At 24.6% G+C, this 72,089-nt stretch overlaps 3 protein-coding genes across 3 annotated transcripts; 1 reads left to right on the forward strand and 2 right to left on the reverse strand.

The window, feature by feature from the left end:
- Positions 1-1,374: 1,374 nt before the first annotated feature.
- On the reverse strand, positions 1,375-21,637 carry LOC145834908 (limbic system-associated membrane protein-like). Its single transcript, XM_082942436.1, has 10 exons — positions 21,499-21,637; positions 20,549-20,630; positions 13,954-14,081; positions 8,003-8,116; positions 7,627-7,752; positions 7,189-7,323; positions 5,845-5,980; positions 3,467-3,639; positions 3,133-3,171; positions 1,375-1,751 (listed from the first exon to the last, which is right to left on the reverse strand). The coding sequence occupies exons 1-10, from the start codon at positions 21,521-21,523 to the stop codon at positions 1,663-1,665; spliced, it is 1,047 nt and encodes a 348-aa protein (XP_082798562.1). The 5' UTR covers positions 21,524-21,637; the 3' UTR covers positions 1,375-1,662.
- A 13,519-nt stretch (positions 21,638-35,156) lies between these two features.
- On the forward strand, positions 35,157-46,287 carry LOC145833701 (proteasome activator complex subunit 3-like). Its single transcript, XM_082940849.1, has 6 exons — positions 35,157-35,234; positions 35,586-35,847; positions 36,893-37,074; positions 39,241-39,323; positions 44,076-44,202; positions 45,895-46,287. Exons 1-6 carry the CDS (start codon positions 35,193-35,195, stop codon positions 45,973-45,975), a joined length of 777 nt encoding a protein of 258 aa, XP_082796975.1. The 5' UTR covers positions 35,157-35,192; the 3' UTR covers positions 45,976-46,287.
- Positions 46,288-52,511: 6,224 nt separating this feature from the next.
- Positions 52,512-62,376, reverse strand: LOC145834077 (uncharacterized). Its single transcript, XM_082941412.1, has 6 exons — positions 62,292-62,376; positions 59,109-59,268; positions 56,377-56,431; positions 55,835-55,917; positions 55,154-55,312; positions 52,512-53,460 (listed from the first exon to the last, which is right to left on the reverse strand). The coding sequence occupies exons 1-6, from the start codon at positions 62,332-62,334 to the stop codon at positions 53,403-53,405; spliced, it is 558 nt and encodes a 185-aa protein (XP_082797538.1). The 5' UTR covers positions 62,335-62,376; the 3' UTR covers positions 52,512-53,402.
- Between the last annotated feature and the right edge of the window lie 9,713 nt (positions 62,377-72,089).

Below are 72,089 nucleotides of genomic sequence, written 5' to 3' on the forward strand. Positions count from 1 at the left end.
TATTATACTCCTTTTAGTGTACTAGTCTGTTAAATTTTTATTATATCCTTTGTAATGAATGTGTTTTAGTGCTTTTTTTTTAAAGTACATTGACTTTCTGGAGTTAAGTTTTGTTTTTCTGCCTAAGCACAACAAACTATATCTAACTTGACTCATGAAGAGTGAATTACAAATCAAATACATAGATTTTTCAATTAAAAATTATCTCGTTATATCTTAAAAACCAAATGTTTTTAGATAGATAATTTTTTAATGGTTCTACTTGCTCTGTCCAGCTTATGTTTCTATCCATTATAATACCCAAATGTTTTCAACTCTAAAACTTTTAACTGCTTTTTAACATTTAACGTTATTTAGAATAGCAGCCAGTGTGAAATTATTTTAAGTTCCAAAATAAGGTTGGAACTGTCTTGTATACGTATTTGTTTAAAAATTATATATAGTAACGTGTCATTTGCAAAATTTTGAACCCTTTTAAAAACGAAATTGATTTTATCAAAAAATCTAAATATCTTCTTTGTATAGCAATCACAAAGAAAAATAATACTAATATTTATTTTGGTTTGTTATCAAGATAGATTTCTAAATTTTAGTTTAATGGAGCAGAAAAAATCCAACTTTTCAACAAAGACGTCCATATTTTTTTTTCGATTTAAATTTGTTTTCATTTTTTAGAGAGTATAAATTTTTATTCTGCATATCAAACTCTAACAAAAACTTTTTTTTTTAAGATCAAGTTGGTATATAATGAAATATCAACATATAAAAACAATATCAGTATATCTCAAAACAGTTAGTTTATTTTTTTAAAGTAAATTATTATAGTTATTTTTATAGAACTTTTTTGTTTTTGCATTTAGTAGCATTTTTTGCTCTTTAGTTCGTAAACAAATAAAAATGCTACATTTTCTATTTTTTAAGCTAAGTTTAATATTGCAATAATACTCAATTTAAATAAATTTTGCAAAAGAAATAAGTTTTAAGTATAAGCTGATTAAGTCTTTTATGTAAACTAAGTTTCTTACCTTTATACCCTTTGTAATTTAAGTTCGTCATTTCATTTATTTATAAATTATATATTTAAATGTACTGAAACTGAAAACCTAAAATTCATTAAAAACTTTAAGCGAAACTGGATTACGAAAAACCGTTTATAGATTAACATTAACAGCAGAAACAAGTAGTTTTAATGGCTCAAAGTTAAATTTTAGCTCACTTTAAAAAAAATTCTAAATAATAATTTTCTAAATTTCTAGATCATATTAAATTTTTTTTTTTATTATTAAAATGTAAAACTTTAATAGAAATGTATTAGAAATATTTAGCTAAGACATATGATAATTGACATGTAACGAAAAAATGATTTTTGAGAGGTGCAAAAAGTTTTTACGTTTATTTACAAAACTCATATATTAAGCAAGGAGTTAATATCATTAATATCAAGAATTATGTTGTGTAAAAAATAGAGGTGGTAAAGTTACAGTGAAGATTGTTTTGTCTTATTGCAAGTTTATAAAAAAAATCACAAAATATTGCACATAGAAAAAATTATAAATGGTGTCAATAATAAACAATAGCTAAAATTAAATATCAACTGTATAAAAGATTTTAGACATTCCAGCACGAACCTTATGAAAATTTATACTTTCATTATAGTAAAAATTAAAAAAACAACAAGTGTATAAAATGAAGAAGGAGGAAAACATTTTTGAAATGGAAGACATGATTTTCACAGAAGTTTCTTGAAAAGTCTTTGAAAAGTATTTTAATTAAATTCTACTAAAATATATTCTAAACATTTCTATACAGTTCAAATATTGCTGCTTATTTTATTTACATTAGTCTAAATATTTTAGTACATGATATCACGTAGTAGAGTATTAATAATTTTGTTTTGTTGTTTAAACTTTCAATAATAATGTGATAAACAACTGTCAAACAATCATTGTTTTAAGTTTAATAAAAATTTGATTGAATGTTTTTACATATGTTTAGAAATAAAACTGCGCATAAACTAGCTGTAAAAAAAGTAAACTTATACTCACGATGAATTGTGTGAAAAAAAAGTATAGTTTAAGCTCATTTTATTTCTAAACTTACGGGTCAATTAAAATTGACATAACATCTGTAAAGCGACAAAAGTCAATTTTTTTTTACTTTTTCAAAAGATTCGAAGGTTTTTTTCTGTTTGACAAAGCTTTACAGTGTTTTAAAAACAGTCTTAGATCTAATTAATATATACAATCTATTAATTTTTACACTTATTTATATTAAGTTAAACAAACTTTAATTAAGCTTAAATAAAAATTAAGTTTTTTCATAATAAAACTTTAAAAACTGTTCTAAAATTAAAAGAAGTATATCAAAATTTTAAAGCTGTGCAAGGTTATAAGCTTCAATTAGATCTTAATGTAGCTTAGTAAAAATATTCTTACTTGTATTAAATATTGATGAAAATATTTTCTTTAAGTTATTGATCTCCTTCACAATACTTCATAATATATTGAATTTTAAGAATCAATACAACTTTTTTTTTAATTTTAAAACAGCGTAAAAGTTATGAGAAGTTCAAAAAGTTCTTATTTAAACTAATATACTATTACTAACATACTTATTATTAATATTAATGTTTTAGATACAATTTATTTATAATTTCTCAATTTTTTATTTTTTTTGTATTCTTATTATTTTATAAAAACAAGGGCAATACCTCGATAAACTTAGGTTATTAAAGTTTACAAATTTAAACTATAAATGATACATAGTCACATGTAATTTATATATACACATGTATTAAACAAAACTTCAAGCAACCATTTGCAGAAAGTAAAGTAAATAGATTATTAGAAATACATTATTACAAACATAAATAATTTTCAATAAATCGTAATATGATAACTATTTACTTTTTTTTTTTGCATTAGAAAATTTCACACAACAAAAAGCTGAACTAGTTTTAAACATCAAACAATAAATGTTAAAATTTATACTTTTTTTATATTAATACATAATTTCGTTAAAAATATGTTATTTACTTCTATAAAGCAAGTAATTTTAAACAGTAAGTAATTACTTGATAGGTTTTTTTTCATTCGAGTTTTTAATTAAATTTGAGCTAAATATTTAACTAACATTTTTTCGGGGGAAGCCTTGTTGACTCTGTTGGTATTTCTAAAAAGATATATAGTTATTAAAACTTCCAACAAATTAGTAAATTATTCAAAATAATATTCTTTAATAAATATATTACACAAGTTTATTAAACAAAATCTGTACTTCAAACAAAGTTAATCATATTTGTATTTTATTATTAAAAATCTATTTAAAACAAAATGATGCGACTACGATTATCATATTCTACTTTGATTCAATGTGAAAAACAACTTGTCCATTTGAACATAATATATTAGAAGAAGTTTAAAAAAAATATCATAACATATATCAAACTTAAGCAGTTTTATCTAACCACGGAGGTAGAGTGTTCTTGTTTCATTACCAAAGTAATTATAAACAATACATTGGAATTCTCCAAAGTCTTGCTTACTGACTTTGTTGATGTGTAGAGTGCTAGTTGTTTGCTGGCCGTTCCTTTTGACCGTGGCAAACCGGTCTTTACCACTTTCTTTGTCTTTCGATATTCTGTGTATATCATTCAATCACTGTTTTTGTGCCCACTTTATAACATTTATGTTTTGTAAAAAGCTATTTGGGAACGAGTGAAAATTTAGAACAGTGACTTTAACGATTATATTTTTAATATGTTGCATTTTTAATTCAGTAAAGCTTCTATCTTATTAAGCTTAAATAATGTCAAATCATCAATTAAGTTTACAAATTATTATACAAACTTATAAATAAACAAACTTTAATAAATACAAAAAGCAGCGGAAAAGTATATTTTGAGTTTTGCGTTCAAGTATTTTACATATAAAGTTAATATAACAAACTTTATCAAAAAAAGTAAATTTTAAAGCTTTACTTAAATTTTTAGTGAAATTAGAAGTTATATCATAACTAAAACACTATGTTTAATTTAAACAAATAAAAAAACTTTTATGTATTTAAATATACAAACGTTGTTCTTAAAATAAAATGCATTAAATGTATAGTAAAAAGAAGTCGTTTAAAATTTCATATAACTTCATATTGTTATAATATACAATTAGTACATTTAAAAATACTTTGGAACTAGTGAAGTTATTTTATATACAGTACATTTAATAAACTATTATACAACACAGTTTTAATAATTTAGTCTACAAATTAATCAGTTTGCTTTATAAACTTAATCAAAAAGGCAGTATCACCGTATATTTACTATGCAACAAACAAAAATCAATATATATTTTTCGTTTCAATATAAACTGGATATGGGCGACAGGTGGAGGTTTAAGAAAGGAAACTAATTGATTAGCTGCCAACTTGTCAAATGGCAACCATGACCACCGATCATGGTAATTGGTGAAAGTGACTTGTGATTGATGTGTTTGTGCTCGGTTTTCTTTTCTTTTTTCAATTATTGTTGTTTACGTAAAAAATTGCTTTTATATGTACTTCATAATAAAAGTAACAATTATTTTGTACATTTAAAATGGTGAACTAATTTTCTTCGTTTATAAATTGAAACAATTAATATTTTATTGAGAGTATCATCATAATATAAACTAAATTTTTGTTTTAGGGTTGTGAAAAAAATATCCTTCTTATACATTGAAAAAAAGGTTGAATGTTGTTCAAAATTAAAAAAATATATATATTTTAAGCTTATAAATATACTAAAAAGTTAGAGTTGTACTTTATTAGAACAATGAAGACTATATCGGCATAACTATGTTGACAAAAAATTAGTTCAAAATAAAATTAAAAATATAACTTTTTAAATTTCTAACAATAAGAACTAAACATAGTACTAGGTGTTTATACTACCGATTATCTTTTTTTTAAACTGTGTATTAATACAAAAACTGTAAACGTACTTTATTTTGTAAAAAAATAAATAAATTTGTTTAATAATTAAAAAAAAACTCTACCTACAAATGTACCTGTATACCTTTTTATTTGATTTCATTAGCTAAACAACAAAACTTTAAATACTTAACTATCTAAAAACTGTTTCTGAATGTTTATTGAAAATTTAAAAAACATCATTACTAAATATAATTAGCTAGTATAAAAATTCAGTTGTAGTTAATAATCGTTTTAAAAGTTTTAAACCTTAAACATATTTTTAAAACAAGGTAGCTTAAATAAATAAAAAATTCTAATTTTTTTACCTTATTCTTTAATTAAAAAAACGCTACAAAATACTAATAAAAATCACTTTTAATACAAGCCTTTAAATTAAAGAAAAATAAAAACGGCTAACATAAATTAAACTTAGATTAAGTACAACAATTTATATTCAAGCTTTAAAATATGCATACTTAAAAACATTTTACTTTCACATAATATAGAGTAAAATATTTCTTATAATTTATATAGTAATTAATATTTAGGTAACCACTAATTTAACCGTCAAAATTGTTATTATTAATTTACTTTTACTTTATAAAAACTACAAAACACTTTTATTCTAATTTACCTTAATACTTGACTGCTAAGAGTGTAACTAATGGTATTGTAAAACTTTATTTGTATATGTTTGTTCTCGACATTTTAATGTATTTTTAAACTTTAAGTAGTTTAAAAGATTGAAAACTTAAAACTTGAAGCTTATATTGATTGCTTATGGAAATTTTTACTTAATTTCAAAAAAACACTTTTTATCTAATTTCAGCAGAAGTATTATGTTTACTGGCATACTAGAAATTTAAAATTAACCATCATTATTAAATAAAAACTAACATTTTTCCGTTAGGCAAAACCCACTGGAAGTTAGGCGCTGGCTGACCCCTACCTTTACACTGCAATGAAGTTCGCTTTCCCATCTGCACACGAAGTTCTCCCTGGGTTCCCTCGTCATTAATCATTTCTGCTGCGTCTGAACGAACGTAAAAATTAATTAAATGAGTCAACTTAGGCCATTGGGGTGAAAATAACTTTTTTTACAACTTCATTTTATTTTGTAGAGTTTTAACTAGACTACTAGTTGCCTTTTACAACTTTCAATATCTAAACTAACTTTTTGAGTTACAGCCGTTTAAAATCGGAGAGTACAATAGGTTATTTATGGGAGGAGAAAACTAAACAAAGAATAAATAAAAATAACTAAAAATATAACTTTACCTACGTTGATTGATAAAAAAAACTCAAATTTTTAGGAAATGTTCTTTGCAACATTTAAAAAATCTGCAGCAACAATTTTTTTAAATAGAAAAATTTAAATCTAATGACCAAAAAACCAAACCAATCTTTTTTTTTTGTTCTTTTTTGAAATTAATAACATCACAACAGACTTTTTTAAATATTGCAAGGAACATTTCCTAAAAAATTGAGCTATTTATCTCAAAAAACGTAGGATATATATTTTTAGTGATTTGTATTTATTCACTCACTGTTTTAGCTTTTCTTCTCATAAGGAACCTTAAGTACTCTACAACTTTAACCAGCTATACATCTTAAAATAATGAAATATTAAAAATCTTTAAAAAACGATTTGTAGCTTAATTAAAACTCTGCAAAGTAAAATAAAGTTAAAAATTTTTACACCCACCCTCTATTGCCTTAATATTTTAAAAAAAGTTTTTGTGGTACATTAGTTACAATTTATAATTTTTTTACTTATTTACTGCATTGTACTTTGGATTTTAATCTTTTATAAAAATTTATTTAACCTATGGGATGTATATATTTACTCATCAAATATCAAATGTAAAAATAAATTGTAAATAAATTATTTCCAAAAAATATAAAATTACAAAAAAATAAATTTTACGTTTATTCAGGCATATAAATCATAGATAAAAATCCATACAATAATTTCTTATTATTGATTATAATTTTTTATGCTTAAGTATTACTGCTCATTTAAGTGTAAACAAAAAATCAGAAAAATACTTTAAGTCTTTATATTTTAAAACAGTCAAGCGTTAAACTAACAGCATGTTGTAAAAATTAAGTACTACTTAAACCTTTGTAACAATTTACTTTTAAAAATCGATGTCAAGTAAAACTTACTTCAACACTCATCATACCATCATGAAATATCTAATACCAAACGCCAAATAAATGTTTTACATGCAAACTAACAATTTATAGTAAGAAGGACTTCGTGCCTGATTATATTTCCCACTCCATTATCAGCGGTGCAAACATATCGGCCTCCGTTATTGCGTGTTGTTTTAGTTATCAAATAATTAAAACCTGTTGCTCTAACTTCGTCCACTATTTAATTTAAAAATGAGATAACCGTTTAGTATTAAATGATTGAAAATAAGACGAAACTTTGTTGTGCAAAAGTTTTTTTATAACTTTGAATCTTGCAAGTTCATTAGACTATAACACACTTATTTTTGAAAAAAATTTATGATTTTATATTAAAAATAGTTGAAGTGGATTAGTTTAATTTAAAAGTATTATAAAACTATTATGGTTAATAAAGTATCTGATTTTTATCTATAAACGCTTGAATTAGTATATTTATAAAAACCAATAAAACATCAAACAAATAGCTTATTAATCATCAACCTTGAGGCATAATGAAGCGCCATGATACTCTAGGTTCAGGTGTTCCTTTTGCTTTGCATCGTAAGTGAATTCCTTGACCTTCCTCTTTTACTACGTCTCTGGAAATATCGACCCAACTTGGAGGTTCTAACAATTATTTCAACAAAACTAATTTTTTTAGTTTTAGTTATGAAATTTTTTCAAACCACACAGTAAGTCATTTGAAATTAGATAACAAAACTGTTAAAATTCCTAACAATATTGCAAACACAACAGTGAAAACTATACAGTTGGTTTGATTTAGTTGGTAGTTTTTTATCATTTAACAGTTGGTTTCTATTCGAAATTCTAAAATAATTAAAAACGTAAATACTTATATGACAACAAAATATTATACCGTTGACTTTAAGGTAAATGTTGATAGCTTTTGATGGTCCGTTAATCAGATAAACCCTGCATTCATACAAACCATCGTCGGCTAGTTCGACTTTTCTTATAGTAAGTTCATTTCCTGTTTTTTCATAAAATTTTTATTATAAATAATTTATATAATAATTTAATTATTTATAATATATTAAGTATAATTTATAAAGCAAACGTGTTAAAAGTTTGATCACCTACCTCTGAACTACTTTAATATTTCTTTGCAACGCACTGGACAACACGCTAAAATTTACTATCTAGTTTCATAATAACTTATATATAATTTTTTTTTAATTTAACCATAAAAATTAATACTTAAATCGAATAAAAATACAAATACAGGTTTAAAATTTTATATTGAATCGATGTCGACTTGTACATTTTATTACTACAAAATTTCAAACTACCTTGACAGTAAGAAAATACTATCCTGTTTTAGTGCTTGAAAACAATTTAAAAAGTGGATTAGATACTCCTTATACTTTGTAAAGGAACAAATATTGATTGGATTCTAAATAAAATATTTTTTGCGTCTCAACGTAAGCAACTCATGCTAAATGCTGCTTTAACAAGCTTAAAGTAACTGGCTTTACAGGCTATGTAGAACTTACTTCAGACTTTTTTTTTACTATTTTACTGCAAGGATTTACTTTCAATTTGACATTAAATTTAAATATGTCAATTGCAAAACTAAAGTCACAGAATCACGTAAACAGTTTTTTTTTACAGATAATGTCGTAAAAATGAAACTTAAAAAAATGCTAAATTTTTGATAATAATAAATAAATCAATTTTATCAGTTTTACAAGGTGTTATTAAATTGTTGTTTTTTTTCAACTATAAGTCTTTTTTACTTTCAACACTTTATTTTAGAAGTTTATATTTAAATATATTTATGCAAATCGTATATTTTATTCGCGACCGGTTTCGGTGGCAAGAGATATTTAAATTTATATTTATAGTTTATTAAAAGTTTATACTTAAATTAAAAATTGTATTATAGTTATGTATTATTGTTATTATTATTATTATTATGATATGTATTTATAGTAATATTAAATTATATTAAGTTTATACTTAAATAAAAAATACTTAAAAAGATCTCACAATTTTTACAGAAAAAATATATTTTTATTTACAAAATAAACTATAATAAATATTTTTCAATATTTCAGACATAACAACTTTTTTTTTACTTTTTAAAAATCTAAACAAGTCTTATGTTTTCAATCTGGTATACTTCTTGGAATTTTTATCAGCAAAATACGATTGAAACAACCAAAAAATGTATACATATTACAAAGCTGTTTTAACTAATCACTTAAATTATATATAATAAAAACAGTAAACCTAATCCACAAAATATAAATTAAATTAACAGAAAATGTCTTCAACTAAATAACGCAATGGTTTTATCAAACTCTTTTTTTTAGTTTAGTTTAGATAAATTAAATTTGACTCGAGTTTAACTAAAATATAAGTATATTATAAATTTTTCTTAAAATTTTAAACTAATATTTTCTGAACATAAGATTGTTTAGCAAATATTGTGCTATAGAAAACTTTACCTGAACATTTATTAATGCTATATACACTTTCTTCTGATTTTCACCAACATTAGATCACTTTGACACACGTTACTTAATTCTTTTTTTAGATGTTTTCTTATTTTTTCACTAAATATTTTTTAATAGAACTAAGGATTTGTGATAAACAAAATTTAAGGAAGTGCAGTATACTAGTTAGTTTTCTATTCTTTTAATTGTATTTTCCTGAGGAAAATTGATCAATTATACTAGAATAATCACATATGAATATAAAACTATATTTTTAATTATTAGTATAAGGTATATTTATTTAAAGCGATTGAAAAAAGTTTAGACAAAATTTAATTTTAAAACTCTTAAAGATCTTTTAACTATTTATTAAAAAGTATTGCACACCTTTTTACATAAAAAAAAAAATTTACATAAAGACTTATAAACTTTGGAGTTGTGAACTTTTAAACAAAAAAAAATTTAAAGCTCTAAACCATTCATCTAAACTTAGTATTTATATCGACAACCTTTCGACCAAGACTTTTTTTAAATTCATAGATATATTATACTCAAACACAGTTGAATTATGTTTTAATTACTCAAGTCCAATCTTATTACACTATATAACACACTGTATGTTAAACATATAAAAGCCAGATTAGCAAGGAAAACAAAATAATATATTTATCATATACATACAAATACATTAATCAACAACAAAGTGTATTCGACTAGGTAGCATGGAAAGTTTTTAGATATTAAGAATGGAATGATACTAAATATTCTAAGTTTATAATACAAAGTAAAAAATATTTTATTAAATTTAACATTTATAAAAGACACAGGAAAGCGTCACGTTTCGCAATAGTCGTTTTATATCTAATTATTAATGTTCAGGTGAAAATATTACAAATTTTATACTTATGCACTATCATTAACCTAATATAAACAATACATAAACAACAGTGTACGATACTTTTATCTTGCTTTACATATAAAATTTACTGAGAACATCTTGGCTTAAAATCAATAAATTACTTATGACACAAGGTCACACAAAATGTATTTAAGATAAAACTTACTTACTGCTAAATCTGAAATAAAAATTATAAACAAACAAAAATATACTTTTTTTGTACCATTTTAAAACTAACACAATCAAAAAACTACACGTCTTGTAATTGATAAACATTATTTTTATAAATCTGCATTACATTTCTATACAGTTTGAGATGTGTTCTTTTTAAGTATAAAATTGTTATAATAATGTAAAAACTTACTGTATTTCGCATAATTTTTTTTGTTCTTATTATTTTATACTAATTACTAAATAAAATTTTATTAAAAGTTTAAAGTTGGAGGTACTGTTTAATACATACTGTTAATTATGTTGTGTAATAAATATAGTAAGTACACTAAAAAAACTATAGAAAATTTTTTCAAAAACTAGTTAAAATAATTATATATTGAAGTTTTAACAATAAATTTTTAAAGAGCTTCACAATTAAGGAGCCTTTATACAATTATGACAAAAGTTAAATTGTTAAAAAGTTTATTACTTAAAAATTGTTTCACGCTAGTGCGATGATCACAAGTAAAAAAGTAAACAAACTAATAAGTTGCTTATCACCTAATCAACTAATTACTTACCTAAAACTATATAAAATGTTTGTCCGTTGCAAATTATTAGTTTGTTTACTTTTTTACTTGTGATCATCGCACTAGCGTGAAACAATTGTTAAGTAATAAACTTTTTTAACAATTAAACTTTTGTCATAATTGTAAAATAATTATATTAATAAAATTGTAGCTTTGTAACTTACAATATATATAGACATTATTATATCAAATATATATAATATTTATATATTTGGAACTAAAACAATTCAATAAGGCTAAATAAGGCGCTTCACTAATCAATAATTGCAAACAGATCTTTCCTAAATTTTAACTTGACAGCAGAAAAGTTTTATCTTAGGCTCATGTACACCTATTCATCATAATTTACATTGTTTGTTTTTACATTGTTTCAATGACTAAAAAGAGCTTAAATAATGGAAATTAGAATCAAAAAATTCAAAAAAAAAAACATAAACATGATTTTCTGTTTTAATTATCAGTTTGTTTGTTCAATTCTAAGGTTCTAACTAAAAGATTTAGTTTATATTTTTTACAACATAATAAATAGTTTGTTATAAGAAATGTGCAAAATATTTAAACTATTTTTGTAAGTTCATCTGAATATTTGAAATGTTTTGAAACAACAATAAAAGGTAACAAAAGTATAAGTATATACTTAGCTCACAGTTACATTGTTGCAATAAGTTTTTCTTGATTTTTAAAAAACAGTTGCTAAGAGTTTGCTAATAATAATCCTAACGATACAAGTTCATTGGAATATACAATAACAACAACAGTTTGCAGAGTAATTGCTTTATTCAACTAACATACATTTCTACGTGTTAGAAAATTAACACAGTTCCACGGACTTCTGAAAAAATAATAAGTAGTGTAAAAAAATAAAAGATAAAAAATGAATGTGTGTATTTACTAAACCTATGTATAGTTATGATAAATAACTGATAGTAACGACAAAAATACTAACAACCACAATATAAAGGGTTGTAAATATAAATAAACTTACAGCATCAGTTAATAAAAGTAAACTATAGTGGTATAAAAGATTATATGTTAATTGTTAGTCGTCAACACAGTTCGTCCTTATTGGGACTCATCAGGCAGGCATAGTCGTAAGAAGACCATACCAAGCGGATAAAAAGTACTGAAAACAAACGTGTAAGGGTAAAGTTGAAAAAAGGACGAAACCTGTCGTAGGTTGTCTCAAATGCTGTTGTTGTTGGTCATGTGGTGAAATTCATTATTTATTATTGATGCCAAAAAATAACTTTGTTTTGTTGATGATGGCCGAAATAAACAATGGATAAAGCTACGTAAGTTAGGAGTAACATAAAACAGTACTAATAACAACAAAAACTAAATTCAAGTAAAGTAACAACAAAAGTAAAACAAACTATACTCACATTTAAAGCTTTCCAAGTAATCAAAACAAAAAGTAAAATAGTAGTTAAGCACTGGAGTTTTTGAATAACAATTACTTCATGATATAATTACAACCGAAATCTTACTTACATTTGTGAATAGATATAAGCTAATAAAATTTTGTTTAAAAAAATGTTTAAAAATTACAAGAACATAAATAATTTACAATTTACCTAAGTCTCTTGTTACTTTACACTAGGGTTTCTTAAAACTGTTTTATGTTACTTCTAACTTAAATAGCTTTAACTCAAATAAGTAAATTTAAGTTGTATTATTTATCAACATATAATCATTTACAGCAATGAAGTTTAAATCTATCAATCAAAGCTCTAAATTCACTTATATTTACATCATTTTATATTGTGAATGATTAATATTCTTAAATTACTGTTAGTTATCTATTATAAATATTAAAGAAAACATCTGCAAAAGTCCACAGAGCCTAAGCCTGGACTTTCGTATTCCGTGATACAAACTCAAGTTAACTAAGTTTGATCACACCAATTCGATCATCAGACCACAAGCTTACAGTAGACTGAGACCCGGGTTTTGTTCTTATTGAAACATGTCAGACAGCCGCAACCAATAAATATTGCAATCTACAAACAATTTATCATGAAGCGACCGTTTGCTGGTGATCAGTGACGTCAGAATTGTTTTTTTGCTATGCAAAGTTATATACATTGTCCACTAAGTAAGACAGCTGGTACCATTGTATCAAATACGATTGCTTCAAATGAAACATGATAAACCATTTGTAGATTGACAACTGCAAGCATTTTAGGTTGCGGCTGACTGATGAGTTTCGATAAGAACGAAACCCAGGTCTCAGTCTACCAAAAGCTTGTGATCTGATGATCGAATTGGTAAGGTCCAATTTTTTTAAGTATTACATTTATGACTTATATTTAGTAAATACAAATATTCATCTTCTTTATTGTCTATCATTTTCTGCAGTAGTTGTTTTTTAGAACTTTGTGAAACTGTGTAAAATTATCAACAGAGAAATGTACGCCAGTTGAATAAAGCAAACTCTGAAACTTTTTGTTATTTTGAGTTTTATTTTATTAACAAATTAAGCTAAAAAGGAAACTATTTTAAATTGGATTAAAAGAACGAGATTTATTGAGTATATAAAAAAATCAATACACATTTATTTTTGTAAACTATTTATTATTTCATGGTATAAAAGTACTTTTAACAAAAAATAATTATCATTTTACTATTATAAACTTAATGAATAATAAAAAATTGTACATTTAAATTTACATACATTTTAAGGCAAAACTTTATGAAGAACCTATTATTTTAATAGTATGTATCTAACCATTTGAACTTATAGAAATTCGTTTATCATAGATATTATCATCAAAGTCATAAACTTCTCCTCCAGGTAGCTTCCATTTTAATTCATTATACTCATTTTTTTGAAATTTTTCTGTCAGTTGTTTACAGCTACAAAAGTATTATTATAATTAGCTTGTAAAAGCTTAATAATCTATTTACCTTCACAAACAAACTAACTTTTATATAATAGGGGTTCCTGTATTAGATTTTTTTAAATACATGTAGCTTTAACTACTTACAAAATAAAGTTAAAAAAGCAATTAATTTATATTTTGAAAAAGTCTTCAAGCTTCTGTTTACATTTTCATAAAGCACTCTACAATCTATACTTATCTCTTTAATTACAGTATAATTAAGTTAGTTATTAATTTAAATTTTATTTTAATAAAGCAATACAGTTTTATAGGCTTGACTGTTTTAAAACAATAAGAGGTCTAGAATTTAAAAATATGAACAAACTATTTCATTTTATCAGAAGTTTATTTTGCAAACTAAGTTTTATTCCTAGAGTTTTTCAGTGCTTAAAATAAAAATTAATTCAACAATAATTGAATATTTCAAAACATTATGAAATACAATTCTTTTAATTTAAGTACAGGAAACTATTTATATTTTAAAAGTAACAATCACAAATATAATTACTTAATATAATAATACAATACACAAAATTAGTTGTTTAAATATATATATATTTTATTATATTGAACCTCTTTAAAGTATCTTGTAATTCATACTCAGAGTCTGTTTATTAAGGCCAAACCATATCCATTTTTTAATGTTTGTCTTATTATCAAATTTGAAACTAAGCTTGTTTTTTACAGTTTTTTTAATTCAAAAATACATTTTGAGATGTAATTGTAAGCTACTAAATTAAGACAGTTCATCACACTTTTAATAAAAGGCGCTAACTAATAAGATGAAAATGGTGTGTTTCATTAAAAATATATATTTTCTACAGTTTTTACAACTGTTTTAAAACTTTCTTAGTATTATCTTTAATAAATTATGAACAACTTGTAGGAAACAGTTTTTTTTATTTTCTCACCAAAATTTATTTAATCAAAACTTAACAAAATAAGCTGAATACTAAATACTTTGTTTACAATACTTTTTAATCCTTTTTCCAACAAGTTGTTTTTAATATTGAGAAAAACAGTTCAAGATAATTTTATGTAGATTGCTATAAAAGTGATGAAAGATAAAAAAAAAACATTTAACATTTTTACATTCCAAGAAAATTGGCAGTAACCTTTTATTTTAGAGACCACAATAAAAGTTCTCGACTTTATAATAAGGAGATTGATTAACTCAATTTTTTTAATTTCATTGTCAAAACAATGTTTCACTCGTTTGAAATAAATCAAACGAGATCCTCAGTTGAACAATAAAATCTTATTTAATTCTATAGTTTGAGCTATCTCAAATAAGTGAAACATGGTTTTGACAATAGAATTTTTAAAGTTGAAATGAGTTGAAAGTTCAAAAATTAATAAAGTTTATTATTGTTCTATAAAAACTATCTTATAGTTTTACTTTAACCTTTAAAATAAGAGCCACTAAATTTCAACTAAAAAAATGACCTTAGAAACTTGAAGATAGCAAAATACTAATAAATTTTAAACAGTATCAAAATATAAACAGTAATTACATATAGCAATTCATTTACTCATTTAACATGAATTCAAGTTACAAAACCATCATAAATTCTAAAAAACAATGCTTTAATTTTTTTTAGAAATATTTCAACTATAATTTGAAATTTAAATACGTATTTCATCAGAAAAAAGTTAAAATTAAAGTCTTTCAAAATATAAATTATTTTTACAGAGTTTAAACTAATATTTTTATAAATAAATACAACATTTATAATAATACACTTTATTTTCAAGCACTTTTAACCAAACCTCATCAGTAGATTATCATTGTTAAATAACAAAACTAGTTATTAATAGATAACCCATTTTAATTAAAGCACACAAAATGGTTTAACTGTAAATAAAAAAACTCAATAAAAACTTACTAATAGTTTGCTAATAAAGATCCTAAGAAACAAGTTTGTTGAAATATACAATAATAACAACAGTTTGCAGAGTACTTCCTTTATTTAATTGATGCACATTTCTCTGTGTTCAGCAATTAACCTATCTCAACAAAGTTCTGAAAAAATGTACTACAAAAAAGATAGAAGATAAAGAATAGGAATATGTGTATTTAATAAATATAAGCCACAGATGTATAATTTAATAACTTTGATAAATTGCCTCTTTTAACTCGTCTACACCAGTGATGTAACTTTTTTTGAAAGCATTTAACACTTCACACATTTTAAAATGATTATATGTTTCCCTTGCATAGATACACTCAAGTTATTCATACAGTTCAAAATGTCACTCAGATAAGCTAGCTTTTGAATAAATTCTTTTGTCTCAACTTCTTTGACATGGTCATAGTCACATTTCTTAAGAAAAGCTTAGACTTCTTTTTGCAAATCAAAAAAGCGCGTTTAAGCTCTTCCACATGACAGCCAGCAGACCTCTGTATGGAAAAGTATAACTGAATGTTCACTACCATAACCTTGACACAACAACTTAAAAAGGCGATGATTTAGAGCACAACCTCTAATCCAGTTGATGGCCTTCACAGAACTATCAAAGATATTTTTCAATTTTGAGGGAAATGTTTTTGATGCTAAAGCATGTCAATGAAGAAAACAATGAGTAGCCTGCAAGTGCGAAGTATCCTATTTTAACAGAGCAAAAAAATACAATTTTTTTTCTAACATAGCAGGGGCACCGTCAGTACACACAGAACCAATAACTTGGATGTCTAGGTCATGCTTTGCAAAAAAAATTCTTAACACATTGGAAGATGTCTTTTGCTTTGGTGGTTCTCTTCAGATCTTTACAAAATAAGAAATGTTTCATTACGGTACCATCATGCAAATATCTCACTAATGCAATCAGTTGGCTGCAATTTTCAATATCGGTTGTTTTGTCCATCTGGAGAGAGATTTTCAAGGGACTAGCTCTGATGTCCAAAATATTGGAACTTAAATCACTAATTTGACTCTGAATAACATTATTTGATAATGGCACTAATTCAATTATTTTTGAAGCCTCTTTACCTAGAACAAGTTTTGTCATTTGTCATGACTTTTTAACCTCTTCAGCAATTGTAATTTGACTATGTTATACGCCTCATGGTATGAAGCCATTTATAGTAGTTTGTCAGCAGATACAAAACCGAACTTTAGAAGTGTTCCTTGTGATTCAAAGCGGATAATTTGACATCATGACCTGAAACATCTCCTTCACCATGTCGGTTGTTAAAGTGTTCTTGCAACTTAGATGGATTCAATCTTGCGTTTGAAAATACAATATTACAAAACATGCATTGCGGTTTTTGCAGGCCTTCAGTTGTTTCAGTAAAAGTAAAACCAAACTGCACATAACAATCATTCCTCTTCCTTTTCTTTGCCACAATTAAGAATTAAGTACTAATTAGAAAATTGTATTCTAAGAAGTATAAAAAAGTTAATTACTGTGAAATTTATTTTCTATAAGATTTAGTTAACAAAAACAATGCTTTGGTCTCTGACCTCGTCAGTTTGTTTTGTCTATAAAAGTTATGAGAAGTGAGGAAAAGGCATAAAAAGAGTAAATAAAATTAGGCTTAAACTTGAAAAAAACTTTTTATACATTTTGATATGAATTAGCTTCTAAAAATATATAATCAAGTGTGCTAGGTAAAGCCAAAGAAATATTTTAAATTAAAAACTATACACTCACATTAGTCTAAAACTTGTAAAAAAAAACTTTGGTTTTTAAAACATAAACAACTATAACAAGCATTATATTCAGGTAATGGTAGTTATAATTTTTTTAAACAACAATTATACAATCAAAATAACAACTAAATTAGTATAGAGTTTGAAAGCTTTATTAAAGTTATGCAATTAGATTACGATGTAATATTCAAAACTGTAAACCTTTTTTATGATTTGAATTGCTTGTTAGCTTTTAAAATCGATAGTTATGTTTTGTTTAGTAAGATAACTTAAGGCTTACTGTCGTCCAAGTTAAATAAAAATATTCATATTTATCAATAAAAAATTAAAAGCTATCTTGCACCCCTGGTTGGGAAACCTTGTACTTAACTATTATAACTATGGCTTATGTTTACAAAATATACATAATCATATTCACTTCATTCTTTTTACAGTTCTTTTTCAGAAGTAATTAAACTGGGTTAATTGTTTAACACAGTGAAATGTGAGTCAGTTGAAAAAGGAAAGTACTGTGCAAATTTTTGTTATTTTTGTGATAAATGTATAAATTTTGTTCTTAAAATTTAAACTTAAATTTTTTATCTAATTAAAAACTTGATTAACTTTACTATAATTTGTTTTAAATTAATAGTTTAAACATTTGATCATACTTAACCAAGAATACTATAAGTAAAACTACAGTTAAAAAAAAAATAAACAATTGAAATAAAAAAAAACAATTATGAAAAAGCAACTTAATATAACAGTTAAATAAATAAATAAAATTTAATCTGTTAAATAAACCTTATATTTTTACAAAAACTAGGTGTCAAAGATTTTATAAATCATGTTCCTAGAAATTTAAACAAAAAGGGTTTTCATTTTGCATAAGATTGAAAAAATTCCATTCTATAACTTACTGGCATACTCACAGTTGTCATTTAAGTTGGCTAATTGTAATAAAGTAATTTTAGTTGGGCTTTTCAGAGACTTCTATTTCATCTTTCAAGTATTTTTGGCAGATGCAAATCAATATGTCAGTAAGACTTTTGATATTTTTAAAGGTCTACCTGAAAAACTTGTTTGAAACTTAAAACAACAGGGAATTGATTTGATGGGAATTGACTTGGATGGCAATTATTTGAATTAAAAAGTATAGAATAGAAATTGAACCTGGAAAGCAGATGAATAGTTCCTATTTAAAACAAGTTTTTTGAGAAATAATTGCATAACATTGTGAAAATAAACAACCAAAATTTTTTTAATACATTTATTATAGTACATACACTATTTTTATTATCTAACTCTATATAGTGATTTGTCTTAACTAAAAAAGATTGCTCAATTTACTGAAGTGTAAAGAGCTTATTTAAATAAAGATGTGAAAATTAAATACTTTATTCACAACCAGGTTTCGGTGACAAAAATTGCAACCTTTTCAAGTAAAATAAACTATTTATTTTAATACAAGTAAAATACAAGTAAAAATATACAAGTAAAAATATACAAGTAAAAATATACAAGTAAAAATATACAAGTAAAATTAAATACCTTATTTTACTTGAAAAGGTTGCAATTATTTGTTACCAAAACCTGGTTGTGAATAAAATATTTAATTTGCACATCTTTATTATTTAACTCTAAAAACATTTACACAGTCAGAAGTAGGATTGGGTACCTTTAAGGAGAAGCAATACTGATTTTAAACCTTTATATCATTTTAATTCTCTTAAAGTAGATATTTTTTTTTGTTGAAAAACAAAATCTGTTTTCTTAAATAAGTTTTTTTTTTCTACAACCTAATATATAAAGCATGGTTGCCACTGATCAAGCTGAAAAAAAATTCCTGACTTTTTACCAAAATTTTCCTGACTTTTCTAAATCATACTCTTAAATTAAACTTATTCTAAAAAACATAATCTAACACTTGAAACTATATAAAGCTAATTATAATACAGGTTAAAAACAACAGTTTTTTGCTGAATTCTATCAAACTTCCAGTACATCACTTAAACCATCTGTGCATGATTCATGTTTGTAATAAACAGCTCTATCAGCAAAATACTTGTACTACCACCTTATAAACACAGCTTGTCTGATAAAAGACACAATTTTTTAGCATTTCCTAGCATAAATGTATCTAGATAAACAATGACATATAAGGAACTATTACAATTTTTGTTTATATATCACAGTTTCACTATGGAAGTGTACTTGCTACAGATCATCAATACTAAAAAGCTTACAAAATCTGCTTGTTCAAGTAGGGTACTTGTTCAATATGTTAATAGAAAATTTTTGCAGTTTTATAAAGGATATTTTACTAATTCATATTAGGTGAAGGCATTGGAAATAAAATTAAATATTTTTGTAAATTTCTAGGAAATTTTTGGATTTTTTTTCTGACTTTAAAGGACTTTTAATCAATTTTTACCATTTGAAGGCTTTGGAAAACAAGGAATTTTGTAAATTTACACTGACAAAATCTGAATTTTTTTTTAATTTTATCAAATTTCCTGACTTATTTTCAAACCCCCCCCCCTTTTTACCTGACTTTTCCTGACTTTTGTCATTTCTTTTAATTTTTCCTGACTTTTCCTGATTTCCTGACTTTTCCTGACTGAGTGGCAACCCTGATAAAGTATATAAATATTTTTAACCTTAGATACTTGTATAATTTATCAAGATATTTCAAAACTAATACTAGCACTAATAATTTATTAATTTTATACCATAAAAGAAATCATTGTTGTTCACTAATGTTATGAGTAAAACTTTAATAAACCAGAAAATACAACTATAAACATACTTTATTACTACATTTTCATTTTTAGTGACTTCTCTTTGTTCTCTGTTGTATTCCAAACTAGTTCCAAAAACCACTAGGTAAGCTGAAATTTAGTAATTTTTTTTTGAATTATACAGTTATAAATTTTATTTAGGCTAGAATTCTAATAATAACCTAGCTCTAGCATGATGTCAAACCAATATCAAACTGAAATTACATTATATTCGATGTCTAATTTACCCATAACTTTAGGCTAAAAGTCTTTGTTTATAGCCTAATATGTTTAATAAAATACTTTGTTATAAACAAGCTTTAAAAATAAATGGAATTAAGTTTGTTTATTACAAACTAATCAAACTTAAATATTTAATTGCTTGTATTTTACAGATTTGCAGTTGATATTGTATTGATATAATCGATTTATATTGTAAAATGAAAGCAATTAAATATTCAAGTTTTAATGTTGTATGTTAAATATGTTTGAATTTATTATTTATGTAATTACAAAATGTTGTTTTTTTTTCTAAAATTATTGTTAAAGTAGACCTCAAATAAAATATAATTTCAATCCAATATTGGTCAAATAATATTCTAGGTAATTACTGGAACTCTTTCAAAAATCAAAAAACAAAAACTTTTGTTTCTAAAATCAAAAACAGAAATAAAAGGGCTCAAAAAATGAAATATTAAAACACTAAATAAATTTAAAATAACTTTAGAAATAATCGTAGTAATAAGCCATCTACTATAGTTCCAATTAAAAGTCTAACACAATATATAAGTAGTAACTAAAATGTTAAAAAAATTTTTTAATTAGTTAAAGTATTTCTTATGGCAAAAGCTTATCTAAATTGTATCTTTTTTGATTAAATTTATGCAAAATGTAGTTTGCATAAGTGATAGTTAAACTCTAACTTTTATTTTCTGATGTTTTTCTACCTTTATAAAAAAAAAAACTTTTTTTAACATACCTAAATAAAGATATAGACCAAACATTACAGAAAATTGTAAATATAACGTTAAAAATGAATATAAGGATTAGGATCTTCTTGCAAACATATTTGACTAGAGTAAAGACAATAATAATTTTCCATGGTTTATAGTTTTTTTTCTGTACTTTTTAAATTCAATCTTTGCAACATGTGTGCTGTGTTCTCTTTACAACAGGTAGTGGATAAAATTTTTAAATAAAAACTAGACTTATTTTATTATAGCTTTGAAAATAAAGACCCGAAATAATTTTCCCCTAATTAGGATCTGTTTCTTTTTTGTATTTTTCTGTACCTATCTACCTTTTTTTATGAAAGAATATGTAATAAGTTTTTTTTATTTTATTTTTAGTAGTCGAGTAACGTATCAACAATTAAAACTTTAAAAGAGTAAAGTATATTTTAAACTTACAAACGCTACTAATGTTTTTTAAAAAAACTTGAATTTAAAGACTCTATGATTAAAAAAGCTTTTTATTTGTAAAAAACATGAGCTTAAAAATAAATAAAAACTTATTTCGTGTCCTTTAATAAAAAAAATATGGTATATTAACATTTAAAAAAAATCATTTGCTTTTTATTTTTAATTTAGTACTTCTGTTAGCGTTTTGTAACTGCATTATATCACAGATAAAGTTGTTGAAGATTTTTTCCGAATTATTTATTTCTTCAACAATGTGTTACAAAACGATCAAACTAACATTGTTATTAGTTACTTATTTCTTTATATCTTTACGAATTTAGATTATTCCGTCAGATGGTTTTTATCGTTCAAATATCTTTTATCTTTGGATCTTTAAAATAAAAAACCACAAAAACGAATCTAACTTTACAAGCAAATAGTTTTACTTTAATTCTAATCAAATAGATATTCATTATTTTCTGTTTTATAGATGTATTTTTTTCTAAAACAGCCAAGTTTTATTATAACTTCTTATTTTAGCTTGTATAAGTTTAAGTGATAGTTTTAAGTATATAAACATACTTAGATTTATAGTATGTGTTCGTTGTTTAACAAAAACTTGTTTAAACTTTTTATACTTTTTCCATTATCAATTTATTGTCAAGTAACCTATAAGGTATTTACTACATAATAACTAAATTTATAAATAGTTTTTTTACTCATAGTAAATTTTATTTGTATATAAAATCATTAAGTCTTTACGAAATATCTAAATAATAGTTAAGCATGTTTTACTAAAAATTAGTGTAAAACTAATGAACTGCTACGATACGAGGTAAATATTTTCAATTATATCTTATAAGTAGATGAAATTATCAGCTACTTTAAGTACTTGACAATTTGATTCATTTTCTTGACTTAAAAATTTGAAAACACGTTAAATTGTTTCTTAATTGTTCTAAAAGATTGTTTTTTTTAAATCTAATAATTTCATGATACAGCTAAGACAAATTATGTCGTTTTTTTTTTTGAGTTCGGTTTGTTACGGTCGGTGCTGGGGCTCATAGAAAATAAAAAGAAGACTTATTGAAGCACTAAGGTGTTTCTTCTAATATTTACTGAGTCAGCAAAAATAATAAGCATTTTTTATTCAAAAATGTTTAAAAAATACTTTTATCTGACTCAAATCGTCCCTTATTTTAGAATGATTATTGAGTGTCGTTATTACTTGATCATAAACCGTTTTTATTTCTTATTTCACGCGAAAATAGTTTTAATATTCAAAACAAGATTCAGTTTTTCTAAGTAAAATTTATAAAACTATGGATAAAAATTTTTAAATATAACTCACAGCTTGTAAAAAACAAACGTAATTTGTTTAACTTATTTTAATTTTATCCGATACTTTTTGACTAAGAGTTTATGTTGTTCAAGTGGTAAAAAAGAATAAAAAGCAACATAAAAAAAAATTGTTCAGTAAATTTTTTTTATTAAACTGACATTTAACAAGTTATTTTATCTAAAGTGTATCTTTTTTGTTTTTAAGTTAATACTTACCACTTGCCAAAATATTTTTTTAATTGAATTTTTTAAAACTTCATCTACTACTAGTTTAGAGTTGTAAAAGGTGTAAGTAAATCATGATTACCTAATATGTCTCAGAAAATCGCAGGTCGGCAGCGACTTGTAAGGTTTTGGAAGTTTTTTCTTGCGTAAAGTTGTGCAAATGAAATGTTGTAAAGTAATAAAACATCAGTATTCAGTACATTAATAACATCTTAACCTTCACTTAAATTAACCTTAACAATATTTAGTTTTTTGTTATCTTTACCCTTATTCCTAACTCATCTTACCCAAATATATAAAAATAACTTAATAATTAAAACTAAAATAGAAATAAGTAAACTATTAGCAAATAAGAAGGCTTTAGATTGCAGCTGACAGAAAAATTTCTTTACACGTGCATAAAAATTTACTTTAAATCGTAAAACAATTATTTAAAATATTTATTTTCTAGTTTTAAAAACTTAAAAAGTCTTTATTTCTAAATAATATAAAAATCGTAAAAATATGAAGAAGCTCAATTTGAAAAAAATATATTATTACTTCTAGACAATTAAAGGCAATATTTTGACAAATATATTTTTTCAAAATTAATTTGTAAACCTGGTGGTTCACTAATTTATTTTGTTTTCAAATTTCGTTAGATGAGTTTTCTCATGCAATCTATAACTATGTAGTTTTATATTTTAAAAAGTAAAAACGTTTGTTTTAAGCAAATTATATTCAAAGTGTGTTTTTTTAATGGGTTAACAACTATTCAAATTCTTAAAAAAAATTGAAGAGGCTACAACGAAAAAAGTAATGTATATTTGTCAAAAAAAAAAATTATTTGTTGGTCATATAAATATCTCCAAGCCATTTTTTCTTTTGCAAAACATTCAATATTTTTTGAGATTTGATTTAGATAAAGTAAAAACATAATTATTTTTAGTGATTTTAAAATTAACAAGATTTTGCAAAAAATGAAAATGGCTTGTAGATTTGATAAAATCTACATATTTATTTTTAATTTTTTATAAATTTATAGTACTTTTTGAAGTGTGTATAACTATTAAAATTCTGACAATTCAAAAAAAAAAATAATTAGGTCCCATTAATATTTAAAAGCCGTTTTTTTTTTGCAATTTGTTAATTTTTTTTTGAGATATGGCGTAAATAAGGCAGAAAACTAAGTTATTAATATTAATTTTTAAGTATCTTTAAAGATATTTTAAATTTTGCAAAAAACAAAAAGTTGCTTGTAGATTTCAATTAGATTTACATATTTAATTATTTTTTAATTTTATTTATATTACTTATTATATATAGTATTGAGATATAGTATTTTGAGTATTTTTTTAAGAATTTGAGTTGTCCGAATTTGAATTGTCCGAGTTTGAATTGTGATGAAATATTTTTTTATTTATGTCTATTTTATATATATGGTTTTTGAGGAAATACTCTTTTAAGTTTTAACATAAAAGTGTGGTCCGAGATTTTGTGATTACATTTAAATTAAAAGGTTTAGAAAAATATATCAAAAGTTAAAAAGTTGTGAAAGTTTAGGAATCATAACATGACTTTTTACAATTAAAAGCACAAAATAAATATTCGGTCATGTTGGGTTAATGACACTGTTCAAATTCGGATGATTTAAATTCCGATATTTCAAATTATTAAAAATTTTTGAATGGGCCAGAACTACAAAAGAAATGTATATTTTTCAAATATAAAAAAATAGTTATAGAGGTCTCATTAATATCTACAAGCATTTTTTTCTTTTTGCAATACACTAAATATTTTTTAAGATATGGCTTCAATAAAGTAAAAAACATAGTTATTTTTATTATTCTAAAAATATCCAAAAAAGTATTTAAGATTTTGCAAAAAAGAAAAAGTTGCTTATATGTTATTATAAAATATACATATGTTTTTTTTTCAAATTTATTTTACTTTTTGAGATATAGTCTTTTAAATACTTTTTTAAGAATTGAATTGTCGGAATTTTAGTTCGAATTTGAATTGTCATGTAACCTGTCATGATAGTGAAAAATTACTTGTATTTATGTGAAAAGACAAAAGTTACTGTGAAAAGTTTAAAAACGGGTGAGCTCTGATTGGCTTAAAATAGAGAAAATTGTAAAGACTTGATTGCAACTTACAAGTACCATATTTATTATGACCAGAAAACATTGGTCTAACTCAGATATACATGGGTGCACGACTATTCAAGTTTGGACAATTCAAATTCTTAAAAAAAATTGAAAGAGCCATAAATTAAAAAGTAATTTACATTTGTCAAATATAAAAAATATATATGTAGGTCATATTAATATCTACAAGCAACTTTGTTCTTTTTGCTAAACCTTAAATATTTTTTGAGTTATGGCTGAAATAAAGTAAAAAACATAGTTATTTTTAGTAATTTTAAAATATCTTTAAAAATGTTTAAGATCTTTCTAAAAAATAAAGTGCCATGTAGATCTTAATAAAATCTAAACATATATTTTTTATTTTATTCAAATTTATATTACTTATTGAGATATAGTATTATTAATATTTTTTTATCAATTTGAATTGTCAGAATTTGAGTTGTCTGAATTTGAATTGTCATGTAACCGACATACATACCAATAGACATTTTTCTAAGGTAAAGCAAGTGAGTTACATCATGTGTAATTCTACCTGCTCCTTAAAAAATAACATTAAACTAACTAAAAGTGTATTTAAATTTAAAAGTACTTAAAAATACTTTTTTACTAAAAAATATCTGTCCAATTACCAAAATATCTTGGTCACATCATTAAGTAATTACTTAATTAGACTTATTATTACTCTATTCACTAAACATTCTTATTCATTATACTTGTTTTGAAAATACTTATTCTCAAAAAACATTCATTGTTAAAGAGGGAAGAATAAGACTGATGTTTTTCTACCATTAAAAAATATTTACAAGGTTAAACTCACAACACTTACCAGGGTTGCCACTTTACCTTGAAAAACCTGGAAAAACCTGGAATTGGAAAATTTAGGTAAAAATAACCTGGAAAAACCTGGAATTTGAGAAATTTTGAAAAAAACCTGGATAAACCTGGAATTTTGATCAAAAAACCTGTTGAAACCTGGAATTTTTCATAATTTTAACAATTTCAGTTGTAAAATTTCAATTTGAAACAAAACATCTATCATATAAATAAGATTTTTTTGTCATCATCAAAAAATTTTTAATTAAAAAACACATTTAGAGTAACTTAACAGTATCTTTTCAAAGTTTTTATACTATTCAACACAGTTTGTTATATAGAAATTAACTTAAAACTAAAAATAGACCCAAAAATGTGTACTTTTAAAAACCTGGAAGAAATTTGGAAAACCTGGAAAAAAAATTTAAAAGTGAGTGGCAACCCTGACTTACACCCCTAAAAAAGGAAAAATAATCAAGCTGAAAGCCCCAAGCAAGTACCAACAGACCTAAAATAAGAAACACATCAACAATCCGCACATGTGATCACTGATTTGCCTAGTTGTTTTTTTTACACTTAAATAATGTAATTTTTATGATTATTTGTTGATAAGTAATGTAATAGTAAAATTTGAGTTATAAAAAACAAATAAACTAGGGGTAGGGAGTACAGCACATTTTTTTTTTAGTCATATTGTAATATTCATTCAAGTCCATATGTTTTGGATGTGTTTTTGCTTTAATAAGAAGAATCTGAAAAAAAATTCAAAAAAAAGTTAGCTGCCCAAAAAACTATTTTCACCCCCAAAAATCACATACTTTTCAATTTTTTGACTTAATCAGTAATAAAATCACTTATATATTTCCTAGATTTATAACTTATGTCTTAAATTAAAGCTTATACTTATTGACATATATCTGACTTATTATTTGCTTTTGTTTTATTATGACGTTATAATTGCCCTAAATGTGCAAAGTTTGTCTGTAAAATGTAGGGGTAGGAAGTACAGCACATTTTCTTCTCATATTGTAAAATATAAGTAAATATGATTTGGATGTGTTAGTTAAGGAAAATATGTTTTTTTTTAATAATTTTGCAAAAAAAGTTGCTGCCCAAAAAACTGATTTTAATCCCAAAAATCACATATTTTTCAATTTTTGGGCAGCAACTTTTTTTTTTGCAAAGTTATAATTTTTTTTATTTAGATTCTTTTTAACTGGTCAAAAACACATACAAATTATATTTACTTATTTGAATTTTACAATGTAAAAAAAAAGTGCTGTACTCCCTACCCCTACATTTTACAGACAAATTTTGCACATTTAGGGTGATTATGAGGTCATAATACATTAAAAGCAGATAATATGTATTTAAATGGATGTCAATAAGTATAAGCTTTTATTTAAGACGTAAGTTATAAGTCTAAGACATGTATAAGAGATTTTATTATTGTTTAAGCAGGGTTGCCACTTTACCTGGAATCCTGGAAGAACCTGGAATTTGATAATTTAGGCAAAAAAACCTGGAAAAACTAGAAGTTTTGTACAAAAAACCTGGAAAAATTTGGAATTCTTAAGAATTTTAACATGTTCAGTAGTAAAATTTTGGTTGATCTCAAAAAATTTATCATATAGATTAAAAATTAATGTCATCATTAAAAAATATTCTATTATTTATTAAAAAACACATTTTAAATAGCTTTGCAGTATCTTTTTTATCTTTTTATATTATTTAACACAGTTTCTTACTTAAAATTAACTTTAAACTAAAAATAGACCAAAAAATGTGTACTTTTAAAGACCTGGAAGAAATTTAAAATACCTGGAAAATATTTTGGAAAAACGAGTGGCAACCCTGTTTAAGTCAAAAAATTGAAAAAAATGTGATTTTTGGATTGAAATTAGTTTTTGGGCTGCAAGCATACATTTTTTTTGAATTTTTTTTAGACTCTTCTTAATGAGCAAAAACACATCTAAATCATATGGACTCATAAGTCCAGCAAACATCACCCAAGTACTCCCTACCCCTAAATAAACTTAAAGTTTTATGAAAAATTAATATCACGGACACTGATATTTCTCTCTAAAATTCATTAACATCCTCTAGTTTTTTACCTACTTACAGGGTTGCCAAAAAACCTGGAATCCAAAAAACAAACTAGAATTAAAAATTTTTGTATAAAAAACATGGAAAATCCTCAACTTTGAACAATAATAACTAAATTCTTGGAAAAACCTGGAATTTAATACTGTTTCCATGTGTAAAGTGGTGTAATTTCAATTAAGAACAAATATATTATCTTAAAGATTATTTTTTTAATGGGGTTACCACAAATCTTAAAATATGAAAAACTCAGGAAACATGAAAGAAATGACAAAAGTCAGGAAAAGTTAGGGTTAAAAAATGTTAGTAAAAGTCAGGAAACTTAATAATGAAAATACCCTTAATAAGTTTATTATCATTAAAAATATTTTGCTTTTGCAATTTATATATTTTCTGATAGACTTCTTATCAGAGGATAGTTGTGCTTGAAACCAACACACTTTTTTAAACCTTATGGGAGGCACAAACTAAAACGGCAAAAAAGACTAGTCTATCTCCTACGTTTTTTTTAGATAACTACCTCAAACTTTCAGTAAAACAAAATTTGAAATAATAAAAAATGAATATTTTATAAATTAACTTTTTTTTTTCTTTTTTGTCATAATTTTTTTTTATATTTTGTACCAACAGAACTTTCTAAATATTGCAAGGAACATTTCCCAAAAGTTTAAGGTAATTATCTCAAAAGATGAAGGAGGAGATAAATTTTTAGTGACTTCAAGTTATTTGTTGTCTTAGTATTCTGGACCTATTGTAGTCTCCAAATTGTAGTCGACTAGCTATATCTCAAAAAATATTTTGAGTTTAGAAAATCTTTAAAAACCAACTTGTAGCTTAGTTAAAACTCAATAAAATAAGACTAAATTGTGAAAAAAAGTGATTTATCCCTATGCCCTTAAAAAATGTCAGGAAAAGTCAGAAATTCTTTTCAGCCCAATCTGTGGCAATCCTGATTTTTGTATGAATCATAACTTTGTGTATTAACAAGCACATTTAAAATAGCTTTACAGTATCAATTTTGTTATACTATTAAAGAAGTTTTCAATCTTAAATTTAATTTAATACTAAAAATTGATCAAAAAACTTATTTTTTAACAAAACTGGAAGAGATTATGAAACTAGGAAAAAAAAAACAAATCATCCTCGCAGGGTTGCCACTTTACCTGGAAAAACCTGGAATTTTGAACAAAATTCATTAAAAAACCTGAAAAAACCTTAAATTTTAACAATTTTCACATGTTCAGTAGTAAAATTTTAGTTTTACTCAAAAAATCTATCATATAAAAATAAAATTTTTGTCATCATCAAAAATTTTTAATAAAAAACATATTTAAAGTAGCTTTAAGTATTATTTTAATGTTTTTCTACTATTTAACACAGTTTTTTACCTTAAACTTAATTTTTAACTAAAAATAGACCCAAAAATGTGTACTTTTAAACCTGGAAGAAATTTGGAAAACTTGGAGAAAAATTTTAAAAAATGAGTGGCAACCTTGTTTTTGGCAACTCTATATTTTATCAACATGTTTTGAGTCACTTGTTTTTTACAAAAAACAGACTTGCCACACACTCAAGGTACTCGGGATAGCTCAGGACATTTTTACATTTTTGAAAATCTCAGGATGACTCAGTATATCTTAGTATAACACTGGGTATTAGGATTTTTTTTTCAATCTCTAACTGAATCAGGACAGATTTTTTTTCTCAAGGAAAGGCAACCCTAAATAAAACTGTTATTTATTTGTTTAAGTTAACATTTAAGTTTTTAGTTCAAATATTTTAGATAAGTGTCTAACTGTTAGACACTTATCTGAAAAATGCATAAAAATATGCTATAACAAGTTGCTAAAGCTCAAGTAATTTAAATAAATTATAGCCATATGGGCTCTAATGTTTTTTTCCAAAACTAGCATTGGCTTTTAAATTGATAGCTTACAGTATGTACTGTAAATTGTTGTTTATAGAACAAAACAAAACACAAAATGATTGTATTAATTTTTTAGATATAGCAAATAAAAATAAAATTCCATAACAAATGAAATTGAAACTTATCACTGCTAATTTCTTGGAGTTTTGAAAAAATTACTTAATGGTTATCTTCTTTATTTTAAGCAATTTACATGAAGTTTTAATAGTATTCATTTCAACAATACAGACTACCTGAAGAAATCATATTTTTGAAAAATAAGTCAAGAATTATAAAGAAAATTTAGGTAATTTCTGATGAAGTAGGATTGTCACTCATTCAGGATAACTCAGGCTAGTTTGAAATATTTCAAAAACTTTTCAAAGTCAAACTAAGTTAAACTAGTCAGAACTTTTGAAAAAAATTCATGTTTTCTCAGGCTAGTTATAATTTTACTAAATATTAACCTAGTTTTTTTTCTTTTTAAATATTCTTTTATTTTGAAAGTTGTGTTTTTCTTCAGTCCTTTTGTCATTATTGAGATACTTTAAGTATTGGAAGGAAATTAACAGTACTTGTAGTACTTATTATTTAGTTTATTTTTGTCATGCTTGTTTTTGCTCATTGAGACTGACTATTTTGCTCCAAAGAGTGGTAACCATGTTAATAAATAGAGACAAATTGAAAAATATAGTTACTACAAGTTGTTGATTAAACATGAAGACCAAAAAGGTTAGATAAGATTTAGATCTTTTAGTAAAATACTTTTTTTTGTTTTAATTTGTGTCTTCTGTTAATAATTTATAAAATATCTTTCTTTGATCTCTTATTATATGTCGAAAGTTACTTAAATAAAAAAAAAACAACTTCTAGCTTTAATGAAAATATTAGATTATAAAGTTTGATTTCTCCCCATGCCATTCAAATTTTTTCAGGTTATTTTAATCTCTCATGTTTATTTGTCAATTATCAGGTTAAATTAAATTTTTTTTCTAAATCTCAGATTAGTTTCTAGACTTCAACTTTGACTATTGTTCTTAATATTAAGTTTGTTTTTTATGAAAATAAATAGGCTTTTTGATTATTATGATTTTCAAGTATTAAGTAATTAGCAACACGTGTATTTTTTATTTATAGTACAGTGCTTATTCACTTATCCGGACACGCTGAGCAAGATTTTTCTGTAAACATGTCCAGATAACTAAAAATCCGGATAACCACAAAAAACCAATTTTTTCATATAAATATAACTGCTACACATTATGCAATGCATAATAAAAGTGCTATGGTAAAAACAAATACATAGTACATAATTGTGAGTAATATATAATAAAATGATAAATAATAGATGCTAAATTTCAGCTTAATTAATTTAATTTTTTTAAAGGTTGATAAAAATCAGACTTAATAACCCTCTGCAACAATATACGTTTTCTGAGGGTCAAGCAAGTAAAATTTTTCATCTGTAATTCCGCCTGCCCTAACTTATAGTTTTAAAAAAAGATTAATTTTTGTTTAAGAGAAAATATAAAATGAAATTATCTTTAAAAACAAAAAATAACGCAACCTATCTCTCTAAACAAAAAATACTTTTTAAACAAAGAAAAAAAAGAAGACATAAAAAAAAAACTTTGACAAGTTTAAAATCAATTTACAGAAACATATCACTCCTAACAAACTAGTTTTTATTGGAAGTTTTACTTTGACAAGAAAGAATAGACGTTTGTTTTAAATTTTTAACGTTTAACATTTGTATCAAACAAAATTGTTAGTGTTCAATATTGAAAATTTTTGCATTTTTGTGTGACCGAAACTATCTGGATAAGTGAGCATCCGGATAAGTGAAGTCCGGATAAGTGAAGTCCGGATAAGTGAATAAGCACTGTACTTAATTTTTTACCATCAATTTAATATGTTGTTAAGTCAGGTAACTCCTGTTTGATGAAGTTCAGACTAGTTGTTGGTTACAAAGGCTAACTTTTTTACATCAAATTGAAGTATCTCCTTTATACTCACTCAGGCTAGTTGCATCAACTTCTGCAACCTTGTTATTACCCTTTTAAATTTAAATTTATTTTTCTAGATATAAGTAATCAAAATTAATCAATCTAATAACTTTTTTATGGAAGGCACAAACCATTAAGAAATAAAATACTACTTTGCTAAAAATATATTTATCTTTTTTAACCATTCTTCTTCAATTTAAAAGATTAGAACTTTATTATTTATTAAATAGTCTACTAAAGGAATCTTTTATTAAAAAAAATCAGAAAAACAACCCTAAAAGAAGTATATATTTTTAATATTCTAAAATTCAAACATTGAAATTTTTTTTTAATGAATAATATATTATAATATAAATAATAACATGGACAGTAAAAAAAGCAGAAGTTTAGCTTTTAATGTAAAAAATAAGGATAATCAAAACGATAAACTTTCTTTCCTTATTCTCTCCAATAATTAAACTTTTGAGTTTTATTGATTGTAAAAAATATATGTCCTTATGAGGTTTACCAGACTGCAAGAAATATTTTTTTCTTATTTTGTAAACTACTGAAAAATAATAAACACAAATATTTTGTTGAAGTTTTAAGTTTATACAGCCCATTAGCTGGAAATCTCAGGATAAATTAAAATCAAAAAACAAAACGCAGGAACACTCTTTATAGAATTGGAAAATCATAAAAACAAAGGAAATGAGTATTATGTTTTTCTACTTAATAAAAAAAAGTTCAAATATAAATGCAAAAATTAGTAACATAAACAGTTTGTAAAAAAAAAAAACTAAGAAGGTAAAACACAGTTTTTATCTTAATAATTACAGCATTAAGTTTTAAAACACCTGTATAAAAGATAGTTTAAATACTTTTTTCAAATTAGACTTCAAAAACTTACATAGAGTTTTATTTACAGGCACAGTAGCATTCAGTAGGAATCCTTTCTTTAAATCACTTCAAACAAAATTAATATGTTAACAACAACTATTTTCATACTAATGAAATATATAGTTAAAGTCTTTTTTTTGTGAACTTAAAGAGTGTTGCAACACACTCAGGCTAGTTTAAAATTAAATAAAACTTAAGCTGACTCAGACTTATTTGGTGTATTTTTATAAGACTTAGACTGTAAATGAAGGGTTTTGGTAGAGGTTTGTGCTTAAAGAAGTATTAGAGAATATTGGAAACTGATTTGACTTTGTTTGCACTTGCTTACAAGAAGTTATTTTATAATTACAAACAAAGCTTGATTATTTAAACATAATATTCTAAAACATAAAACCCACGTTAAAAGCTTTATTTTTTACACATATAAATGTATCATCAAAGTGTACAGTATCATTATTTTGAACAGTTCTATATACACTTATTAATTTGCCAACAAAACCAAAGTTTACCTGAAAGTCTTCAAGCTAAGTGTTTGTAGAATTACATCCTTAACTTTTCTAGATAATTCAACTTACTAAAATTTTTAAAATGAGCTGTTTTCTTGAACTTATTTATATCTATTGAAGAAAACACTCAATATTTTCCATTCCTATGTTTTAACTTGCTTTTTGTTTTGAGAATTACTTATATTTGTTTACAAACTGAAAAAACTCATTTACATATAGAAAGCACATATTATTACATCCTTCTTAAATGAGGGTGCACTTACTCAGCCTAGTTAAAAATAAACTATCTAGTTAAAATTCTTAAAAAGCTCTGACTAACTCTTTTTTTTTAACTCAGGCTAGGTTTTATATTTTCCTAAATATCAAGCTATTTTTTTAAACTAAACTTTTAATTAACTTATAATCTTAAATTTTTTTTAAAGTTCTTTTGTTATAATATTGTTTTTTTAGATACACTAGCTTGATAAAAGTAACTATTTATCTAATTTTGGTGAAAATTTACTATTTTATCTAGTTTTCACATTAACTCAGGCTAGCTTGATGTAACTCAAGCTAGTTTTTATGACTATAAAATCTAGATTTTTGTCTCAGTAGTTATTTTTTTATTCTATCAGGGTTGCCACACACTCAGGGTATTAAGGATAATTCAAGATATCTTGACTTTTTTTTTACTCAGGAAGACTCAAAGACAATTTTTATTTTTATTAAAGTCTTAATAATAATAAAAAATTATCTCAAGACAAAATTATTTTTTAATCTAGAGTGTGATTTAGTCGATCCAGGTTAAATATACAAATCCAGCAAAAAGTTTTTAATGGATATGAAAAATATACTCAGGATGACTCAGGGCAGTTTAAGATCACTCAGACAGTTATTTTTGTCTCAAAGAATGGTAACCCTATTCTCTATAGTCCTTTTGTAATTATTATGTTAGTGTTTTTCTGAAAGCAATATCAACTGAATTCCTCTGAATTGGTTTATGTATTTTAAATTATGGTGCCTACTGCACACAAATATAATAAATAGTTTATTTATTTAATATCTCTCTTTTAAAGTGCCACACAGTCTACCTTGACTGTTTTAGCAATTTTTGAAGATTCACAGCAATTAAAATGAAGACAAATGACATAAAGTATTTTTGTCTTAAAAAATTTTAAGTTAAGTCTTAAATCATAATAATAAAATAGTATAAATATTTTTTGTACAGCTACGGACTAGTCTGATATTTAAATTAAGTTTTTAATGTTAAAGCATATGAATACTTGTATATGAAATTGATATTTAAGTAAAGTATAAGGAGAGATTATTGTTTATTTATAAAGCTGAAATAGTTTTTTGAAGCATACAAATTAAATTTAATTAAAAATGAGTTTGTCTACTGAAGAAAAGAGCAATATTGAACAAGAGGTACTTATGCTTTTCTTTTGAATTTTTACAAACTTGAGAGTATTTTAGGTGTTGTTGATAAGTTTGTTTGATAGGATATTAATTTATAAATCAACTTGTATATTTAAAGTATATTTTTTTAAGAGGCTTATTAAAAGTTAACTATACTTCAGATGTAGTTGTTAAAAATAAATTTAATCAAAGATATAATTGAAATAATATTTTAGTTATGTACACTACACATGAAATGTTTTACACTTTACTATAAAAATTTGTATTAGTAAAAAGTATTAAAGAAATCTTTATTTTTATTTATATAAAATAAGTTCTGTAACTAATGATAAACTAAAAGTTTTATAAAAATATTTATAGACAAAAAAGTTCAAAAAAGTTATTGCAACGGAAGCTGAAGATTTGGTGAAATATTTTTTTCCAAAAAAGCTTTTAGAACTTGATAACTGGTTGAAGGAAAATTTACTGCTGGAAAACATTCATCAATGCCACCAAGATTTAGGTATACTCATTCCTACTACTGCTTCAAATGGAGATGGCCCAGCTGGTAAAAAACGAAAAGTTGATGGTTCTGGTGATTCTGAAGTTGATCAAAAGAAAAAGTTTCCTTATGAAATGGAAGGTCATAAAATGAGTTTTATTAATGTTGTTCAACTAAATTTGTTTGACTAATTGTTTCATTTGATATACTACTAATTTTATGTCTGTTAGTATACTAAGGGTTTTACATTTTTTAATACTTAATGGAAATTTTAAAAACTCGATGAACAATAAAAATATTTAATATTCTAAAAATTTGTTTTTGTGAGTAAAAATCTTATTTAAAAATAAAAATTAAAACTGAAACCTTGCTATAGTTGACTTCAGTTTTTAGTTTGAAAAAAAGCAAACAATACCAATAAGTAAACTTTTAGTCTTAAATAATACATGTAAATCATTACTCGAAATTTAAAAAACTTTTTTATTAGGATTGTTTTTCATAAGCTAATATTAGACTGTGAAAATTTGAAAACAAATGCTCAAAAACATCTTGCAGGAAAAGGTAAATTTTTAATGAAATGGCCTTTTTTTTTCTCTTTGCAATTCTGCCCATACATAGGAAACCTGTTTAAATATCCAATTGTACCCTTATATCTCAAAAACTAATTTTAATCATAAAAAACGGTAGAAGCAACTGTTAGCCAAGGTAAAGATGTTTAAAATAAAGTCAGATGTAAAAACTTCCTTATTCTTTATGTCCTTGATTTAAATAACTTGAAAAATTCTTGAATAAAGCAAGACCACACAGTACTCAAATAGCAGGATTTGACAAACTACAGCTGTCATGGCAAAAAGAAGTATAATATAATTTTTTTAAAAACAAATTATTTAAAGAGAAAGTGTTATCTTTTAAAACCAAACTCTATCCAAAGTTATTTTTCAAAAAGAAAAAAGGTTTTTTATTAGTTTTTAAGTTGTTTTTTTTAAGACCTGTCTACCCCTCTTATATGTACCTTATATCAAGAACTTAAATTTGTAGTTTTTTAAAGGTTTTTAAAACTTTGAAAATAAATAAACATTTACGCATACCTGAAAAATACAACTTAAGTCTTTAGTTAGGAGTTTTGAATTGCAAGCTCAAGTCATAATCTCAATGAAAATGTATTTTGATTTGTTAATTATTGTAGGAACAAAGATTGTTGTTTTTCCAAACGGTCCTGCGAAGTGCAATGAGTTCTTAAAAAAGGTGAATGAGTTTCTTAAACCAGAAATACAAACGATAGTTACAAAATGTAATACAGTAAGAATGTGGGTAACTCACAGTATACCAAAAATTGAAGATGGTAACAACTTCGGAGTTCAAATTCAGGTTTGTTGTGGTAAAAAAGTGTTTAGATAAGTACACACAGGTACACTAGTCTACTGTATGATCTAAATTATAAAGTTATTTTATAACTAGTTTTTTAAGTTTAATTTTAAAACTTATATATTTAATTTATAGTTACATAATATTTTTTTATTAGTAATAGCTGTTTTATTTGTTGCTGTTTTTATAATAAAAGTTTTTCAATAAAAAATTTAAAACATTTGAGTTAGCATGCACTTAAAGTTTTAAAATATCAATCTTAAAGTAAATAGTAGTGATTGGCAGTTTCTCTAGTCAACATTCCATGTATGAAAGTCTTTTGTACTTAATTGGCCGCATTTATTAGATATAGTTGTAAACTTATCCTTGAAATAGTTTTTATTTTATCTATTTTTCAAACCTTGTCAATATAGTCAAGTAATTAGTACAAAAATTTATAGTCAAGTTTTTGTCAAACTTGTAAATTTTTATTAAAATGATTTTTAAAACTTCTTTTTTAGGTCAATTTTATATAAATAAACTAAAGACGTGGGTCAAATACATTTGTTTAAGGGGCAGGATCCAGCCGTTGCTGTATGTTGCCCATCCTTAGATTAAAGAAGTATTGTTTTATAAGTGTAAAACATCTCTTGAAACCTTTTTTTTAAATTTATACAATTTTTCAGCGTTTAATCAATTTTTTTCCAGATAAAGCTATTTTTGACAACCTTTTGAAATATCTTTCTTACAAATGAACTTTTTATTTTCTGTACTTTTGCATAGTTGTTTGGTTGACTTGAAATTAAAAAAAATGTGCAAATGTAGTAAAATTTATAATATTTTTTTTTGTGTAATGTGTTAAAAGTTATTAGTTTTGTTTAATAACAAACTTGAAACTAGCCTTTTTCTTTTTATAGGTTTTAAAATATTGTAAAATACTTCTAAATTTTTTTGCACAGTTTTTACTTTTTGTAAATAAAGTGTCTTTATTTATATTTTTTACAAAAAAAAAACTTTAATTTAAGCGATGAAATATAAAAACTTAAAAAAATTTATAATAGTAGGATAAACATATATCTGAAAAATTTAAAATATTGTTTGTTTTTATCTCAAATAACTAAGTTTTATTTATTTAAAAATTCTTTTTCAACATTTACATACAGCTAATATGTTCTTATTTCTGTATGTACTTATTTCTATTATGAACAACATATAAAATGTCTAGAATACAATTTGTTTTTGTCAAAAATATGCGATATATTTCAGCTAAAGTTGTTAATAAAAATATTCTACATAAAAGTATCGTAATAAGTTTGTTTAAATTAAAGTCTCCAGGACTGTAGGTAGTTTTTAAGTTTTCAATATTTAATTAAAAGTACAATTTGTTTTTAGTTTTAGATTTTCCAAGCGAAATAAAATACTGTATTTAAATTATGAAATAAAATAGAATTATAAATTTTTGAGTCTTCAAAATTTGTTTGCATGTTTTTGTTAAAAAGTACAGGGTTGAAATTTGAATTTTCCATCTATTATTTATAGGCTTAGCATTATAGAAATATTTATAAGATACGAAAATAACAAAGCAATAAAACGTAGTTTAATATTGCTATTTCAAGGAAATTAATTTTACATGCTTCCAATTAATAACCTAATAAAATTTCTAACTACGTTTAAATGATTACAAGTTTTCTGATTGCTTTAACATCAATGTTACACCAAAAAAAAGCAGGAGAAGTTTAATTTAAGAAACTAAAAATAATTGTTGAAAATCACCAAAAACCTAGTCTCTAAATTTAAAATTCTATTGAAATTTAATTAAATATTTTGGGGTGTTTGAATTTCGATATATATATATTTTTTAAATTTAATGTTTCTGGAAATTTTAATTTTATTTGTAATGACTCTGTTCTGCGGTGAGCTATTTCGTTTTACAAAAATTATTTTATCATTTGGTTGTTTCGTAGACATACAGATATTAGTTGATAATGTAAATGGTTTTGTAAAATTAAAGAGCTAAGCTTATGCATATAGTAAAGCAATTAAAGTATAACAAAATTACATTGTGAATTTCCAAAATAGAATTATTTTTATAAATACAAAACAGTTATGTTTGCTGTACTAACTTATTTAGTATAGATATTCAAATAGCATAAAACGTTTCACAATTTAACTAGCTTTTTCTAATTTCAGGAAGAAACACTTGGTGAATTACGTTCTGTCGAGAGTGAAAGTGCTAGTTTTCTTGACAACATTTCTAAGTATCATTTGAATCGGTCAGTTTTTAAATATAAAATATTTTGATTATTATTTTCTGTAGCCGAAGTTATAAATAGAATATTGTTTTTATAATCTATTAATTCTGTATTTAAAATTGAATAAAGCAAAAACAAAATCCTTGTTTATAAATGTTTTTATTACTACTATAAATATATTTACACTGTTTTAAATATTAAATGCATAATAGTTATAACTAGAAGTAAAAGCAATTAACTTGTTAAAATATGTATGTGTAATAAGATACACATTAAATAAATTAAATTAAGTAACTATTTTATAGAACTTAGTTTGTATTAAGAATTTGTAACAAGATTTTACTTCGTCCTTAAATTTATAATTAGGTTTACATCAATAACAAAAATAAATTTTGTTCATTTAAAAAACTATTTTGTTGTTTATTAGTTTAGTTAAAATATTTGTTTTTCTTCAAACATAATTCTTTAATACATTGAACGGAAATTCTCATACAACATATTTCAATGTTAAAAAGTGTATTTGTTACCAATATAAAACCGAAATATAGTACTGATAATTATCAATTTTTACCAAATAGCTAAATGAGCAATATGAAATAATAATAAAAATGGAAACAAATGCAAGAACGGGTGGGTGTCACTTTTGCACGAAGGAACATTTTTGCACGAGCATCACTTTTGCACGAGGGGACACTTTTGCACGGCGACTCTTTTGCACGAGCGTCACTTTAGCACGAGCGTCACTTTAGCACGAGCGTCACTTTAGCACGAGGGGACACTTTTGCACGGTGTCACTTTTGCACGGCGTCACTTTTGCACGAGCGTCACTTAAGCATGATGACTTTTTTGCATGGAACATCAATTTTGCATTTTGATTAAAAGTTTTTTAGCTAGTACAAATTTGTTGCATAAAAAGAAACTGAAAACTAAAATTTTATAACTTACTTATATTTAAGGCAAAAAATAAAAGATTTAAAATCTTAAACAGTAAAAGTTAATGTTAGAAACAGACTAACGAAAAGATAAAATAAAATTATTTACAAAAGATTCATACCAGGGACAAAAAATTTAATTTATTTAGAAACTAGGATAAAAAACTATTTGAAGTGTAAATAAATTGTTCTAGTTTATTTTGAACTCTAATATATTAGTCAAAAACTATGCCTTTTTATATATTTTACTCTACGGTTACAAGTTTATTGTCTATATGATGGACCTAGGCATCAAAACCTAGACCACTTAAAGTGAAAGACACATAAAGAAAAATATAAATACAAACACAAATAGTTTATTTATTAAAACAAAGATAAAAACGTAATTTGATATAAAGTTTATAGGTTAACATAAAAAGCGAAATTTTAACCACAAACTTATATTTATTTACGCTTTGATGTAGAACGATCAACATCAAATATTTAATTGCATTGACTAACAACAAAAATAAAAACCTACTGCTACAAGGACATTAACAATAGACTGGCCAGATGAATAATCATTAAATACATTGAAAAAAGACTCATCATTAATAGAGTAAAGGTGTTGCTAATAAAATTGAACTATAAACTAAGCTAAATCTTAAAATTAAATCAACGGTTGATAAAAATTTCTTATTAAATTATTAACATATAATTCAGATTAAACTTTTTTAACTTAAATCAAAATTCTTTTTACAAGGAACTAATTCATCTGGTAGTTTGTTCCATATTTCAACTGACCAATAATAAAAAGTAATTCTGCCGAGACTCATTATTGAAATATTGTAGCGGTTGAAGACTAATATTGTATATTTTTTTCGACCATAAGTTCAAACTTCCAAATGTTACTCTCTCATTGGCTTATCATGATCATGCAACATTATAGTAATGAAATAATCCAAGTTTAAATCATGAAAAATGCGCTATTTTATTGCTCTTTTTATTTTCACGCTAAAATTAAAAAAAAAACTACAAAATAAACATCAAATAAGATTTAAAATACCTTTACGCTTCATAAATTAAGTAAATCTTTTTTTTATTTAACAATTGTTTAAAATTAAGATAAATTTAAAATATTTTTTAACAATTATATAATGCTAATTTTAAGATCAAGAGATATAAGTAAAAAATTATACTAAAGATTCGTGTTTTAAAGCCTCACTAAATTAAGTTTATCTTTCTGTTTGAAAATTAACGAGATTGAGATTATTTTTATTTTATGTATTTAAAATAGTTTTTATTTGAAATTAGAAATGTGTATTCATCTAGTTTATTAAAATTAAGATTTCAAATATGAATTAATGAATTGTGGTACGTTATTATATTGTTCTACGTAAAACTTCAAATAAACACTTTTATTTAAGAACTTTATTTAAGCACTTACAAGGTCTTTGACCGAAACTTAGTTTGTAAAATAAATTTTTGAAAGAATAAATTTATGAAATATTTACATTAAAATTTCATTAAAAAACTACTACATTTTATTCATTCAAAACAACTTTCGTTTAAAAGCGAATATTATTTAAGTTGACAAAAAAAAATTATTTGAGAGAATAAAAATTAGGAGTGTGCAAAAGTGAAGTTCCGTTCAAAATTGAATGATTGTTTAAAATTTTTGCAGTTTATAAGTATATCCGTAAAAATATAACGCTGTGCAAAAGTGAAGACCGTGCATAAGTGTCTCTTCGTGCTTAAGTGACGCCGTGCAAAAGTGTCTTCTCGTGCAAAAGAGTCGCCGTGCAAAAGTGTCCACTCGTGCAAAAGTGACCCTCCGTGCAAAAGTGACGCCGTGTAAAAGTGTCCCCTCGTGCTAAAGTGACGCCGTGCAAATGTGTCCCCTCGTGCAAAAGTGTCCCTTCGTGCAAAAGTGTCTTCGTGCAAAAGTGACGCTCGTGCGAAAGTGACCCGTTCCCAATAAAACATAAAAAAGTTAATATTTATTTTTTAATTACCAGTTGTAAAGTGTAACTTAAAATAGAAGTTTTGTTTTCTGTGACATTTAAATACATCGAATCCATATTAAGGTCATATGGTGTTTATAGTTATGTAGCTAATTGTATCTTATTATTATCTTTACAGATCGTTCATTAATTAAAGCTAAGCAAACTTAATAAATCAAATAAGGAGTTATTCTTCGGTTTTTTTTTTACCTTGTTTTTTAAAGTTGATCTAATTTTGTAAAGTTTTATCTTAGCTATTAGAAATTTTAACTGCTTAGCAAAATTAAAATTATCTTTCGGGATATATATGCGATTAAACTTTGTGAGCTCAATAGGTACCTTGGAGAAGTTGTAAACTAAAAACGTGGTAAAATACTATTACTTTAAAAATAATTTTCATATTATTATGAATAAATAGTGCTGGAGTTTTTTAATTTTGAAATATTTAAAAAAGCACCATCTCTTGTTTTCATCATAATTTTTTTTAATTTAAAAAATTTCAATTCTCAAAGTCTTTTAGACCAGGGCTTCTGAACCTTTTTCTAGTGGCGGAACCCTTTTCCAAAGTTCAACTTTTCCGCGGAACACCTAATTTAAATTTTAAATAAAATGTTTAATTAAATAAATGTTCTTTTTTTAATTTCGAAAGGCTTCGCGGAACTCTAAGGTTCCGCGGAACCCCATTTCAGAAGCACTGTTTTAGACTATATAAGGAATATTTCTAGCAAAACTTTGAGGACTCTAGCTCAAAAAATAAAGGAAAGATATATTTTTAGCGAATATTTAAATTTTTGAGAAAGTTGACAATAAAAAATTGCAGTTCGTATGTTTATATCGGAAAGACTTCATAAAAGTTCAAATATCTCTAAAGTTTAATAATTTTTAAAAGTTCCATAAAACTGGCTTGCAGTACATACTTAAATTCATATACGAGCTAATGTTAATTTTTGTAAAAAAATGTTCCTACCCCATATGGCCTTATTTAAATTTATTTATTAAGTTAAAATTATTAGTTACAGTTAATGATTTCTAATAATAGACTGATGGAACGATATAAGTTACTTTATATATAATAACATCTTTTTTCATAGTGCTTAGTTAAAGACAAGTAAAATATTTCTATATGTTAAAATAATAAGATAGTTTGTGAATTCTGAAATAATAATGAAAGTGAAAATTAACTGTTCTATTTGTTACCAGATTTTAGTTCGAAACATTCCGACCTTGTAAAATATTACCTAGATAGTAAACTGCATTCTACAATTTTGTTTATATAATCGTAATTAAAACTTATTTACGCATGAAAACTTAAACAAAAACTAAGATGATACATATCAAAAATTTTCAAGTTTATAGATGAATTCTGAAATAAAAAACAATTAATTTTAGGAGCAGAAGATGGTATATAAAGCATTCGTATGTACTTAGTTTCCCTATACAATTTCTGCTTCTTAAAGTACATACATACAAAAATTGTCTTAAATATTCCGCATTTTAAATTTCCGTATTTGATAAAGTTTTATTATTTTAGTAATAAAAATAATTAATATATTTTAATATAAATTAAGTTTGTGAGTAAATACTCTATATAAAGTTACCTTGTTTTATTAAAGGTTACTACTTATAAATACTAATTTTCACTTTGAAATGCTTTTTATAATTTAGGAAATTTGAACAAAAGTTATAAAATGTAAGCGAGTAAACAAGTTGTATGTCGAGTAGCTTTGAATTATCAAACATGAATCAAATTAACTTTAGATAAAACCTTGATTTTCGTACGTTTTAACCTTCTTCAACCGCACTTTTTTGTTATGTAAAAGTATTCATCGCTTATTCTTTAATTTGTGTTTAACTTTTAGTGGGCAGATTATGCAGAAAGCGGCTAAATACCCACACATTGATGATTTGCAGCAGTTTGTCGTTGAACTTGATGAAAAACACTACTTGCAGTGCAGACTCATGACTTGTGAGCTTAGAAACCACTATGTAAGTTTGTAAAAAAAGTATTTAAAATCTAAAAAGTTAATTTAAGTAGTTGTATATATATATATTGACAAATGCTTAATTCTGTTTGTATATAATTTTAATGAAAATGAGATAAAACTAAATTGTTTCCTCTTTTTTTGTTATAGTTTTTTATGTAGAAATATTCAAATTTATAACCTAAAATATCATTTATAAGATTAAATTTTCAGTCTTGGGACTCTGTTTCATTATTTTATTATTAAGTTGGATATTTATTTTGAAAAAACTGTATGATTATTTCCAGTAACAAGCTGCTGTGAGCTACAACCATAAAATTCTGAGTAACAAAAATAATCATTTATTAATTCTTTCAAAATGTTTATCTATTTGATACGTTAAGTTTATTTAGTTTCAAGAAATGAACGATCTGTTAAGATAGTTACATTTAATTAAATACGATAAAATGAGTTATATAACTCTACATATCCCTTTGCTTAATAAAAATACAAGTATGAATCTTTATTTAAAGGGAATTATAAGAATTACTATTTTTTATCATCGAACTAAACTTAAAATATTAAAGATAATTTTATCATAGCTAAATTTGAAAAAGGCAAAAATATTACGAAAAAAGCTCACATAAGGCACACAAACAAGTTATCTAGAAGTCCATGCTAAGTTTATCCAGGTCAAACGGGAATGCTCAACTCGTTTTTCTTTCACTAGCACTAAATTGAATCTTTATTTTCTTTCCATTAATCATCTTTTGATCCGTTATATATATAGAGTCTTCCGCATTTCTGGTATGTTGAAATTTTGGTTAATGCTTTGGTTTTTTAGCCTGTTTACACTTAATATACTGTTAACCCAGGATATTGTTGATGTTACACTTTGTGTAGGTCGAGAACTCTACACACTACTTTATTGCAACCATTTTAAGTTGTTGATAAGAAAGTTGTTCATGAAGAATAATTCTTTATTTAGTTTATTACATTTATCTAATTCTATCTCTGGAACTGTCTGTAAACCTTATAAAAATAGTTATTAAACTCAATACAATAAGCTATATAACTCTTTTTTTTTTTTCTACATTTATTTGTTTAAAATATCTGTATTATTTTTATAGTCGTAAATAATGCTGTAGAATTTATAGAGCCTCAGTAATATTTATTAAAAAATAATAAATTAAAATTAGGACATATTATTTATTTATTTTGTCGATTGTAATATGTAAACTATTTTCATAGAAAATTTAAATGACTTTAACTATTTATAGTCTTTCTTGTAGTTTTTTTACTATTTATTAAATCAATTTTTAAGGCTAACATACTTAGCCGAAATTAATAATAATAATAATTTTTTTAATGGTGTTATAATAGTTATAATAACTTCAATTTTCCATGTGTTTGTTTATTATGTTAAAGTATATTTTTATTATTTATTGCGTTATTCAAGATGCACTAGAATGTGTTTTAGTGTGCTTTTGTTTGTATTTTTCATTTAACCTTATGTTTTATTAAAGAAAATACTTACTTTTAATGCTATACCACTGGTTCTATTTTAAATTAATATTGCTTTTAATTTACTTTAAAAAATATGTTAAATTATGATCTTATCAGTTTGTTGTCTACTAGTTAATAATTTATTAAAATGAAATTGTACTAATATAGATCAAATAAATGTAAAACTAAAAATTTTCGCTATAACTTACAGTCAGTTCTTCATGATATGATTTTGAAGAATATTGAGAAAATCAAAAAGCCGAGGACTTCAAACATGGCGGGTATGTATTAAGAAATGTGTCTTTGAGGAAGAATGTGAGATTCAGCTTGGACTAACCATTTCGTTTGCTGTTTTCAGTTATTAGTATTCTATAGACTACAGCTTTTTAAAATATTAATTTAGGTCAATTGAATCCATCTGATTATTTAGATATGTCTTTAGATTAGTACCAGTGTCGTTTACAATATAATGGTGTTCTTTCTAATTTTCTTTTACATATTAGTTTTATAAGAAACATTGTATTAAGTGTTTGAAAGTATATGATTTAATTGTGCACTAGTAAATTTAAACTTAAATTAATAAAAGTACCAATAAACCTAAACACAATAATTCTAGATTTTATTTAAATTTGTATGCTAATTTTATTACTTATATGAATAAGTAGTTAATAAAACCAATTTATAATATTCTTAATTAACTAAAAACAGCTTCTTTATGTTAATTTCCAAGCATACATGTATGGTGGTTAGGTACCAATCTAAGTTCAACAAATCATTCTAGATTTTTTTTTAATTTCTGCTAAGTATAATTTTTATAAACGCTGATTTCCCGCAAAAACTAGTTTCAAAACTATGGCAAACTTTTAAACACAATTAATTGTAGTTTTTACTGTATATAGTAAATTTTATTCATCATGAATATTGTATATGATTTGAAATCTATCACAAGGTCCTTTGATAAGTCAATCAAAACAAATTTTTGAGTATGTAAAACTTTAAAATACTGAATAGAAATTATTAAAACTATATATTTTTCAATTTTAATTGAATTTTATTATATATCGATTTTTATATAAAAACAGTTTTTTTAATAACTACAGTTCGTACGCGTCAAGCTAAATTTTATTGAAAAGTTTGACAAAATGTTAGTATTTGTCAGTTCAAATGATAAAAAACTTATAAATTAAGAAAAAAAAAAGAGAATCAGCTTTTTTTATAGTTTTGAATTTATTGCCGAATAAGCATTTGGTTATTAGTTACAATTGTTTAAAAATTTGTAAAAATCCTTAAGAAATTTTATGTATCAATACTGAACAAATTCAAGATTTCCGTATGAATATTTAAAGAAGTTCTGTACTTATAAAAGAATTTTAAGAATCAGTTTTATTTTCAAAAATGTTATTAAATTGTAGTGTTTTTATAAATAAGTATTTAATTATTGTAGCGATAGTTATATTGAGGCTTAAAAACGCAATAAATAATTGTTATATATTTATCATAAAAAATCAGGTAGCTAACTACTTTTTATTATCGTTGAAATGTTAAATGAAGCTGACTTAAATAAAGTAAACTGACAAAAGATTAAGTAACTGTGAAGAGGTAGGTGAGTATATTTGTCGGTGAGAGGAAGCACATAAGTGTATCAGTGTACTGTAGTTAAAACTATTATTAGAAAAAATTCAGGTGAGCTAGCACTCTAAAAATAAGTATGCTTTTAGTAGTTACATAAAAATTAAAGCTTAGTAAATTGAAACAAAGTAAATTCCTTACAATTTATAACACAATAATCTAAGTAGACAAATAGTGTGCTAATCAATAACCGGAAGATTTTTGTTCACTAGGTCCCAAGGTCAACTTTTTTGAGCGCTTTGTTGTTTAATAAACCATTATTATTATTCTACACATGAAAAATTATTTGTTTTTTCACGGAAATAAGGAAGCAAAATTACTATGAATTAATTAATCAACAAGCTTTTATTGATACATATTTGGTTTGTTATGTCAAAAAGTATTTAAAAATTTACATTATACATAATTACAACTTTTGAAAGTACTGATACTGTGAATTTGTCTACACTAGATAGTTTATTTTTGGAATCAATTTATTAAAATCTGATGTGGTTATTTATTTACAAACAATGATTTTTATAACAAAAAAAAAAGACTATTGCCTTCTGTAAATAAATGATTGCAAAAAAAAAGAACGTAAAAAACAACAAAAAAAAATCTTTGTGTAATATATAGCATTAAAAAGAAGCTTATTTATAACATCAAACAGGTGTACTGTATTGTTAAAACTTTTTTTCTGTTAATTACGTAAACTATGGTCTAACAGTAAATTTTCTGACTTTTTATGAAACTGGTCTGGATGAGAATGTGTACTGAAACTGTAAACTTGTTAAAAAAACTACGTTTTAAGAAAAAAATCCTATTTAATATCCTTCTACTTATGAACGATGAACGATATGTGCATATAAATACGATACAATGAGCTACATACGCTAAGCTAAAGCTGAAAAGATCTTTATTTAGATGGCCTTGACTAAGTAACAAATTTACGCAGAACTAGACTCTCGTTTATTAAAATTTTCACATAACTAAATTTGAAAACAAAAACAAGCAAATCTAATCGAAAAACTATGACAATGCACACAAAAATAAATTTTGAACTGTCTATAATCCTCTGCTAAATCCTTACTTGCTAACTAGTAATGCTCATAACTTTTTTCTCAACAAATAATTAAATTTTTAGACTCATTTTTATTGATTTTTACTTGACTTAAGGCAAGTGGCTTATTGCTTTAATTTTAAAACCACTGAAACAGAAATGGACTCTTCTTTAAATTAACTCGAAATTTAATTTTTATTGCCCTTAGTTGATTTACTGGTAGTGGTACCATTAGAATTGTCACTAATATCGTTCAGAGAATCACGAAGATAATAGCTGGAGTAGAGTTCTGTAGCTACCATGGAGCGCCATTATTTAATACTGGTTGAAATAGAACAACCTTCCAGTTTATCCAGGCGAGTCTCTGTAAACCATCGATTCTGGCTCATCGTTTAGTAGAACAATAAGATATACGGCCATGAATTTAATGAACTAAATCATTATACAACATATATGTATTAGTATATAAATAGTTTTATATAGTTACAACGTATGAAAATAATTTCTCAAGCTTTTGCCTAACATAACATTTAAGGTCATAGAGAATAAATATACACTTTTTGAATTTTTATATACAGCAACAAATGAGCTATAAATTGCTATTTATCGTTTTTAAAACTCAAAAAAACTTTAGATACAAGCGATCAAATTTAGGGAGTAACCATATCTTCTTTAAAAAAAGTACACTCTAAAAACTTACTTATTGTTTATTAAAAGGACTATATTTTCCTCAATTAGTGAAAAACCTCTACAGTCTTACTTAAAAAGAATTTTTTTTAAAGAATTTTCAAATACAAACTTAAAATTTTATTTTCAAAAATAAACAAAAACACAATTTTTCGGACAAAGTTGAATATTAGCACTTAATATTTTTTAAAGATATTCAGAAGTATTATTTTTATTTTGCACAAAAAATTTTATAAAAAAGTTTTAAAAACATAGGATATGGTAGACTTATTAAATTCAGAGATAATCCGTTACAGCAAAGTCTCCTCAATACGCTTGTATTTAAATTTTTGCTTGTATTTATTTTAAATGATGGGCTGCATTTGGTCTGCGGGCCGCAGCTTGCCGAGCCCTGATTTAAAACTTTAAAATAAATGCTGATAGTAATTTTATGAAAAAATCAAATCTCTTTTTAGCCTTTATTGATAAACTACTTAATAATGTAGATTATGACTCTAAATACGTTTGTAATTTATCAATCTGCTAAGTAAGTTTTTATTATGCTATGTTGTCTAAAAGATTTTTTATAAATGTCTTATTAAAAAGAACAACTAATTTTGTTCACAGATACTTAGTTCAACTAATGACGTTTTGCTTTCCATTACTTATGAACAGCTACATAGAGTCTTTAAAAGATTACAATGTGCTCCAAGAAAAAGTATTCAAATAAAACTGTGTACAACTTTTTAAAGTTTTTTATTAAACTAGTCCAAAAATCAAAACACAGTTATATTTCATGTCCAAAATACTCTTCCATTTTTGTCAGATCTGAAATTAAATAAAAAAAAAGCAAAAAGTTTTTATTGTCTTTTATGTTACTGACTTAATTATATTGTAAAAGTATCAAAATCTGTTAGTTTATTATACAGAAAAATTGCTCATAGGCAAGTAAAATTTAAATTTACTTTAAAAAGCAACAAAAGAATTTAGAAATAATATTTGTACGAATTACTCATGCCATGATAATTAAATACAATCAAATCACAACTAGGGATTTCGTTTAAATTATTTTAAACGAGTTAAACACTAATTTAAGAAAAGCAATAATTTTTTTAAAGTAACACAATCAAGTATACCAGTTTTAATTAAAGAGTAATATTTAGAAATGTTTAGGCTGGTATACTTTAATGTTTAATATAAAAAAACATGGATAAGTTTGAATTTAATGGATTGAGTTTGAATTTAATGTTGTAAAGAGTCTTAGTTAGACACCTATAATAGATTTTTTAATATCTTTACAAGCTATCTAATTTACATTAATGACAAGATACACAAAATAAATTTTTGATAGTCTAAGCAAAAAAAAAAAATTTGTTGTTTACCTGAAATTAAAACTAAAGTATTTAAGTAAAAGATTTAAATTTTATCAATTAAGTTTATATTATTATTAAAGAAGATGTAAAATCTTTATGAAAGTACTTAGAGTAATTTTTTTTTATATGGTAGGTAACTTATTTAGAACAAGATTTGTTTTTTAGCTATTTCAAACTTTAACTAATAGGTTTTTAATCAAAATGTGAAGTAGATATCCTGCTTTTATACTTGTATACATATTTTTTATATAACAGTATATGCTTAAAAAGAGTTTCAGGGTAGTTAAACCTGTAGTCTCTGATCAATTTATCACTAATGTCTATTTTTTTTCTTAAAAAACTTTATCAAATACAACCAAAACTAGTAATGTGAACAAAAAAGTATTTAAAACAGTTTACAATAGCACTATAATTTTCGTTCGTAAGGATCTGACCCTTTTTTTAAATAAGTCTTTTCTAAACCATCATTTGAGATATGTGTTTTTATATTTTATAACAGATAGTATAGTCACTAAATTTTGTTTTTACTTGAAATAAATGATTTTAGTTTTAAAAAAAATTCACAAAATTATTTTAATTTATACTTACTTTAATTATGGCGTATTGTTGCATTTATAAGAACACTATTAAAGACTAACTATAGTAAATTTGAGATAGAAAAGTATTAACATTACAACTAAGGCTTCAAAGTCATATTCATTGGGGACACGCTGAATTCCAGCCCGCGCAAAATTCCGTCCTTACCAATTCACAATAGACCTATTGCAACCCGAAGCAGTTCCCACCAGATCAATTCCAACCCGAACCAGTTCCTTCCAAAATCAAATCCCCCGGTTAATTTTACCTAATCAATTTTGCACCGAGTCATTTTGTATGACTGGAATTTTTCACGAAGTGTTACTTTGCATTGCCTCTTTTTTAACCGTTGCTATTTTTTTCATAAGTCGTCACTTTGCACATTTTAATTTTTTAGTTTATAATTATATTAAATTGATAAAAATGATTTGAATACTTTTACAAAAAGAATCAAAATTAAACATAATTTTTATTTTAAACAAAACTGACTTATTCAAAAATGAAATTCGTACAAGTGTAAGACAAAGCATGATTAAAAATGAGACTAAATTTTACATTGAACAAAGCATAAGTTAAAGTTATGAATATATATTTTAAGTAGAAAAACATAAATACATATTTAATTCTATCAGAAAATCATTAGACAATAAAAAGGTCAAGTTGTAACAAAATCAACCGTTGCCCGCGAATATTTTTCTTTAAAAAACTTAGCTCACGACCACCAAGTGTCTACCGACTCTGTAATAAACGAATAAAAACTTATCTTAAAATGTAATTTTTCATTAGAGTTTATTGGATCTAAAAATGATATGCCAATTCGGAATCGGCCGGATCGTATTAAAACAATAGATGCGGATCTGGTAGATCACTAGTTTTAGAATATAAATCTAAAAGCTAGCTAATACAGGTTTTTGAGATGGGTGACTGATCAAAAGCCGACAATTCAAGTTCTAATGAATATGAGTTATGTAAATTATCTATTTTCTAATTTATACTTAAGTATTTTAAACTCTACCATCGTAATCTTTTTATTATACCGACGTTTGTAAATTCTTTTAAGTACAGTTTAAATTTAAGACATGGCTAAAATAACTTTTAAAACTTAGTAACATATATAATACAGTAAGTTTTAATAATAATTAATTTTATCGTTTTGAATTTTTACATTCATAATATTTTTATTAGACCTACAAGAGTTTTTTTCAACATAACTTAATTTTTGAGATGTGGCCCCCTTGATAATTTTACAAGAACTTGAATTGCCGTAATTTAAGTATTCATGTAACCTTTAAAGATAAAGGTCAAAATGTTATAAATTATTATTTAATTTTTCAGTATTCTTTTATAAGGATCTTTTTTAATATATTTAGATTTATAAAAAGTTAAAGTTTGTTTAAAAATATAATCTAACTAAAGACTAACTTTTATAAAATGCAATATTATTAATTCGAAAACAAAATATTTGTTTTCCAATTTTAGCATTAAAATACGTTTAACTCTAAACGTACAAAAAATATAGTACATGGGTAATATTGATTTAGAAGTTTTATTATTTCTAAATAAAGATACTACAAGATACATTCTGATTATAGCTTATAGATAAAAAAAATAACAACTATTGATAACTGTGATATTTTCCTTTAATATATATTGTAAAAGAATATAAAACTAATAAATTTTAATAACAATGATGCTTTAAAATTAACTAGTTAAATCTTTCTCTAAAAAAAAGTCTAGTAACTAGTTGTTATCATTTTTTTGAAAAATGTTTTGAGTGTTGTTGAAAACTGAAATAAAAAACAGCAAAATATATAAAGTTGAACGGAACAAAAATAATCAAGCAATTTAAAGCAGCTGATAAAATTTAAATAAACTAATAAGCATTACTATCAAGTTAAGAGCTTATACCATGTAAACAACTTTACAAAATTTTATTTTAAGTGTCTTTGACAGGGGTTGGCAATATGCCCGCCAAGTACTTTTTTATAACAAAAAAGTTTTTGTTGTGAACAATTATCATTAAGCTATCAAATTTATATTTGCTCTTTACTATTTTTCTATTATTGCTTAATTTATTAAATTTTTGTTTAAGAAAATATTCTTTATTGATTAATACAGTTACTTTAAATTGAGTATATAATATCGGCCCGCAAGATAGTAAATAACAATTTTTTCTATTTTTTTTTTCTTATTTAAGGCTGCTGACCCTTGGTCTTCAATATAAAATAAATTGAAAACGTACCAAAACAATCTATATTAAAATAATATTAAGTTGTATAAACATTTGAAGAAAAATTAAAACTACAGATCGTTCAGCTACAATCTAAAACTAAAATAGTTAAAAAACAAGGCTATTATTTTAAACAATATATCTGGTAAAACTTTTCGCAGTGTCGATGAAATCATGATTGGAATTAAACAAAAAGGTCCTTTAATTCACGTACTGTCAAACAATGCTACCGGTTTCATGTTATAACTCTTGCCTAGATAAAACCTGTAAAAAATAGTTTTAAAGAGAAAAATAAAGTTTAAATTTTGGTTTTTGAACACGTTCGTCACTTAAGTATTAAAAAAAAAACAAGTTGTTGAAACATGAAAACAACAATGTTTTTAAGTGTACTCATTACTATTCATAGAACTTAATTCAATGTGCATAGAAAGTTTAAAGGTGCACTATAATTCAAACTTCGACATTTCATTTTAATTTTCATTCACTGTGAATTTTATCAAACTAAATTTATTATGATTAACCATCATAATCTTAATTAGACTTACATAAGTATTGTTAATTAAAAAAAATTTTTTTTTGAGATATGGCTAAAAGAAGTATACTAAAACTTACTAAAATTCGGCTGTTTTTAAAAACTATAAATTTTCTATTTTAATGAATATGTTTATTATTATTTTTGTCATAATATTATTTTATTAGACGTACATGAGCTTTTTTACTAATTTTATTTATTTTTATAGATGTGGTCGCTTCAAAGTTTTTATAAGTACTTGAATTGTCAGAATTTGGGTTGTCATGACTTGAACAATCATGTAATTAAAATCTAATTAGGTAAATAAAAAAACAAATATTTTATTCTATATTTATATATAATTTATTTTAAATTTTTAAGTAGTTCTTAAATCTTCATTAAATATATAGAAAATTAAACCGGGATAGTAGTAGTGTTTCTAAATTAAACCTTTATACTAAACAATCTAGTGGGCACAGTTTTTCATAACTGTGAACAATTTTGATCAGTTTGAGTTCAAATGTTTTAAACTACTAAAGTTTTAATTAAAAACACATTCTGCAGAATTTTAATTATTATTGTGAGCAATTTAAACTCCATAGAACTGAACTATTAAATCGACACAGATAATTATCGAAGTTTTATAAAAGTGAGTAGTTTTAAAGACTGTTTGCTTTAAAAAACCATAAACAATACTTTAAAAGAAAGAAAAAAAAAAGAATAGCAATACATTCAATTTTGGTGTTATGTAAAAAACTGTTTGGTTTGTAGCTCCATGCAGGGTGGCTACTGATTTTTGAGAAATTTCTTTCAGGGTTTAGAAAGTACACGTTTTTGAGTCTATTTTCAGTTTCAAACTAAGTTTAAGGTAAAAACTGTGTTATATAATATAAGAACATTAAAAAGATAATGTATAGCTACTTTTAATGTGTTTTCAATAAAAAAATGTTTGATAAAGATAAATTTTTTTAAATTTATATTGTAGATTTTTTGTGTTAATTCAAAATTTTACTACTTAATATGTAAAACTTTTTTTAAATTCCAGGTTTTTTAGTGATTTTTGGTCAAAATTTTGGTTTTGTATATTTTTCAAAATTTATTAAATACTAGGTTTTTTTTAAGCCTAAATTGTCACATTCCAGGTTTTACAGGATTTGTGACTACCCTGTCCATGGTAAATTTGAAAATTTAAATTAAATCTAAAATAAAAAAAATACTTAAGCATAAAAAACTTATAAATAAACATACATAATTATACAATCAGTGAATTACATAATCATATATCAGTGTTGCGTCATACAAATGAATAAAAATGTAAATCAAAATTAACTTTGTAACAGTATTTTAATTTACCAATTTGCTCCCATACAACTATTAGAAGGAAGGTGTAAAATAATAAAAATTAAGACCATAATATGTTAAAAAGAATTAAATTTAACAATTTACCCTATTCCAAAAGCAAAAAAGTTCGATACAATCAATGTTGGCACTATAACGTAAAGAATTTGTGTGACTGTAAATCCATCCTTTATAATCTTATTTTTTCTGAAACTCAGTGAATAACACTTATGATTTCTTGTATAAAGACTACTGACTTCATCTTTTCTGTAACGAATATTAGTTCAGGGTATTTCACTATTTAGGAAAAAATAGTGTAAAATTTTATTTAGATTTGATTAATTTAAACACATAAAAAAATACATTTAACTGTTTGCTTTAACAAAGTTTAGAGCAATCTTTGATAACCAATAAAAAAAATTCAACATATACACAATTTTTCTTTTGTTTTAACTTCATAATTTTTTGAAATTTATTAGGACAGAAATTTTAAATATTGCAAGAAATATAAAAAAAAAAAATTGATGTATCTATTTCAAAAAGCGTAGAAGGTCAATTTTTCTCTGTTTTTAGTTTTCTCCTATAATGAACCTATTGTACTTGAGCTATATCTTATAAATTTGTTTTAATATTAAAAAGCTGTAAAAAACAAAATATAGCTTAGATTAAAAATTCTACATATTACGATTAAGTTGTTAAAAATTAATTTACCTTTTTCATTTTTATTTTTGAGTCTACAAATACTAATAGACTTATTGAATAAGTTTTAAATATAAATTATAAAAATACTTTCTCGGTTTCAAAGGTGAGTTTGACCATCCAATAATATAGGTCATTTCTTGTTCATTAAAAGTATCTGATAATACCTGGACCTAAAATATGTAAACTAAAATTATATTTAACAATGTGTGTCAAAATGAATAAAATAAGGTTTTGAAATACGCAATGTTTTCTAATAAACAAAATTATCAAAAATACTAAAAATCTACAAAAGAAATTTTTAATTGCTTGCTTATAATGATTTGTAATGATCTGATAAAACTTGGTGACGTTAAAAAAAGTTTTTTAATTAAGGCTGAAAATTTTTTAATATCGAAAATCAGTATACTAATAAATGTGTTTAAAAAACTATAAATAGGGGCTGTTGCAGCTAAATTAAATCCTAAGCAAAAAATAAAAACTTAAAACTAGTATGTGATACTATAAAAACGGTATGAGATATTTTAAAACTAGTATGTGATACTATAAAAACTAATTTTCATAACTTATGTTACTTATGAAGTTTTCTTAAATAAAACAACTAAAAAAACAGACAACTAAAAAACGTTTACCTGGGATTTCAACTCTCTTGGTGTTGTTTCTAAACCAGTGGGTGTGTTTCTTGAACTGAAAAAAGTTTATAACATTATAACTATTTTTTATTATCAAAAGTAATTAAAAAATAAAAATCTGAAATGATTAATTTTCCACTTGACAACTACTTTTATACAGGGTTGCCAAATGTTTTTAGAAAATTTTCTCTAGGTTTTCAAAACTTCCTCCAGGTTTTTAAAAGTACACAATTTTGGGTCTATTTTTAGTTTAAAGTTAAGTTTAAGGTAAGAAACTGTGTATAGTATAAAAACATAATCTAAAATTACTTTAAATGTGTTTTTTAATAAAAAATATTTCATGATGAAAAAAAAAAGATTTGAGTCAAATTAAAATTTTACTATTTAACAAGATAAAGTTGTTAAAAATTCCAGGTTTCAAGGTTTTTGGCAACCCTGTTTTATAAGTAAAAAAAAAACTTGAGAGAACAACAAATCTATATAATACTTAGTATATTTTTTAAATACTAGCTATTCCCACAACAATTAGAAACATAGTACAAAAATATAAACATAGAAAATGTAATTCATATTTTGTCAATAATTTAAATTTATCAAATAGTATAAGCCTTAATAATATGTTTTCGTAATACTTGTATTTATTTTAAGAATTATTTTCTAGTTTTAATTTTTTTAATGGTCAAAACATTTACTAAGTTTTTTCAGAAAGTTATTATTTAAGGGTTTTGCTTTTACACAGATGATACTTTTTAACAGGTTTCAAATTTAATTTTTTTCTTGATTACTTTGCCCCCTAATATTTTTCTTGATTTTCTTTACCCCCTCCCCTGTGCCCTTAATTTTTTCCAAAATTAAGGGCACAGGGGAGGGGGTAAAGACCTTTTTTTTTTTTTTTAAATTTGTTCTTATTTCATATAGTTTTTACAAAGCTACAAAATTCTTTTTACAGACTTTAAAAATTCAAAATAACTTTTGAGATATAGCGGGTCAAAGTCGGAGGCAACAATAGGATCCTTATGGGAGGTGCAAACTAAAACAGCAAAAATAGACTACTTCACTAAAAATCTATCTTCTCCTACATTTTTTGAGATAACTACCTCAAACTTTCAGGAAATGTTCCTTGATATATTTAGAAAATTCTATCTGAAAGAATTTTTAAAAAATTAAAAAACATATATCTTATATAAAAAATCAACAAAAAAAAAAACAGTTTTTTTTTGTTTTTTTGTCATAAAATTTTTATTTTTTAATTTTTTAAAATTTAGTTTTGACAGAATTTTCTAAACATTGCAAGAAACATTTGATGAAAATTTGAGATAGTTATCTCAAAAAACGTAGGAACAGATAGATTTTTAGTGATTTCAAGTTATTTGCTGTTTTAGTTTGCGCCTTCCATTAAAATCCTATTTTTGCCTCCTACTTTGACCGGCTATATCTCAAAAATTATTTTGAATTATTAAAATCTGTAAAAAGCATCTTATAGCTTAGTAAAAACTATACAAAATAAGATCAAATTTCAAAAAAAAAGGTGATAACCCCCCTATGCCCTTAAAAGATAAAGTCAAAATTATTAGAGGATAGGAGCAAGTAATTCTACATATTGAGTAATGGAAAAGCGTCAAGGACTAAGTGGTACAAAATATTAGTAACAGTAACAGCAAGGGTAAAATGTTTAAGGGTATAAGTCTGAGGGTTAGAGTGAAAAACTACAAGACTAGAGCTTAAATGTAAGAAATTAAACTATATGCTTATAAACTTAATTTTTCTTAAAGGTTGGATTCAAGTGTTAGGAAAAAGATTAATTTTATATATGTACAAAAACTTTTTTATTTACATTGGTAACAGCTTAGTAATCATCATAGCATAAATAAAACAATACAACAAAATATTCTTTATATCTCTACAAGTATCTTTAGATAAAAATGAAAATAACAAAACATCACATATTAGACTTAGTGTATCACACCATTTCACAACTAGGTCTTTAAATAACTAAAGTTTAATAAAACTGTTTTAGCATATATTATTATAAAAAAATCATCAATCTTGTTTGTAACAAGTCAATCTTATATTTTACATCTAGCTACTAGATAATTTTTACAGCTTTAAATTCTAAAAATTCTAAAATTAAAGTATAAGGATCAAGCTGAAGAGTTATTAAAACTTTTAGAGTACAAACTAATAAGACAAAAAGAGATTAACCTTCAGTAGTATATTATTTTTTACAATTATTCAAGGGTTTAATAATAAATATTTAGAAAAAAAATGTAAAAAAAATTCACTGAATTTTAATTGCTATTTGTTATTTCTTATAGTAACTAGCAATTCAATTTAATCAAAAATAGATAGTCTTAAGATATTTTTAGTTGATAACTAATAAACCTATGAAGACAGACACAAATTTTTCTTAAAATATTTCAGAAGACAAAAACTAAGTTTATACATTTTTACAAAAAACACAAAGTTTTAACGAAACTGTACACAAAATATATTGAAATGTTAATGCAATAATCAAAACTTTATATATATCATATTTATGATTATCAAATAAAAAAACTAGTTTTTATTAAGGTTTTGGCACTTCCTTATAATTCAATAAACTTCAATGTACCAAATAAGACAAAAAGTTGTAAAATTAGAGGAAAATAAAAAATATTCCAAAGGTTTTTATTATTTAAGTATTTGATCAAACTAATTAAAAAACTATATATTCAAACTCTATTGTTGTTTACCTGCATGAAGGTGTTTTATATTTCAAAACTTCTATAGAAGATGTTGAGTTTGTCAAAGGAGAATCACAGTTAAAATATTCTGGATTTATTAATGGATCAAAACTGTTATCTACATGCTCATGTGTATATTCAAAATATTGCGTGAGATCTACCCACGATCCTGTCATGAGGTATAGGTAAAACTAAACTCATTATTTATTTTTTTGTTTACACTTAAAATTTGTAATATATATGGTACTAAGAAACTTTTCTATGTTTATAAAAAATTCTCAACTTTTAAACTTGAAACAAGCCTGATCCAGCCAAAGGTTTAAACACTTCAAACTATATTGAGTCTACAAAAGCTTAAGAACAGTATTAACATCATAATAATATGTAGAAGTCTAATATGGACAAATACAATTTTGCACAAAGATACTTTTGCACCGATTGAAATTTTTCTTTTTTGCTTGTATTTTTTTATAAGATTGTTTTACTATCACTATTACCCCTAACCCTTAACTTTGGTTGGTATTTTTTTCTTTCTTATAAGTTTTTTTTTATAATTTACTTTTACTGTTTAAAATTTTTATTTTCTATCACTGTTACCCCTAACCCTTGTTGGTTGCTGTTTGTTTTTGTTTTTTATAAGGTTTTTTTTTGTTATTCATTTTTACTATGACTGTTACCCCTAACCCTCGGTTGCTAACTAAAAAACTTCTGTAGAAGAAGTTGAGTTTGTCAAAGGAGAATCACAGTCAAAATATTTAGGATTTATTAATGGATCAAAACTGCTATCTACATGCTCATGTGTATATTCAAAATAGTGTGTGAGATCTACCCACAATCCTGCCAAGAGCATGGTTGCCACAGATCAAGCTGAGAAAAACTTCCTGAATTTTTCTGACTTTTTACCAAAATTTTCCTGACTTTTCTAAATCAAACTCTTAATTTAAACTTATTCTAAAATACATAATCTAACACTTGAAACTATATAAAGCTTTTAATCTTATTTCAATATAGGTTAAAACAACAGTTTTTTTGCTGAATTCATTCATAAAACTTCCATTACATCATTTGAACCATCTGTGTATGATTGATGTATTTGCAATAAACAGCTTTATCAGCTAAATACTTAGATGATTACCTTATAGACACAGCTTATCCATTATAATTCCAGCAATATGTTTTCCAAATGTGGTCAAAGGCCAAAATTTATCATGTATGATAGTTTTGTTCGGGCCATCTGACATGACTGTGCTATTGCACTGTCATGAAACATATTTTTATTCAGCTTAGCCAGTTTGTTACACGAACTGGCTGAGTCATTGTGCTTGACAGTGTGTAATTCCCATAAAATTTCACCGGTTGTGGTTTGTGACTTACTTACCAAACCTATTGATGAGCTTACACCACTGCTACTACAACTTGCTACTCTGCCGTTGCTCTCACCACTTACCCCACTGGAGCTTGATCCAGCATTATAGAAAAATTATTAGATTCGATAAACTCCTAGCCTTTTATTTCTATGTCCAGATCACCATTCATACGTACAGTGAGTGCTTTTTTTCCCATATTTGACAGTGACATATTTGATTTAGTACATGAACACCACTTGCATTTAAATTTTTGTGTATATATCACAGTTTCACTATGGAAGTGTCCTTGCTACAGATCATCAATACTAAAAAGCTTACAAAATCTGCTTGTTCAAGTAGGGGTACTTGTTTAATATGTTAATAGATTTTTTTTTCAGTTTTATAAAGTATATTTTATTAATTTATACTAGATGAAGGCATTGGAAATTAAATAGTTTTGTAAATTTCTAGGAAAATTTTAGAATCTTTTTCTGAATTTAAATGATTTTTTATTTATTTTTACCATTTGAAGGCTTTGGAAAATAAGGAAATTTGTAAATTTAAACTGACAAATCTGAATTTTTTTTTAATTTTACTAAATTTCCTGACTTTTTTTTCAAAACCCCCCTTTTTTTTTCTAACTTTTGTCATTAAATAAAAAAATTTCTTGACTTTTCCTGATTTCCTGACCATGTGGCAACCCTGCATGAGGTATAGGTAAAACTAAACTCATTATTTATTTTTTGGTTTATACTTAAAATTTTTAAAATATATGGTACTAAGAAACTTTTTTATGTTTATAAAAAATTCTCAACTTTTAAACTTGAAACAAGCCTGATTCAGCCAAAGGTTTAAACACTTCAAATTATATTGAGTCTACAAAAACCTTAAGAACAGTAATAACATCATATTAATAGGTCTAATATGCACAAAGACAATTTTGCACAAAGATACTTTTGCACCGATTGAAATTTTTCTTTTTTACTTGTATTTTTTTATAAGACCGTTTTACTATCACTATTACCCCTAACTCTTACCCTTGGTCGGTATTTTTTTCTTTCTTATAAGTTTTTTCTATAATTTACTTTTACTGTTTTATTTTTATTTTTCTATCACTGATACCCTAACCCTTGTTGGTTGCTGTTTTTTTGGTTTTTTATTAGTTTTTTTTGTTAATCATTTTTACTATCACTGTTACCCCTAACCCTGGTTGGTAACTTTTTTTTTTTATAATTTATCTTTTTGATTTTACTTTTGTGCAAAAATAACTCTTTGTGCAAAAATGCTCCTTTGTGCAAAAGTGTTTTCATGCATTTTTGACCTGTTTTCCATAATAATATAACAATGGTTAAAACAACTAAAAGTTTAAAAAGAGGCAACAACAATTTACCTTGTAATTTTATGATTTTATCTATTTACAATAAAAACTATAAATATTTTAAACTATATTTGGAACTATCTTTTATCTAACACAAAGCAAAACAAGAAAATAATGTGTTAATGTATGACTTTAAAATTCTATTTACTGTTTTCTATAGTTTTTTATTTGTAAAATCTTAATTTACCATGTGGGAATCCTGAGTTGTCCATTTAATTACATCATTGTAAAGTAAACTTATTGTAAAAAGTGTACCTTTGGATAATTCATAAAAAAAAAATTATTAATAAAGCTCATAATTTATTTAAGCTAGTTTGGTTATCAAAATGAGTATGTCTAAATTTTCTTGACTTTTTAAAATTATTTGACTATTCACTTATCAAAAATTTAATTGGAAATCAAGTGACTAAAACTTGATTTCTATTACCAAAAACTAATTAAACTTAACCAAAAAGTTTCAAACAAAACCTGACAGAACTTGAAATTCATCAGAAAAACAAGGTGAATCCATTACTAATTTGATATTTTATTTTAAAACATTCTAAAACACTTAAATAAAAAATTAATTTGATATAATTTTAACTGCTAAAACAATAAACATGATAACATAAAGATTTGTAGATTAAGGTTAAGAAAAATATACATTTATCATTTAAAGTTTTAAGTATAAGAAGCTAATAAAAAATATTAGTGTATTAATTTTTTATATATTGTATAGTAATGTACAGAAATGTTAAACATAAAGCTGAGAAGTAAATAAAAGAGAGAATTAAGTTAAAATTAGTTTTGTTTTGATCCAAATTTAAATAATTTTGTTTTTAAGGTTATTTCACAGAGAAAAAAAAATTAAGAATATGAAGCCTAATAAAATTATACGTACTGGTATCCCAGTTGTTTGATTTGTGAAGATTAAAGCAAATATTATTACTTCGTAATTTGAAAATTTTGTAAGTTTGTTGAGGTAGTGTTTTAGCTGATTCTCTTAAATGTCAGGATTACCACTTTTTGAAGATAAAAAGCCAGGCCAAGAACTAGCCTGACTTATATCAAACTACCATGAGTTTATACAAAAATTTTAAAAGTAGTAAAAACAAAAACTAAAATTGAGTACTGTTAGCTAAGTTAATACATAATAAACAAATCATATAAGTAACATAAAAACTTAATAATAGAATATAAAATGTTATTTAAAAAAATGAATAAAAAGTTATAAAAATTAGACAAAATTAACAAGGTTTACCCTTAGTAAGCAAGTAAATTTTCTGGAACTGTGTACCATATTTTTTTAAAACATTCAACTTTGAGAAAATTTATATCAGGGGGTTGGCAACATTTTTAATTAGCTTGTCAGATTTACTATAAAAAGTTGTTTCAGAGGCTTAGTTTTAGAAATTGTAATCAATTGTTCTATAAATTAAAAAAATCTTTTTAAGTTTTTGTAATAGTCATTCAATAAGCACAAATTTGTGTTAATAATAAAATTAAAAGTATATAGTATTTAATATAAAATAAGCTAGAATTTATAAGTTATTCTTATAAGATGTAACGTTATAAGGCGTTAAATCCTGGAGATCCTGATAAGCTAAGCTTATCGGAATGTATATCACAGATGTTCTTGTGCTAAAACTTTATTCCGACTAACGGCGTTTCACTGCTCTCAAATAAATTTAAGAACAGATCTACGGAGTCTATAAAATGTTAACACACATTAGAAAAAAAGCAGAAAAAAGCATGTATAATTATGTATAGTGTTTATCTAGGTAGTAACTATAAATGGACTTTATGGTTTAAAAACAAAGTTTGGGATAAAAGCGTAAAATTATAAAATTGTCTACAAAAAAAACAAATTTAATAAAAGTAGGCACCAACCTCAAAAAGCTCTAAGAATAGGCAAATTTAAAAAATGAAAATTAAATTGAGTTGTGCAGAAATGTTACGTCATAATAATTTTAACAAATTATTCAATAATTTATACAGCTTGACTCGGTGTTATTGATCTTTCAAAACCTTTTGTTTACGAAAAAATTAAAAAGTCAACGTTTAGATTGATGTCTGATATCGGTTTTAAAATAACTTTAGAAATAGGAGCGCAAATAACGAATTTTTTAGATGTTACTTTAAATTTATCTAATAATACTTACCGTCCGTACCGTAAACCGAATTCTTTATTAAACTTTATCAATATTAATTCTGACCACCCTTACCATGTAAAAAAATGCCTCCCGGTAATGACACAAAAACGTCTAAGTACCCTCTCTTCGAACGAAAAAATATTTAACGAAATAAAAGCACCGTACGAAAATGAATTAAAAAATCGAGGTTTTAAATGTAAATTAAAGTATGAAAAATTAGATGTAGATAAAAAACGCAAAAAACCGCGTAACCGACATATAATGTGGTATAATCCTCCATATTGCTCTTCAGTTAATATAAACTTAGGTAAAGAATTTTTAAAGCTAGTCGATAAACACTTCCCCAATAGCCACTTTTATAACAAAATTTTTAATAGAAAGACAGTTAAAATTTCTTATAGTTGCATGAGTAATGTTAAAACTTTAATACAATCGCACAACAAAACAGTAATTTCAAATTTTAAAAATAGACATATCAAAGCTAATACAAATAATAACTCTAGTAATAAAGTTAGTAATAACGTAGATATGAACAATATTTCTAATTATACTAATCAAATTAATAATAACAGTAATAATAATAATAATAATAATTTTAATAACAGTAATAATAATAATAATCCTAATAGTAAAAATTTTAATTATGGTAACAATAATGTAAAACATATTAAAACTTTAAACATTAAAGATATAAGCTATAATGATAACTTTAATATTAATGATAATGAAAATATCGATATCAATAATACTAACAATAATGTAGATTATAATAATCAACGTATAACTAGAAGTATTTCTAAAATGATAAAAGAAAACTTAGAACAAGTAAGTGATAATAGCGCTAAAAGTATAAGCAAAATGCATAACAATAAAACTATAAATAAATATTCAAAACCAGCTAACCCTAATAGTAATAAGTTAAGTAATATGCCTAAAACATGTAATTGCCGTAAATTAAACAAAGATAACTGCCCATTAAAAGGTAATTGCTTAATTAAAAATGTAATTTATAAAGTTAAAGTTGAAAGTAAGGGCCCAGATAAAATTTATATCGGAAGTACAGCAGGTAGTTTCAAGGATAGATATGCTAATCATAAACATACTTTTAAAAATATAAATAAAAAACAAAGCACGCGTTTATCGGATTATGTCTGGAGCTTTTTTCACAGGTACGGTAAAAGGCCAAACATGGAGTGGAGTATTGTTTCAAAGATAAAACATACATCCAACGGAGTAAGTAGAATTTGCCCAACTTGCAATACAGAAAGAGCAGTAATTGCAGCAGAAGATAAAGACCTACTTCTGAATAAGCGGCAAGATTTATCGAATATCTGTCCCCATAACCGACGATTCTACTTTAAATAACTCTGTCTATTTATGTACTAATTTATTTCACAAAACTTATATATTCTTGCAAGTTTAATACTTCATGTTTTCAAGCTGTATAAATTATTGAATAATTTGTTAAAATTATTATGACGTAACATTTCTGCACAACTCAATTTAATTTTCATTTTTTAAATTTGCCTATTCTTAGAGCTTTTTGAGGTTGGTGCCTACTTTTATTAAATTTGTTTTTTTTGTAGACAATTTTATAATTTTACGCTTTTATCCCAAACTTTGTTTTTAAACCATAAAGTCCATTTATAGTTACTACCTAGATAAACACTATACATAATTATACATGCTTTTTTCTGCTTTTTTTCTAATGTGTGTTAACATTTTATAGACTCCGTAGATCTGTTCTTAAATTTATTTGAGAGCAGTGAAACGCCGTTAGTCGGAATAAAGTTTTAGCACAAGAACATCTGTGATAAGTTATTCTTATCGAGCTAAATATTTGTGATTGGTCAGAGATTTCTGCTTTTTACAGGGTTGCCACTCTATAAGTCAAAAAATCTTCCCTGAGTAACCTTAAACTTTCCTCAGTTTCCCTGAGTTTTTTTCAAATTCTTAATTTTTTTTTTGCTTCTGGCGCAAATTACTTTAAATTTGGAAAAAAAAAGAAAATTTCCTGGTGGCTGAATGTAACCAGGCAATTTTTTTTTTATATTGTACCATTTTTACTACATCAACCTGCTTTGATTCTCACCATCTTGTATCACAAAACAATAAAGGAAAGGTGGTTGAACCAGTTTCTTTACATAATCATCTCTTCTGGCGTATGTGTGGTCAAACAAGCAATGGAGATGTTTCAAAACTTATTTATTTTCCACTATGTAGCTTCAACCCCGGACTTGAATGCACCATGAATGATTTGCAAGCTGCAGGACCCAGTGTTTATGAGTTGAGGTAGACCTGTAGCCTCTCTATAAGTGTTGACTTTTTTTTGCAAGAGCAATGTTTTAATTTGGTCCATCCATTGAAACTTGGATCAAATTTTTTGGGTTTAAGTCTTGAATCTTGGTCAATAGGGCTTTTTTCAATTTATTGGCATTACAGTGCCCTAAAAATGCTGACATAAAATATTTCCAGTGTACTTTGTTTTTCTTCATGCACGGTACTACAAAATCTAATTGTGATTTTGCAAAACTTTACTTAAACACTATTCAAATGATATTGAATAAAAAAATGAGCATAAAACTGTTTTTTCTTTCATAACATCAACAAAAAGGGCTATGCCAAAGTTTGTTATGTATGAATACTTGGTTCTACTTATACAAAACTTTTTAGCAATTTTACTGTCAGGAAAAATGGTAGTGAATAAAGTGTTATTATATTCACAAGAGTTTCCTGACCAGTTTTCTTCAGTACACTTTAGAGCCCAATAAATTTCAGCAGTTATCAAAGAAACTGTAGCTGATAAACTTGTTGAACTATTAGCCCCACCATATTATGAAGTGATTGCATTATTTTTGCACTTAAGAGTCTTTCAACTTAAGATGTTTTTTTGATACACTGTGAGACTTCAATGCTTTGATACCCATGTTTGATAATGCAATAGTTGTATTATCACCACACCACTTACTTTTATTTTTTTCTTTATCAACATCTTCTAGTGACCAATCCTTAAAATCTTCTTGGTGCAGCCAAATTAAAAAAAAGGTTTTAAACTGTTTTTTACTCATGTTTTAGAAAGTTTTGAATTTAAATCAAATTAAGGGCATAGGGGAGTTATCACCTATTTTTTTGAAATTTGATCTTATTTTATATAGTTCCACTAAGCTACAAAATTCTTTTCACAAATTTAACAATTCAAAATATTTTTTGAGACATAGCCGGTCAAAGTCAGAGGCAACAATAGGTTCCTTATGGGAAGCGTAAGCTAAAACAGCAAAAGTAGACTATTTCACTAAAAATCTATGTTCTCCTACATTTTTTGAGATAACTACCTCAAACTTTCAGGAAATGTTCCTTGATATATTTAGAAAATTCTGTCTAAAGAATTTAAAAAAAAAAAATTTCATATAAAAAAAAAATAAACATTTTTTTTTGTTATAAAATGTTTATTAATAATTTTTTTAAATTAATTCTGACAGAATTTTCTAAATATTGCAAGGAACATTTCCTGAAAGTTTGAGGTAGTTATCTCAAAAAACGTAGGAGATAAATTTTTAGTGATTTCTAGTTATTTGCTGTTTTAGTTTGCCCCTCCCATAAGGATCCTATTGTTGCCTCCGACTTTGACCGTCTATATCTCAAAAATTATTTTGAATTTTCAAAATCTGTAAAAAGTATCTTTTAGCTTAGTAAAAACTATATAAAATAAGATCAAAATGTGAAAAAAGTGTTTTACCCCTCCCCCTACGCCCTTAACACAAATCAATACTCATTTTTATATTTTTTAATGAAAACAAGTAGTTGTAAACAAATAATATTATTTAAAAAATGAGGATTTAAAGTACAACATAGTTATATCACACTTCATAAGTAACTAGAAATAAAAAGTTTATTAGAACTTTTCAATGCATAGAATGTTAATTCTAAGAATATTATAGAACTAGCCACAAAGTCACAAAAGTCCAAAAACTTCTAGTTAAGCAGTCAAAAATAAATAAAATTATTTTTTATGAACAAAATATTGAAACTAAACTAATTAAATCTCATTCTATATCTATAAAAAAAAATTCTGTGAGATATTTATAAAAATTCAAATCTTCCCAGAAATTTTTAGAAAAAATCAAAGCTGCCCTGAGTTTTTCTGCAATTTTCTATAATTTGAAAATTCTCTTAGCTTCCTGAGTGTGCGGCAACCCTGTTCTTATATAATGGTTTAGAGTTTAGAGTTGTTATATAATGGTTTAGTTATTTAAACTTTGTCAGCTGCAAAATCTAGGCCCTTCTGATTGACTAAAATTTGATTTTTATCTCTAAGGTTTTAATTATTAAAACTTTTAGTTTTCCATCTATTTGTTATATGTTGAAAAAGGGTGGATAAGGGGTAAGAGTTTATATATAAAAAATTGGGTAAAATAAGTAAGAGGTAGGTGTTTATGTATTATTAATGTACTTTTGTTAAAATTAACGACGTTAACAATTTCATGAATAAAAAGATTCCCAGTTTTTTTACTAAACTGCTGCCCATTAAACTTTGATTTATGTAACTTATGAGACGAGTGTGAAGTTAGCTTGATAACGTTTTTTAAAATTTTTTAAAAAATGTCAAATTTCAGATCTAATATATAAATCTTATAAAATATCATAATATGTAGATCTTATAAAAAAAAAACTATTTATTTTCCCTATCTTAATAGCTAACTCAAAACTTTTTTTTTATCCTAAAGAATGTTCTTTTGTGTTTAATTTTAAAAAAATCCATTGGATTGGGGCTTGACTTTTACTGTGGGGCCCCTTAGAAAAAATGAGTTTTTTTTATCAGTTTCTACTTAGCTCAAATTGAAAAAAAAATTATATTCTAATACTCATATTTATTAGTGAATAAACTCTGTACAACACTTTCTTTTTTACTATTAATATTTTGTACTATTTAGCCTTATTCTAGAATCATAATTCCAAAATAAGGCCAAAGAGTACTAAATATGAGTTTTGTTATCGATTTTTACTTAGATCAAAAAAAAAAAAAAACTAAGTAAAATTATTTTTTTTTCTTTAATTTTTATATTTATATGTGAACAATGTTATACAATTTTTTTTTCCTACTATTAATATTTTGTTTTATTTGGCCTTAATTTGGAATTAGAGATCTAGAATAATGCTAAATAGTACAAAATATTAACAGTTGGAAAAAAAAGTGTTGTACAGAATTCATTCACTAATAAATATGAATATTAGAATATAAAAAAAAATTATTAATAATTTTTTTTTTAATTGTACAACTGTTGTACAACTGTTGTACTTGTTTTGCTTTTTACTCAAGTTTTTCTTAGGAACTTAAATATATTTGTAATTATGTACCAGTTTGCAAAGTTTACAGTAAAAATGTTATATAAAAAACTTTGTTTAGACTTTCATATCAATTAAGTTAAGGGATCACAAAAAATAAAATGTATCTTTTTTAATAAAATTAATAAACACAATTAAAAAAAAATTATTAATAATTTTTTTTTTGTTAACTAAGTAAAAATTGATAAAAAACTCAATTTTTCTAAGGGGCCCCACACTAAAAGCCAAGCCCTAATCCAATGGATTTTCTTTAAATTGAACACTAAGGACTGTTCTCTAGAACTAAAAAAAGTTTTTATTTAGCTATTAAGATAAGAAAAATAATTGGATCTAAAGTTTGACATTTTTTTAAAAATCATGAAAAACATTACCAAGCAAACTTCACACTCCTACTATTGAGTTCACTCTGGGGTCCCTTCATAGCTCCATTGTTTTATTATCATCTAAAAAAAATAATTCCCCTAAGGCTAGCAGTAAACAAAACACATAAACTAAAAATCAGGGCAACAAAAAGGAATTATAACCATCAAAACAAAGTACAGAATAGAGATGTATAAAAAAAAAAGTTTTTAGTTTAGTCGCATTTACAATTATTTTGAACTTATTTAGCTTAATGTTGATTAAGTTTTTCTACGATAATATCTTTCAAAAAACTATAAAAGTGTGAATATATATTAATACTATAACATCAACATTTATTTTTAGAAAACATTAACTTTTAATTAGTATTTTAATAAGCTTTTTTCTTAAACATAAAAAAATACTTTAACAGGGGATAGTTTAGTATTTTTGTTCAAGCGATATTTAATATTTGCTCAAATACTTTAAAAAAAATAATAACTAATTTAAAAAATACTTTCTTTAGAATATTTAATTTAGAAGAGAATTTATAAACAACCTTAAATCGTTTCAGTCTTAAGTCAAGTTTCACTTAGGGACTTAACCTACTATGAACATGTATGTACTATACTTCTGTATCTCTTTTGTACAACTGTTGTACTTGTTTTGCTTTTTACTCAAGTTTTTCTTAGGAACTTAAATATATTTGTAATTATGTACCAGTTTGCAAAGTTTACAGTAAAAATGTTATATAAAAAACTTTGTTTAGACTTTCATATCAATTAAGTTAAGGGATCACAAAAAATAAAATGTATCTTTTTTAATAAAATTAATAAACACAATTAAAACTTAATTAAAAACCCTGGATTACAAAAGGTTTTCTTAATTCTATTAGGCATAAAAACAGCCTTAAAAAATACTTTGCAGAAATAGCTTTAGTAACACGCACCAAGTAAAAGAATATAAATTTTACAGAAACAAGTTAACAAATTTAAAACAATTTGAAAAAAAAAGTATTTTGAAAAAAAATTCAAAGGTTAAATAAAGATTCAGCAGAGACTTGGAAGGTAATTAATAGTATTACAAACAGAAAGAAAGAAAACATATTTTTCCTCATAAACTTAATATAAATGAAAAATATTTTGTTAATCTAGATGAAATTGTAAATAACTTGAACCTTCATTTTGCCAATATTAGAAAACAAATCTATTTTAAACATAAAATTTATCTTAAGTCATCTATTAATAGCCCAAAAAACCACTATAATAGTTTTGTCTGGTTTGATGTACATGAAAATGAAATAATTAGTATCATAAGAAGTTTAAGTTCAGATAAAGCTAGTGGTGTAGACAATATTTCTATTAAAATCTTAAAGAAAATAAACTATATAATAGCTCCAGTTATTAGTGAACTAATTAATCAAGCATTTCAGGAAGGTTTTACCCAAATGTTTTAAATTAGCTTAAGTTATACTCATATTTAAATCAGGTTCAAAAACACTTCCAGGAAACTATTGACCAATATCAATTTTATCAAATATTAACAAAATTATAGAAAAAGCCATATATAGTTGTTTATACAAGTTTTTTACTAAGTTCAATATCTTAAATTCTTCTCAGTTTGGATTTAGGGAGGGACACTCTACTACCTTAGCTCTTTCAGAGTTTGTAGAAAGTACATTGTCCTCCTTTGATAAGGGAAATCCAGTTTGTGCTGTTTTATTAGACCTGAGAAAGGCCTTTGACTGTGTGGATAGAAAGATTTTGTTAGACAAATAATAATAAATTGGAATAAATGAAAAAATGCATAAGCTAATAAAATCATATTTAACTGAAAGAAAGCAATTTGTTAATTTTGGAGGGCATAAATCAGATTGGGAGGGTGTAGAAGTAGGAGTGCCACAGGGTTCTGTATTGGGATACTACTGTTTTTGGTATATATAAATGATCTTCAAAACAACACCAGTTTAAATATATTAAATTTTGCAGATGATACATTATTGTAAACTACATTTAAAAAAGACAATTACAAAACAGACACTGCATACCTTAATTCAGAATTAGATAATATATCAAAATGGTTGAAGGATAATAGGCTTAAACTAAATACTGATAAAACAAGGTACATGCTCTTTCACTCTGGTAAAACAGAAGTATGGAAAAACACAAATTTACATATAAAAATAGGTATTACATCCATATTAAAGGTAGAAAATTATAAGTATCTTGGTTTTACAATTGATAGTAACCTCAATTGGTCTGACCATATTGAAACAGTAAAAAATAAATTATTGAAGACAATAGGAATTTTATACAAAACAAGGTACTTTTTAAATCAAATTCAATGTACTACATATTTAATTCACTTATGATGAGTCATGTAAGATATGGTTTGTTGTGTTGGGGTAGGGCAAGTAAAACTAAAATTACTGAGATCAATAAACTTATTAATA

Source organism: Thalia democratica, chromosome 4 (genome assembly GCF_965202585.1).
Source record: "Thalia democratica chromosome 4, ktThaDemo2.hap1.1, whole genome shotgun sequence".
NCBI lineage: Eukaryota > Metazoa > Chordata > Thaliacea > Salpida > Salpidae > Thalia > Thalia democratica.

Bases quoted from the DNA above. Each gene is read 5' to 3' on its own strand.
- LOC145834908 (XM_082942436.1), bottom strand. From the start codon at position 21,523: ATGTTTGGTCTATATCTTTATTTAG. The intron at 3,640-5,844 runs GTTAGTTTTTAT...TGATATACACAG, and splicing joins GTTTTGCCTAACGGAAAAAT to AATATCGAAAGACAAAGAAA. The intron at 3,172-3,466 runs GTTAGATAAAAC...ATATCTTTTTAG, and splicing joins AAGAACACTCTACCTCCGTG to AAATACCAACAGAGTCAACA.
- LOC145834077 (XM_082941412.1), bottom strand. From the start codon at position 62,334: ATGGATTCACCTTGTTTTTCTGATGAATTTCAAGTTCTGTCAG. The intron at 59,269-62,291 runs GTTTTGTTTGAA...ACCTCATGACAG, and splicing joins TGAATTTCAAGTTCTGTCAG to GATCGTGGGTAGATCTCACG. The intron at 53,461-55,153 runs GTAAATTGTTAA...TATTTTTTACAG, and splicing joins TTTTTTGCTTTTGGAATAGG to GTTTTATCTAGGCAAGAGTT.
- LOC145833701 (XM_082940849.1), top strand. From the start codon at position 35,193: ATGAGTTTGTCTACTGAAGAAAAGAGCAATATTGAACAAGAG. The intron at 35,848-36,892 runs GTCATAAAATGA...TAATTATTGTAG, and splicing joins GTTTCCTTATGAAATGGAAG to GAACAAAGATTGTTGTTTTT. The intron at 37,075-39,240 runs GTTTGTTGTGGT...TTCTAATTTCAG, and splicing joins ACTTCGGAGTTCAAATTCAG to GAAGAAACACTTGGTGAATT.